The sequence below is a fragment of the Schistocerca nitens genome, chromosome 6, assembly GCF_023898315.1.
Source record: "Schistocerca nitens isolate TAMUIC-IGC-003100 chromosome 6, iqSchNite1.1, whole genome shotgun sequence".
Classification (NCBI taxonomy): domain Eukaryota; kingdom Metazoa; phylum Arthropoda; class Insecta; order Orthoptera; family Acrididae; genus Schistocerca; species Schistocerca nitens.
The window spans coordinates 487,028,121-487,100,209 of record NC_064619.1 but is presented as its reverse complement, the minus strand read 5'-3'; positions in this window follow the sequence as shown (position 1 = coordinate 487,100,209).

Below are 72,089 nucleotides of genomic sequence, written 5' to 3'. Positions count from 1 at the left end.
TTGTGCGACTGGAATAATGATTTCCTGTCAGAATGGACACAGTACGTAGTAACAGACGGAAAGTCATCGAGTAAAACAAAAGTAATATCCGGCGTTCACCAAGGAAGTGCTATAGTCCCTCTATTGTTCCTGATCTGTATTAACGACATAGGAGACAATCTGAGTAGTCCTCTTAGCCTGTTCGCTGATGATGCTGTCATTTACCGTCTTGTAAAGTCATCGGATGATCAAAACGACTTACAAAATGATATAGATAATATATCTGTATGGTGCGGAAAGTGACCCTGAATAAAGAAAACACGCCCGGGTTCCCGGGTTCGATTCCCGGCGGGGTCTGGGATTTTCTCTGCCTCGTGATGGCTGGGTGTTGTGTGATGTCCTTAGGTTAGTTAGGTTTAAGTAGTTCTAAGTTCTAGGGGACTGATGACCATAGATGTTGAGTCCCATAGTGCTCAGATCCATTTGAACCATTTTGAATAAAGAAAAGTGTAAAGTTATTCACATGAGTACTGAAAGAAATCAGCTAAATTTCGATTACGCGCAAAGTCACACAAATCTGAAGGTTGTAAATGCAGCCTAATACTTAGGGATTACAATTACAAATAACCTAAATTGGAACGATCACATAGATAATATTGTGAGTAGAGCAAACCAAGGACTGCGATTCATTGGCAGAACACTTACAAGGTGCAACAGGTCTACTAAAGAGATTGCTTACACCCCGCTTATCCGCCCTATTCTGGAGTATTGCTGTACGGTGTGGGATTCACATCAGGTGGGACTGATGGATGCCATCGAAAAAGTACAAAGAATGGCAGCTCGTTTTGTATTATCGCGAAATAGGGGAGATAGTGTCACAGACATGATACGTGAAATCGAGTGGCAATCATTAAAACAAAGGCGTTTTTCGTTGCGACGAGATCCTATGAAATTTCAATCACCAGTTTTCTGCAACGATTGCGAAAATATTCTGTTGGCACCCACCTACATGTGGACAAATGATCATTACGATAAACGAGAGAAATCAGAGCTCGCACAGAAAAATTTAAGGGCTCGTTTTTCCCGCATGCCGTTCCAGAGTGGAAGGTGGTTCATTCACCCTCTGCCAAGCACTTTTTCGTGAATACCAGAGTAATCACGTAGATGTAGATGTGAATTTCCTCATTCCTTATCTGTCCACCTACTTTCCAACATTCTTGTATCGCACACATCGCCAACACATGGATTCTCTTCGTTTTCGGTTTCTCCACAGCAAATGATTCACTTCTGTACAATGCTGTGCTACAAGCATACATCCTCATTTATTTCGTCCTCAAATTACGACATATGTTTGTTATCAGTTGACTTCTTTTGTCCAGGAACGCCTTCTTTTCCTGTGCTAATCTGCTTTATATGTCCTCCTTGCCTCGTCCAACATGGGTTGATCGGTTGTTTTGCTTCCAAGGTAACTGAGTTCCTTAACTTCGTGTACTTCTTGATCCCAAGTTGTGATGTTTTCTCGCTATTCTGATTCTCTGCTACCTCTAATTATTTTCGTTTCTCTTCGGTTTACTCTCAGTACCTATTCTGTACTCATAATACTGTTCATTTCATTCAATAGATCCTGTAATTCATTTCAAACAAGGATAGCAATGGCATCAGCGGATCGTATCAGTGGTAGTTTCTTACTGTGAATTTTGAGCACACTTTGGAAATTTTCTTCCATTTCCGTCATGGGTTCTACGATGTAGACAGTGAGTAGTAGGGGCGAAAGCAGCATCACCTCCCTTACACCACTTTTAATTGAAGGATTTCGTTCTTTCTCCTCCATTCTTACCATTCTCTCATGTTTCTTGTACTTACTGTGTATTACGGGTCCCGTACATTACTCCTACTTTGTTCAGAATTTCGAACGTCTTGTATCATTTTAGAGTGTCAATCACTTTTTCTAGTTCGACAAATCCTATGAATGTGTTTTGATTTTTCTCATGTCTTGCTTCTATCATGAAGCGCAACGGCAGAACTGCCTCTCTCGTGCCTAAACTCGAAGTGATCCTCATGAAACAGATCCTCATCTTTTTCCATTCTTATGTATGTTATTCTTGTCAGCAGTTTGAATGCATGCACTGTTATGCTGGTTTTGCAGTGGTTATTGTGCATGCTTCGTAATCAGGGTTACAAATTTCTGCTGGTGTGTTCCCAGAGTGTGAAGGAAGTGAGACGCTCACTATCCGGAACTTGACAGATGGAGAAACGCACATCAAGGCAGAATTCCAGAAGGCGCGGCAGAATCTGCTTGCAGCCGGCTGCAGGTACCTGTTCCATCTGCTCCTCTCCCCTTTCCCTTCCCCTCCTATCCAGCCACTTTGGTCTCCGCTATAATTAATTGCCCTTGCACAGTCCTCAGGCAGCATTGTTGGCATACCTATGCTTTACTGGTAATACAATCTTGGCCTCCTGCAACGAAACCACAAGTCCAAAAATTTTATTGCTTTACTGTATACAGAGGAATTTCATCGGCAGAGACCCGAAAGTTGCGCTTAACTAAAGATAGCGCAGCAATATTTGTCGTGTTAATGATATTAGTTGCTAGTATGTGAAGTAACCTCCCCATGAACCATGGACCTTGCCGTTGGTTGGGAGGCTTGCGTGTCTCAACGATACAGATAGCCGTACCGTAGGTGCAACCACAACGGAGGGTATCTGTTGAGAGGCCAGACAAACTTGTGGTTCCTGAAGAGGGGCAGCAGCCCTTTCAGTAGTTGCGGGGGCAACAGTCTAGATGATTGACAGATCTAGCCTTGTAACACTAACCAAAACGGCCTTGCTGTTGCGGTACTGCGAACGGCTGAAAGCAAGGGGAAACTACAGCCGTAATTTTCCCCGGGGCATGCAGCTTTACTGCATGATTAAATGATGATGGCGTCCTCTTGGGTAAAATATTCCGGAGGTAAAATAGTCCCCCATTCGGATCTCCGGGGACTACTCAAGAGGACATCGTTATCAGGAGAAAGAAAACTGGCGTTCTATGGAACGGAGCGTGGAATGTCAGATCCCTTAATCGAGCAGGTAGGTTAGATAATTTAAAAGGGGAAATGGATAGGTTAAAGTTAGATATAGTGGGAATTAGTGACGTTCGGTGGCAGGAGGAACAAGACTTTTGGTAAGGTGAATACAGAATTATAAATACAAAATCAAATAGGGGTCATGCAGGAGTAGCTTTAATAATGATTAGGAAAATAGGAATGCTGAAAGGTACAACAAAGAGCGGAGTGAACGCATTATTGTAGCCAAGATAGACACGAAGCCCACGCCTACTACAGTAGTACAAGTTTATATGCCAATTAGCTCTGCAGATGAAGAAGTTGATGGTATGTATAATGAGATAAAAGAAATTATTCAGGCAGCGAAGGGAGACGAAAATTTAATAATCATGGCTGGCTGGAATTCGACAGTAGGAAAAGGAAGAGAAGGAAACGTAGTAGGTGAATATGGATTGGGGCTAAGAAATGAAAGAGGAAGCCACCTGGTAGAATTTTGCACAGAGCATAACTTAATCATAGCTAACACTTGGTTCAAGAATAATGAAAGAAGGTTGTATACATGGAAGAACCCTGGAGAAACTAGAAGGTTTCAGATAGATTATGTAATGGTAAGACAGACATTTAGGAACCAATGTTGTTGAAATGTAGACTTTTCTATTCTTATCTAACGACAGATACCTATAGTTACGATTTGCATCAGCTGTGTGGGTAATTTAGTATGACGCCAGCAGCTGCGAAAATCTCCAGTTGTGATCTGATCTCGCTTAACCTGAGGTTGGTGGCCTAGGACGTCGAAACAGCAGGCAGGACTCGGTGACAAGGAGACTTCCTCGCTCCACTGCCTCCACACCTGCCTCGACTTCGCATTGGTGACCTTACGGAGAATCTACGCAGCATCTTACCTTCCGGCTACTATCCTTCCGCCTGGGAATTCAAGGAAAAGTTCCAGAACGCATGAGTACCTTTCAAAGCAGCATGTTGGGCCTCTGTTCTCAAACCCACCCTAGCTTAGTTGGAAGTTCGCCTTTTAAAATGATTCTTTTCAGGAAAACTTCAATTAAAATATACATGGTGGTCCATTGATCGTGACCGGGCCAAATATCTTACGAAATAAGCGTCAAACGAAAAAAACTACGAAGAGCGAAACTTGTCTAGCTTGAAGTGGGAAACCAGATGGCGCTCTGGTTGGCCCGCTAGATGGCGCTGCCATAGGCCAAACGGATATCAACTGCGTTTTTTTTAAATAGGAACCCCCATTTTTTATTACATATTCGTCTAGTACGTAATGAAATATGAATGTTTTAGTCGGACCACTGGGGGTTAGTGCATGTAACGACAGTGTAAGATTCCTCGCCCTGTCGCTGCTGTCCGGTAAGATGTGTAGTTTTGAGCACAGTATTCTGGGGGCGTAGTGCACTCCGCCGGTTCCGGCTTTGGCGTGTTGTTCTATTCTTGCATTTGGTTTATTGGGCGTCAGGTACCTTCAGCAAGATTATTATTAGTCATTCGTTAGACTGCCACTAGTCTGCGTTACCATCTTGTGAAGTGAAAGCAACTCATGGCTGCCTATCTCATCGCACGCGAAAGTGTTTGTTGCCGGACCTTCTCAGAGGTCGATTCCTCGAGCATCGTCTATGACTGGTGTTTTATTATTGTGTTACAAAATTACCATCATCTTATTTCACCTGTTTGGTGGTCAGTTGCTTGTTTCTTTTAATTAACCTTTGCTTGTAGTTGCTGTTTTACAGAAGGTTTCTCAATTTTTTATATAATTGCCGTTCCTGGCGTGTAAGGCCTTCAGCCATGATTGTGGTCATTTGCTTTGAAAAAATAATTCGATATTTCGATTTTAGCAGTAAGCCATAAAACCTTATTTTCTGCCATTCCTGGCGTCTGATGCCTTCTACTGTGTTTGTGGGCACTTACTTTTAATATTTCAATACCTTTAAGTTGTAATTGCAGTGAGTTCTTAAACATTCTTAATGTACTGTCATTCTTGGCGTGTAAGGCCTTCAGTCGTGATCACAGTGGCTTGTTTTTTCCTTTTTAAACGTTATCAGTATCTGTACTTAATGATGATTTGCTAAATTGTAACGCACTGAAAACACTATTATTTACACAGTCGTTTATTCATTCATTAATAAAGCGTGGTATTTTTTAATTTGTTGTTGAGTCTGGAATTACTTCTTTAAAAATAAATGTGTGTAACTGTTAAAGGCAACCAATAGTAACTGATTATGGCCACGTCCACATTCGTAACCGAATCCTGCCTTCCCTTGACAACCAGGTTTCAATATCGGAAATCACTACACTGGGAAACACGTTAGTGGAATCACAGAAACGGACGTCGAAGTCAGGTGGAAGTCACATGCGCTGAAGGAATCAATTTTTACGCTTGACAAAAACATTTCAACACATGACTACAAGCGGGATCGAGGGCATCAGCATTCGACGTCGTTATGCTTCGATGTTATTCTATGAGAAGCTGAAATATAAACATGGCTCTGAGCACTATGCGACTTAACTTCTGAGGTCATCAGTCGCCTAAAACTTAGAACTAATTAAACATAACTAACCTAAGGACATCACACACATCCATGCCCTGAGGCAGGATTCGAACCTGCGACCGTAGCGGCCGCGCGGTTCCAGCCTGTAGCGCCTAGAACCACTCGACCACTCTGGCCGGCTTCACCGAATCGTTTAAAGATAAAACATGTCTTTCCTAGCTGCTGCTGAAAAATAATTCGGTAGCTGAAATGTACAATTGACTTATATAATATTTTATTTCAGTGGTATTTATATCCACGTTGCTAATCGTTATTGCTTTACTGGGATTCCGGTTTACCGATTAAATTGAGATGCCGTGTGACTAAGGCCTCCCGTCGTGGAGACCGTTCGCCTGGTGCAAGTCTTTTGAGTTGACGCCACTTCGGCGATTTGCGTGTCCATGGGGATGAAATAACGATGATAAGGGCAACGCAACACCCAGTCCCTGAGCGGAGAAAATCTCCCGACACAGCCGGGAATCGAATTCGAGTCTTTCGGTATGACTTTCGACGCGCTGACCACTCAGCTACCAGGGGCGGATCACGGGTATGTTAACAACAATGCCATCTCACGTAAACCGTTGTGGACCGTTGCCTAGCAATTACTTCCGTATTCTCTGGAGTACTCGAAGTATCTATACGAATTCGTTCTGAGAGTTATTGAGTGTAAGGAGCTTCAGTTGTGAATTAAGTATTGCAGTGTTGCATTTTGTGTTTCGAGCACATCTAGCGAAACATTTTAAAGTTCTTGGGGAGCTTTAGAAGCTTTCAGCAAAGCGAACGCAAAGCTTCAGAGGCGAGGTGCGTTGTGCTGCAAGAGGTATGAGCCGTTGATTTAACTACCACCTATTTATTTATCATACAGGATCATTTGCAGTTAGAATATCGTATAAGCTTGTAAATGGCTGAGTATATAGCGGATGCTAGAGTGTAGTATCATTTCAGAACATGCCGTTATTAACGGTATGCAATGTGAAATAGAACATTGTTTTACTTTTTTATGCAGTTTCAAAGGTTGGATGTTTCCTTGTAGAGGCAGATTTCTGTACTTGTTTTTGGCGAAGTTCGTGCCCATGCATCATGTATTCTCAAATTAATTGCTTAGTTCCACAATGATGACGGTGTAACCAATCTTTCTCTCTTGTGGATTACTCACACGTACTCCCTGCGATGTTGGAGATTAGTGCTGCTGTAATTTGTTTTTGTGTGTGAAGATAAATTTATTTTGGAACTCGTGTCAAGTGCACTGCATCGTATCGAGCAAATCTGGTAGCATAACAAAAGAGTTTCTCTCCTCTGTTACTCAAGATACGTGAATGAATATCGTGGAGTAGGAGGCGTGTGAGGAAAGCAATGAGACTGATTTCTAATATACCACGGTTTTATTTCCTTCAAACGACAATAATGTGCCCTGCGAAGTAGTCCCGTTCGGCAGCTATAGGCCGGCGAAGTCGTTGTTCCCCGGTATCGGTAGAAGCGTAGGAAGCCTTCAACTGGTAGGGCCTTTGCTATGTCGGTCACATACTCTTAAATGTTCTCCAGACTCCCAAAATGACATCCTTTTAAGACATTTTCCAATTTTGGAAAAAGAAGCAAGTCACAATTACCAAATTTCTGTGAATAGGAGGGGCGGGGACTGTGGAACAACAGGAATGCCTTATGAAGTCAAAAAATGCGTGATGGAAGTGGCCATGTGGCATGGTGCGTTATCATGATGCAACATCCAGTCTGCAGTGTCTGATCTCACTCGATTCACCTCTTTCCTGATCTTTTCCAGGACATCGTTGTAACACAGCTGTTTGACGGTTTGTCCTGGATGAACAAATTCTATATGGAAAAAAGCAAATCTGTCAAAACAACAAATCAGTTTTGCTTCGGGCTTTGTCTTGATGATTCGAGCTTATTTCAGTCGAAGAGATTCCTCAGGGTTCCTCTGCTCACTTTGCCACTTGGTCTCAGGACCGTACTCAGAAATCATGGATTCATAACCCGTGATTACACAACTGAACCATTCGTGGACATGGGCAATCCTCTCAAGAGGACAACGCACACGTTTCTTCCATTGTCCTCCTGTTCTGTTGTGAGTTTTTTTGGCACCGTTCGGCATAAATCTTTCGCACGTGCAAAACTTCGATGCAAATTTGATGCATGCCGAAAATGTTTAACCATATCATTCATCATCTTTACTGTTACACGCCCTTGTGATCTCAGAAGAGAACGCATACATTCGACGTTTTTGTCGGTTTAATGAGGTGAAGGTGTACCCTGAACGAGGTTCATCTTCAACGTGTTCTCGGCCTTCCAGAAATGATATGTGCCACACAGAAACTTGGACTATTGATAAGAAATATTCCCCATAGGCTTGTTTCAATTTTGAAAAGATCACTCTCGCTGGTGCCCCAAGTTTAACACTTGATGGCGTAACATTGCTCTAAAAAAAAAAACCGTTCTACACCAGTAGAACAGCACAGCGCGGCCAGACCCCTCGGAGTGTTGTCAGTCTCATTACTTTTCTCACGCACCTCCAACTGATAACTAATAATTCCATCGGGAATCTATAGGCTATTCGGGCGTTTTCATTATTTAGATACTTCTGGATATCTTTCGGTCTCAAAACTTGGTTATTTCGTTTTTCACAGATTTAAATCGTTTAAAATTTAATTGCTGTTCTTATTTAACCATCGATATCGACGTCCCTATATAATGATGTGTTTTGTAGTTACCGGGGTTGCTACTTAATGTTGATCATAGTGTATGCTAACAACAATGCCATGTCACTTAAACCGTTGTGGACCGTTGCCTGGCTATTACTTCCGTATTCTCTGGAGTACTCGAAGTATTCATACGAATTCGTTCCGCGAGTTATTGAATGTACGCAGCTTCTGTTGTGAATTAAGTGTTGCAGTGTTGTATTTTGTGTTTCGAGCACATCTAGCGAAACATTTTAAAGTTCTTGACGAGCTTTAGAAGCTTTCAGCAAAGCGAACGCCCAACTTCAGAGGCGAGGTACATCGTACCCGCATTAGGTATGAGCCATTGATTTAACGTTGCAAATTTTTTTATATACACAATCATCTCGAGTTAGAATATCGTAAAAGCTAATAAATGACTGTGTATTTGATGGAGAAGTACTGCAAAATTGAAGCATTTGGTGGAGTGTAGTGTGATTACAGAATATGAAGTTCTTAACAGTATATAACGTGAAATAGCACTTCGTTTTAATTTTTAATGGAGTTTCAAACGTCAGGTGGTTACTTGCCGAGTTAGACCTCCATATTTAATTTTTTTAAGTTCATGTGCTTTCGTCATGTATTCTCAAATTAACAGCTTAGTTTAACAATTACAACAATGTCAAGTGCTCTTTCATATTCTATCCGTTCTGATTTCACCCATGACGTCCTCTCGACGTCATTACTTTACGTTGCAGAGCGTGTTATTGCTCTGTTATTAAATACTATCTACGAGGTGTGGATAGAAAAAAACCGGACTAGTACTGGTGAAACAATAAAACGAATGCAATAAGGCTGAAAGTCGCGTGGCCTGTCACGTGACTCTCGCTCCGCCTACTGCTTGAGTTTCATCTGCCTCCTGCACTCAGTCTGCCCGTGGCGTCTGTTTTAACTAGTTGACGTTTTGTCTGTGCGTCGGAAAATGTTGAGTGTACAGAAAGAACAGCGTGTTAACATCAAATTTTGTTTCAAACTAGGAAAATCTGCAAGTGAATCGTTTGTAATGTTACAAGTGTACGACGATGATTGTTTATCGCGAACACAAGTGTTTGAGTGGTTTAAACGATTTAAAGATGGCCGCGAAGACACCAGTGATGACACTCGCACTGGCAGACCATTGTCAGCAAAAACTGATGCAAACATTGAAAAAATCGGTAAACTTGTTCGACAAGATCGCCGTTTAACAATCAGAGCAGTGTCTGAGTTAACAGGAGGACAAGGAAAGTGTTAGGCAGATTCTTCATGAAAGTTTCAACATGAACAAAGTGTGTTCAAAAATGGTTCCAAAGTGTCTCACAATTGAACAGAAGGAACGCCGAAGAATGATTTGTTCTGACATCCTGGAAAACATTGAAAGTGATCCCACCTTCTTACAAAATGTTATTACTTGCGATGAATCGTGGTTTTTTACTTACGATCCCGAAACTAAACGCCAATCGATGCATTGGAAAACTCCTGGTTCTCCACGAAAAAAAAAGCACGAATGTCAAAATCGAAATTCAAGGCAATGATGATTGTTTTTTTTTTTTTTTTTTTTGACATCAAAGGGATTGTGCACATTGATTGGGTACCAGAGGGACAAACAGTGAATCAACATTACTACATTAGCGTCCTGGCTACCCTACGTGAGCGAGTACGGAGAAAACGGAACGATTTGTGGAGAAAAAAGTCATGGATCCTCCACCGAGACAATGCCCCAGCTCACAGTGCGTTGTTAGTGAAGACGTTTTTGGCAAAACACAACATTCCCATCTTAGATCATCCACCCTACTCACCTGATTTGGCTCCCTGTGACTTTTTTCTTTTCCCTAAAGTGAAGTCAGCTTTGAAAGGAACTAGATTTGAGACTGTTGAAGCAGTAAAAGAAAAAGAGACGGAAGTAATGTATGGACTTACCGAAAATGATCAGCAGCATTGCTATGAACAGTGGAAAATTCGTATGGAGCGGTGTAGAGACCGAGGAGGAGAGTACATTGAAGGAGATAACATGAAATTGTAAATAATTGTAAATAAATGTTTTTTCCAGCATCAGTCCGATTTTTTTCTAGCCGCACCTCGTATGTTTGTGTTAGTTACTGCTGTAATTTACAAAGTTGGTAAAATATTCTGTTTATTCAAAATATCTCGTGATATACGATGGTGTTGTATGTTGGGGGGATGGGGGTAACTTGACGCCACAGGTTATATGTCGATGGAGAAACTTGTAGCGATTTTTGGTTCTTTTTTTCTGACAAATATTTAACTGTTTCTTTCTGTATTTCACATGATTCCCGAGGGTGAGAATAGGTAGCACCGTAAGAGCAAAAGATAAATTTTTGTGAGTGACGTGATTAATGATAATTATTATCATGTTGATTGTTGCAAATCTTTAGCTCTTTTTGTAATATGGGAGAATTGTCTACGGTGACGTTAGCCGTGAACCTAAGTACATTGCTGAAATGATCGTGAGAGGGACGAATAGTATTGTTAGTCATACTTTTTTAACTTATTAATAGTTGGCTGCTTTTTTTCGGATGTGACGTCGCTGCGGTGTAGCATATAGAAATTGACTGTTTTGTAGGGTTCATATTGTTGTTAGCAGTGACTCGCGCTTTTGGTGTATAATTCTTTTTGTGCTATGGTACTTTTTGACCTGTTAATGTTCGTTTGAAGTGTGATACCAAATTTTTGAATTTATTTTCGTTCTGTTTATTCTGGAGGAATTTTTTTGTGTTATTTTTCGATTAAGTCGTTGTTATGTGGAGTTTTCGTGTGCGTTTTTTCTTTTTTTCTTTTTTTGGGGTTTATAATTTTTAGGATTACTATGGAATAGTGCCAGTGTGTTATTTATCTACTATGTCGTTATGTGGGGATGGGTTCGGTTTTGCTGTCTTTGTTAGGGCTATATAGGTTTAGGGTATATTTTCTTTTTGTTCATTCTGGAAGAATTTGTGTTGTTACTTTTCTATTATATTGTAGTTATGTGGACGCCTGACTGGTATCCCTGTCTTCATTTCATATGTGTAGATGAAGTGAATTATTGGATTTCAATTTTGTGTTTTCGTTATATTTTCGTTGAGTTCATTCTAGAAAAATTTGTGTAAGATAATATTCGATTTTTTTATTATATTGATATAGCTTTATTAACCTTTCCTTTTTTGTTTGTTTCTGCCCAGTACTCTCTCATTCCTGCAGCAGTCCCGTTACTTTCATTTTATATGGTCTTTTAAAGAAATGCATTATGCAATCACAGCTTCAACGGTTAATTTTATTAGAGAAAATCGATTTCGGTCGAGGATCAGACCGCCAACAAGTCCAAAAATGATCTCAGCTATGAAATTGCGTAATAGGAATAGCAGTTTCGGATGTACAGTGTTCCGTCATTGATATTAAATTGTCATGTCCATTATGTCCATTTAACTTCATCAATTTCTTTCCCAATGTGATGTATATACAGATAATACCAATGGTAGAGCTATCTACGGTTGATAACTACTATTGCAATTACGCGAAAGCATAGCTGAGACGGTTTTCGGAAGCGATTATGGTCTAATTCTGGTCCACATTCGATCTACATCTACATCTACATCTACATTTATACTCCGCAAGCCACCCAACGGTGTGTGGCGGAGGGCACTTAACATGCCACTGTCATTACCTCGCTTTCCATTTCCAGTCGCGTATGGTTCGCGGGAAGAACGACTGCCGGAAAGCCTCCGTGCGAGCTCGAATCTCTCTAATTTTACATTCGTGACCTCCTCTGGAGGTATAAGTAGGGGGAAACAATATATTCGATACCGTACTCTCTCGAAACCTGGACAGCAAGCTACACAGCGATGCAGAGCGCCTCTCTTGCAGAGTCTGCCACTTGAGTTTGCTAAACATCTCCGTAACGGTACCACGCGTACAAAATAACCCTGTGACGAAACGCGTCTATTTTCTTTGGATCTTCTCTATCTCCTCCGTGAACCCGATCTGGTACGGATCCCACACTGATGAGCAATACCCAAGTATAGGTCGAACGAGTGTTTGTAAGCCACCTCCTTTGTTGATGGACTACATTTTCTAAGGACTCTCCCAATGAATCTCAACCTGGTACCCGCCTTACCGCTTCAAATCGTTCCGCACGCGTACTCCCAGATATTTTACTGAAGTAACTGCTACCAGTGCTTGTTCCGCTATCATATTATCATACAATAAAGGATCCTTCTTTCTATGTATTCGCAATACATTACATTTTTTTATGTTAAGGGTCAGTTGCCACTCCCTGCACCAAGTGCCTATCCGCTGCAGATCTTCCTGCATTTCGCTACAACTTTCTAATGCTGCAACTTCTCTGTATACTGCAGCATCATCCGCGGAAAGCCGCATGGAAATTCCGACACTATCTACGAGGTCATTTATATGTATTGTGAAAAGGAATGGTCCCATAATCTAATATTTTCTGGGTCTCATGAACAAATAAAGCGAGTTGGGTCTTACACGATCGCTGTTTCCAGAATCCGTGTTGATTCCTACAGAGTAGATTCTAGGTTCCCAGAAATGACATGATACGCGAGCAAAAAATATGTTCTAAAATTCTACAAGAGATCGATGTCAGAGATCTAGGTCTATAGTTTTGCGCATCAGCTCGACGACCCTTCTTGAAGACTGGGACTACCTGTGTCTCCTTTCCAATCATTTGGAACCTTCCCTTGCGGTACACGGCTGTTAGAAGGGGGCAAGTTCTTTAGCGTACCCTGTGTAGAATCGAATTGGTATTTCGTCAGGTCCAGTGGACTTTCCTCTGTTGAGTGATTTCAGTTGCTTTTCTATTCCTTGGACACTTGTTTCGATGTCAGCCATTTTTTCGTTTGTGCGAGGGTTTATTGAAGGAACTGCAGTGCGGTCTTCCTCTGTGAAACAGCTTTGGAAAAAGGTGTTTAGTATTTCAGCTTTAAGCGTGTCATCCTGTGTTTCAATGCCATCATCCTCCCAGAGTGTCTGGATTCGGGCCACTTATTGATTTAACGTAAGACCAGAACTTCCTAGGATTTTCTGTCAAGTCGGTACACAGAATTTTACTTTCGAATTCACTGAACGCTTCACGCATAGCCCTCCTTACGCTGACTTTGACATCGTTTAGCTTCTGTTTGTCTGAGAGGTTTTGGTAGCGTTTAAACTTGCAGTGAAGCTCTCTTTGCTTTCGCAGTAGTTTCCTATCTTTGTTGTTGAACCACGGTTGGTTTTTCTCGTCCCTATCAGGTTTACTCGGCACGTACCTGTCTTAAACGCATTTTACGATTGCCTTGAACTTTTTCCATAAACACTCAACATTGTCAGTGTCGGAACAGAAATTTTCGTTTTGATCTGTTAGGTAGTCTGAAATCTGCCTTCTATTGCTCTTGCTAAACAGATAAACCTTCCTCCCTTCTTATATTCCTAATTACTTCCATATTCAGGGATGCTACAACGGTCTTATTATCACTGATTCCCTGTTCTGCGCTTACAGAGTCGAAAAGTTCGGGTCTGTTTGTTATCAATAGGTCCAAGATGTTATCTCCACGAGTCGGTTCTCTGTTTAATTGCTCGAGGTAATTTTTCGGATAGTGCACTCAATATAATGTTACTCGATGCTCCGTCCCTACCATCCATCCTAAACATCTGAGTGTCCCAGTCTATATCTGGTAAATTGAAATCTCCACCTAAGACTATAACACGCTTAGAAAATTTATGTGAAATGTATTCCAGATTTTCTCTCAGTTGTTCCGCCACTAATGCTGCTGAGTCGGGAGGTCGGTAAAAGGAGCCAATTATTAACCTAGCTCGGTTGTTGAGTGTAACCTCCACCCATAATAATTCACAGGAACTATCCACTTCTACTTCACTACAGGATAAACTACTACTAACAGCGACAAACACGCCACCACCGGTTGCATGCAATCTATCCTTTCTAAACACCGTCTGTGCCTTTGTAAAAATTTCGGCAGAATTTATCTCTGGCTTCAGCCAGCTTTCCGTACCTATAACGATTCCAGCTTCGGTGCTTTCTAATAGCGCTTCAAGTTGCGGTACTTTACCAACGCAGCTTCGACAGTGTACAATTACAATACAGATCGCTGCTTGGTCCCCGCATGTCCTGATTTTGCCCCGCACCCTTTGAGGCTCTTGCCCTTTCTGTACTTGCCAGAGGCCATTTAACCTAAAAAACTGCCCAGTCCACGCCACACAACCCCTGTTACCCGTGTAGCCGCCTGCTGTGTGTAGTGGACTCCTGACCTATCCAGCGGAACCCGAAACCGCACCACCCTATGGTCTCTAATGAAACGTACCGTTGTAGCTGTCCATTTCACAATACAGTTGTTAACATTCATTAAAGCTGCACAACGCCTCCTCTACAAAAGATTTTTTATGTGATCGTCTTCTCCAAGAATACAATCGGACTGTTATTAAATGTTATCTGTAGTTGTGGTAGACTCGGAGCGGTCTCTATTTATTTTAATTTTTTACTGAGTTGATATGGCAGTGTAGGAAAAACATTATGTTTTCCTGTCACTTAAGGAAGTACATTTAAAATCTTGGAGCACTGTCGAATGTTTAACGTATTAGCTTTTTATGAGCTATTTTTGTGTTTTCTTCATGTAGAAACGGCTGGGTAAATTTCAATCATAAACACAGCTATTACGTCGTGCATGTTACTGTTTAGCTCATATGACGATGAAGTGTAGTTTAGATTTAGGGTTTTTCATGACTGACACAAAGAAGGAACAGTGCATCCTTGAGAGAATACATTGACTCGGCAATATGGATAGCCGTAAAAATCGTATTCTCGTCATATATTATATAGACTGTACATGTCGTTTTTGATACAAGCAGCTGCTTTTATTACAAAACATACGGTTACAGACATATCGGCACGGTCCCAGGTTTTTCTTGTGATCTAGTTGTGGGACACTGCTGCAAAACGTACTCGTAGACACGGTCTGGTCATGTCTAACGTGCTGTTTGTTATCGTTACAGCAATGTTCCGACGCATGAAGAAGTTTTTCTCCCGGTGTTTCGGAGGGGAGAAAGAAGAGGGTCAGCGACTGGGGAACTTGGTCGCTGTTCGGGGTACTGTACAGGTGAGCCACGTCACGTTTCATCACTGGTGACGTAATATGCAAAGCAGTAAAGTCTAAGAGCTACCTGATTGTACATAACATGAACAGCAGATATTGCAAACTGTCACGAATTACTGTAAATGAATATTTGGTTCGCTATAAACATCCCATGTGACACGTCATTGTAAATAACACGTCTCAGATAGGCATCTCTGCCCGAGTGATGATTGTGACGATTATATAAAATACCACCTAACTACCTAACTCCGTCCAATCACTCCTCTGAAGTTCCAAAGGTACCGATCGACAGCCTCGTCATCGTCAGACGACAGATGTCACTGTATGGAGGAGCATGTGGTTAGCATACTGCTCTTCCGCATCGTGATCGGATATATAATACCGGCAGCAACGAATGTCACTTATGGATGGATGAGTTTGTTGATCACTGGAGCTCATAAAAGTCTTTACCGTAAAACTTGAGCTTATCTCCAGACCTACATAAAATGTTTAAAATTTGCAATAGTCCTCTCTACTTCAAGTAAAACAAAGAGCTGGAGTCCTCTTAAATTTACTTTTGCGTTCTCATCAAAGATAAAGTGCCGTAAAATTTGGAGTAAAAGAATTCTAATACTACATGCATCACAGATCTAATGGTCGTTTAACATGAGTATGAAGCCATTAGAAATGTGTCCTATTCGGATGGGAGCCAGGGTGACTTTAGCATGTCAAAGTCGTATATTCTCTGACCTGCAGGGTAGCCTCACACTGTGTCTCGCTGTGTTCCCTGCAGGCCTCCTTGGCTACATTATCTGCTTGCTCTTTTCCCTAGATCCCACTGGCCCAAGCTCCTCTCAACCGTGTTATTACCACAATATATCCGGACTTGTCCCATTAGGTAAGATAATGTTGATAATCGAACCTGAATGCTGATTAAACAATTCTGACAACGTAACACTGACCTCAGACATGGACAGTTGATTCTAACCATTTATCATTCCGAGAAAATGGGTGTGGTATTTGTTAACACTGAACAAATAACTATGTGAGAGGCCTGAGAATGGTAACAACCCTCTCAAGTTGTAAAAAATTATGGTGAAAAATATTCTAGGGGCAGAGCTCCACTTAAATTGCTGTCAACGCAATCGACTGAAGAAGACATTACAGACCATCTGGTTGCCCACCCAGTTACCTGCTGACCGTGTTTAATATGAGACTGACCATAGGAAATGTACAGCGTAGTCAGAGAACAGAGAAACAGGAACTGTTAGCTAAAACTTGTTACAGTCCCACTTACTTTTCTTTACAGAGAAAGAACAAGGAGGAGCTCGTAATAAAAGACCGTGGCTCAAGAAGTTACATTCTAGGCCTCTGTCATTGCAGTTTAACTCATAATACGTAGGATAATGGTAGTAAATGTCGGAAGAACAGAATTCTATCTGATACTACAGATAGTCAGGGTACACTCACTATCACTGTCTCTAGGGCAAAAATTCGAAATAAATGTAAGAATTTGTAACACATGTGTATGTAAAGACCTACCGCTATCTCTGAATTACCAAACATGCTCTACGACTAATCAAACTAATAAGTTCTTTTTCTTACAGGAGCGTCAGTTCACCCTGGACTCGTTTTTTTGAGGAGATACTGCAGAAGCGGCTGCAGGAAGAGAAAGAAGTCCTTTCTGTTTCGGTGAGTGTAAATTACAACAGTAGAAGGAATAGTAGCATTTGATTTCAAAGTGAATTTTTCGTTTTCTCACTACATGATAACTATCGAATATGATACTACTTACTGGTCTGCTTCCGGGTGTTAGGCCGAATTGTTGTGTTCATTTTGTGGACATTATTTCGACGGACGTCCCAGCGATCAACTTCATGTGCTGCGAACTTTGCAGTAATGTGTACTCGCTGCTTGGACTCAAACCAGTCATTGAACGTCACACGACCTGAAGAAGATGGGTCGGTCAGTTGCTGAAATGTTGACCATAAAGCAGGAACAACAACATGGCATAACCTCAGAAGCACATCATTAACCAGTCGTGCCCAGAAAAATGTTAAAGATAATGGGATATTAGATATTTGTTAGTATTAATTGTTGCTGAGACATCACACGACTACTGCACATGTTGGATAACATAAAACTAAGAAGCTCTTTTCCAACAGGAGCGTCAGTTCACTTTGGACGCCTTTTTTGAGGAGATTCTGCAGAAGCGGCTGCAGGAAGAGAAAGAAGTCCGTCCTGCTCCGGTTAGTATAAATCCGAACCGTATAGGGAATAGTAGCATTTAGTTTGAAAGCGAATTTTTCGTTTTCTCACTATATGATAACTTACTCTCGAAGATGGTACTAGTTACTGGTCTGCTTCCGGGTGTTAGGCAGAATTGTTGTGTTCATTTTGTGCACAATACTTCAACGGACGTCCCGGCCATCAACTTCATGTGCTGCGAACTTTGCGGTAATGTACGCTCTGCTTGACTCAAATCAGTCAGGAAACGTCTGACGATCTGAAGAAGATGGCTCGGTCAGTTGTTGAAATTTTGACCACAAAGCAGCAACAGCAACACGGAATAACCTCAGAAGCACACCATTAACCAGCCGTACATCAGAAAATGTTAAAGATAATGGGATATTAGTTATTTGTTAGTATTAATAGTATCTGAGATGTGAAACGAATTGTGTTAGTTGGATACTAAATTGAATTACTATATTCTTAATTTCGATACCTGAACCGTGCTAATTTGTGGTAAATGTTACAATTCGTTATACTTTTATATGACAGGAACTAGCACAAATTGTGAATCACTTCACATGTTAGATAACATGAAAGTAATAAGATCTTTTCCAACAGGAGCGTCAGTTCACACTGGACGCCTTTTTCGTGGAGTTGCTGCAGAGACGGCTGCAGGAGGAGAATTAAGGCGGTGCTGTTACGGTGAGTGGTACTTCGATCTGTGTAAAGGACAACTGACTTTGGTTTCTAAGTGTATTTCTCGTTTCATGATCACATGGTAGCTCCCTTCAGAAGGGGAATCTTCGAGATATTATTCGAGTATAGAGTTTTACGATTTTTAATATGACTGAAATGCTGTCAGTTTAGATATATCACCATGGCTACAAAATTCTTTGGTCGACCCATAAACTTTGTCGGTACCCATAGTCTGCTGTTCTTTTATACCAATTGTGAACTCTGATCAGATACAAAATCCTTACGCGGCATACATATCTTTCCGCTCTAGTATTGGTAGGATATACTTAAATTGAAGAATCAATGGTACATACAATACCGAACCTACACTTTCAGATGATGGATAGCCATTCAGGAAACGTTCTCCTATGTCCCCTCCCGCGCATAACACAGTTCTCATATTTTCAGCACAGTGCACCTTCAGCGTCGCACGATTATTCTTGATATTTTAATTCCATTTCTTATGCTGCATGATCGTTTATTTTTCTGTCACATAGTTGTCCATGAAGCTCTACGAATTTGAACTGAACATTTACACAACTTGTTTGAAGAAACTCTACTATTTTGGTATGGATGCATTTGCCAACAGTCACAATCCTCTCCATTCCTTAATGAATATAGTTCAGATGAGGATAATAGATCAGTTTGCGTGAGGTATCCACTAACTCATAAATATTATGATACTTGTAACAGCTATCTACCATCATGATGCAATAATTTTGTAGACCGTTTCACCACAATAGATCACACTCCAGGAGGAGAAAATAGGCAAACATTCACTGTCGGTAGTTTTCAAATTTTCGATAAATAGTATTCTAGGGCTCATGAGTTTGGGCGATAGAAACACTCCATCTATCGATACAGGAAACGACCATTTATTAGCATGGGGTTCTACGATAATTTAGCACTTTCCTTTACAGATATCGTATCAACCCACCATAAAAGGGCGACGTTTCTAATTTTGAAATTTATGTTTGTCGGCAGATCACTCCGGTGTCCTCCGCGCCCACCTTGGAGGTCTGCACTTCACACCGCGCAGCTCTTGACATCCGCCCTGCCAGACGCTGGATGTGTTCACGCGTGGCCACCAACGCGACGTCTGGAGAAGACCGTCTGGCTGCTAAAATGTGCGACCGCGATATCGCGGCCAATACCACCTGAAACCACAGTTACCAGTCCAATAAATCTTTGGATTAATGATATAACACGTCTCGTTATTTCTTTTGTTTGCAACAGGCGGCGTTGTGGTAATGCAGGGGACTCGCATGAGGGTGGTTGAAGTTGTCTTTCGACCAGCAAGGTCTAGGGGTCGATGGCTTCTCTTAGTAGATTAAGGCAAACGCAAAAATGGTTCCTTAGGAATAAAACTCTTTCGATTTTCTCTCCAATGCGAGCCCCGTTTGCCATTACCTCTCCGTCGATGAAAGTGGAAGGTAGACGTGCATAATTCCTACTTGTTATTTTTATTAGAGTTACAAAATGAATATAAACAATAACAGTAATGAAAACTGTTGTGACAATGGTAGTGGAATGGAAAAATTTGGAATCCACAGGACTTCTCTTTGAAAATTTGCGTATGAAGCTTAAGAGGTAAATCATTGACACTAATGATAATAGTCAAAAGACTAGAGTGACTACAAAGAGTCTGCTCCTAAGGATAACAAAGTAGTTCCTGTAATCTCGATATTTACTTTACAACTCAGTGAGCCACATGTAATATGGCACTACACACGCAGGAACTAAAACGTAATCAACATTTGACGCCCTCAGCATACATTGTTTTCTCATTAACTACTGTCTATACTTGTACGTAGAAAACTAGACTGATCAGCCAGAACATTACGACCATCTACCTAATAGCCGGTATGTCCATCTCTGACACGGGTATCAAGGGAGACGTGTCGTGGCAGGGATGCAATGAGGCGTTGGTAGGGCTCTGTAGGGAGTTGGTACCACATCTGCACACACAAGTCGCTTACTTTCCTTAAATTCCCGTAAATTGCACTCTGTCCAGCATTAAACTCTAATGTTAGTTCTGCTATACTTGGTCACCCGTCCTGTTTTACCAGTCTGTCCAGCTTACGACCTCCAACATCTGTAATGAGGGGTGTCCCCGACAAGTCATGCAGTTTCCGAAATGGACGTGACACGCCTCCGGGCCGACACAATCAGCCCTCGGTCAAATTGAGACATATCGCAGGTCTCCCCCATTCTACGCACGAACGGCACGCTCACCGATACTAGATGCACCGGGAGTTTGTCTGACTAGCAGTCATTCCTCGCCATGTGACGCTGCTATCGCCTGGACGGGTTTATATCGACAGTGGGTCGGTGGCCATAACATTCTGGCTGATCAGTGTCTGTGGGTATGAAGTAGTAGGTATGTAAACACACTCAGCAGCTGGTCATAACAGAAGCGTGACGAGTGTCTTTCCAAGTGGGACACAAGTGCTGCAATTCACTGAACTGCACTGGCAAAATAACAATTGTCTAGCATGTGGATGTAACCTCAAACGAGTAAACAAAGGAATGAATAGAACGACCATAATGCTCAGCCTTAAGAGCGACTGAGAATTCAGAGAGAGTTCATGAACGCTGCTACTTGTACTGTGGCACCTATCCCCTTGATTTGTTATGACGTTAAATTTTACTTTCAGGACTAATGTCACAGAGGAAAATGCTGTTGCAGAAGGCACGTTTTTGTTCCATCTTTTATTTACTTCACTTAAAGCAAGGAAGAGTCGTTTGGAACGTTTATGGGGGTACGACTTGAGCTATATGTGCAGTTTATACATATGGATCACCTAGACGTAAGGATTTTGTCACAGACTGGAGTATTCTGCAATGTTCATGGCTGTACAGTTAACTTCAACCCGAAGAAAATGACTCAGCTGTTATGTCCCAAAAACAAAGTAATGAAAATGTTTAAGAATATATGGGTAATTTGAAGATATTTCGTAACTACTTTTACACCTCTCTAAGGACTTTTGTGTGAAATAATAACGCAAACGCAAAATGTTAATATTTGCACCATTTTTCGTCAGTTGCAGCTTAGATTTTCCTTTATTATATAGATAAAATCAGATTACAAATATACTGTATATTATCGACCTCTGAAGTGGCTAGCACGATTAGGCGAAAAAGTTTGGTTCAAAATGGCTCTGAGCACTATGCGACTTAACATCTACGGTCATCAGTCCCCTATAACTTAGAACTACTTAAACCTAACTAACCTAAGGACAGCATACAACACCCAGCCATCACGAGGTAGAGAAAATCCCTGACCCCGCCGGGAATCGAACCCGGGAACCCGGGCGTGGGAAACGAGAACGCTACCTCACGACCACGAGATGCGGGCAAAAAGTTTGGTAAACACACGTAAATTCAGTAGTAAAGGACGGAATTTCCTCTTATCTCTATGATAAAACACAATTAGATTTTTCACAGATGATAACGTCATTTACCGACTTGTAAAGTCAGCAGATGACCAAAATGAATTGCAAAATGATTTAGATAAGATATCTGTATGGTGCGAAAAGTTGCAACTGACCATGAATAAAGAAAAGAGTGAAGTTATTCACATGAGTATTAAAAGAAATCCGCTAAATTTCGATTACATGATAAGTCACACAAATCTGAAGGCTGTAAATTCAACTAAATACTTAGGGATTACAACTACCAATAACTTAAACTGAAACAATCACATAAATAATGTTGTGGGTAGAGCAAACCAAAGACTGCTATTCACTGGCAGAACACTTAGAAGGTGCCACAGATCTACTAAAGAGATTGATTACACCACGCTTGTCCGCCGTATTCTGGAATATTTGCTGTGCGGTGTGGGATCCGCATCAGGTGGGACTGACGGATGGCATCGAAAAAGTTCAAAGAATGGCGGCTCATTTTGTACTATCTCGAAATAGGGGAGATAGTGCCACAGACATTGTACGTGAATTGGAGTGTCAATAATTAAAACAAAGTCGTTTTTCGTTGCGACGAGATCTTCTCATAAATTTCAATCACCAGTTCTCTCCCTCGATTGCGAAAACATTGTTTTGCCACCCATAGAAGGGATACACAAAAAATCGAAATGGCAGGTAATAATTCCCGACTTACGACACAAAAAACTAGGATAAGGCGATACAACGTAAAATTATAAGGTACTTCAGTACTGCATTTGATAGTTTATAGATATGGGAAAAATGTAAGGTGAAACAAATAATTTTTCTTCCTAAAGTGTGGGCGGTGTTCTACAGTAAGATAATGGAATAGCAAAGTGAATTGTATTCGTCACAGTGTCTAAATAACTTTCAGAATGTTGTTAGTTACACTGTGCTTAAGGTCGGCCACGCCAGAATATCTTTTTTCAGAATATTGCGATAGGAAAGTTTTCTACTGCTCAATACAAACAAATTTCGCCTCACACTCCACACACTTTAATTTTACCTTGAACAGCACCATGACTTGTACATTTCAATAAGTCTCTTCCACATAGTTGAGAAAACGTTAGGTACACAGCTCCTAAATTTATTTATTCTTGTGATATCGTTCAGTAGATTGCTAGGTATGTACCATTTTAACGTATTTTCTAAATATGTTACCACCACAAGAAATAAGCTGATGCACTTTAGCTTATTCTTCTTTCGATACTCTTGAAATTTAATAAGCCCCACAAGAAACATGTTTGAGCTACATGATATTCAGGTCTGGTAGGAATAAAACTTCACCGATCGCCCCTGTTTGCTAACATTACATGGGAATAGACGAACCTATCGAAAGGACTCTGATCTTTTACATCAAAAGTGGAAACTGGACACGTTAATGTAACACAGCACACGAAGACGTAGAATTTAAAGGTACTGGACGCCCCATTAGATCAGTGGATGGACAAACATAGGTATCTCATATTCCGAAGATGTAAAAGTTCTTTAAATTTGTGAACGGTTGATTTACTTTAACTGAAGGATAATGAAACGAGATGAAAATGAAATCTGAAGATACCTGAAACGAAAGTTTAAATTCTATGAGAGTGTTACTATGGGCATTTGAATGTGCAGTGAAGTATCTGAAATAAAACCAAAGTCATGGTTCACACATAAGTGGGGAATACGGCAAGGGGCAAATCGATAAATCTTCTGAATTTAATTACTAATTCGTGAAAGTTTTTTGAACATCTCTGTTGCTGGTGTAGTTATTCATATAACGATTCTTTACCCTTTTTCGGTGTTTCAGGTGAATTCGACACAAGGTAGTTAGAGAGCAGCTGTCAGTACTTGTTATATGATAACACTCCAGTGCTGCTTCAGAACCTTACTTCGGTGGATTTATGAGCTCAGATACAGTCTTAGTTTCAGGATGGCTACATTTATTTGTATACTTTTACTAGAATCTGAAAAGGTCACCTACAAATAGCACTATTGCACTGTTACTTAACAACACATTGCACGCATTGTACACTCCTGGAAACTGAAATAAGAACACCGTGAATTCATTGTCCCATGAAGGGGAAACTTTATTGACACATTCCTGGGGTCAGATACATCACATGATCACACTGACAGAACCACAGGCACATAGACACAGGCAACAGAGAATGCACAATGTCGGCACTAGTACAGTGTATATCCACCTTTCGCAGCAATGCAGGCTGCTATTCTCCCATGGAGACGATCGTAGAGATGCTGGATGTAGTCCTGTGGAACGGCTTGCCATGCCATTTCCACCTGGCGCCTCAGTTGGACCAGCGTTCGTGCTGGACGTGCAGACCGCGTGAGACGACGCTTCATCCAGTCCCAAACATGCTCAATGGGGGACAGATCCGGAGATCTTGCTGGCCAGGGTAGTTGACTTACACCTTCTAGAGCACGTTGGGTGGCACGGGATACATGCGGACGTGCACTGTCCTGTTGAAACAGCAAGTTCCCTTGCCGGTCTAGGAATGGTAGAATGATGGGTTCGATGACGGTTTGGATGTACCGTGCACTATTCAGTGTCCCCTCGACGATCACCAGTGGTGTACGGCCAGTGTAGGAGATCGCTCCCCACACCATGATGCCGGGTGTTGGCCCTGTGTGCCTCGGTCGTATGCACTTCTGATTGTGGCGCTCACCTGCACGGCGCTAAACACGCATACGAGCATCAGTGGCACCAAGGCAGAAGCGACTCTCATCGCTGAAGACGACACGTCTCCATTCGTCCCTCCATTCACGCCTGTCGCGACACCAGTGGAGGCGGGCTGCACGATGTTGGGGCGTGAGCGGAAGACGGCCTAACGGTGTGCGGGACCGTAGCCCAGCTTCATTGGAGACGGTTGCGAATGGTCCTCGCCGATACCCCAGGAGCAACAGTGTCCCTAATTTGCTGGGAAGTGGCGGTGCGGTCCCCTACGGCACTGCGTAGGATCCTACGGTCTTGGCGTGCATCCGTGCGTCATTGCGGTCCGGTCCCAGGTCGACGGGCACGTGCACCTTCCGCCGACCCCTGGCGACATCGATGTACTGTGGAGACCTCACGCCCCACGTGTTGAGCAATTCGGCGGTACGTCCACCCGGCCTCCCGCATGCCCACTATACGCCCTCGCTCAAAGTCCGTCAACTGCACATACGGTTCACGTCCACGCTGTCGCGGCATGCTACCAGTGTTAAAGACTGCGATGGAGCTCCGTATGCCACGGCAAACTGGCTGACACTGACGGCGGCGGTGCACAAATGCTGCGCAGCTAGCGCCATTTGACGGCCAACACCGCGGGTCCTGGTGTGTCCGCTGTGCCGTGCGTGTGATCATTGCTTGTACAGCCCTCTCGCAGTGTCCGGAGCAAGTATGGTGGGTGTGGCACACCGGTGTCAATGTGTTCGATTTTCCATTTCCAGGAGTGTAAGTTGTACTTCGTTAACTATGTCATATATAGCTCCTTTTCCAGCAAAAAGTTCCAGTTTCCTTCGCAGTAAACGGAATGTTGAGACGCCTTGCTGTCGTTTGTCAAAATACTTCGAACTATACAATAATTTCGAAATCAATTGCAGCTTTGAGCACTCCTCCTCTGCGATAGTACGATACCCTGTAGGTACCTCTCAAAAAACTGCGAGCGTCTCACATGGAAAATTTTGGCCTCCTAAGCCAAACAGTGAAAATACAGCTACCGAATTTTGTGAAATTCACAACAATCACATTACACGTCTCACGGCTAAAATCAAAATAATCGCCTACACTAATTGTACATAAATAAATTTCTGTAGCAGTGACTAGTAACGCATTTTCTTTAATCCAGCAAGGGACCAAAATAATACTCTGTTGTATGGTCAGTTGACATCTAACGAACTACGTATTTTTCCTGATCGTACTGGTTGCGTACATTTCGTACAATATAATTAAAACGGGAGGGAAATCAACGGTGGTCGTTTTTAAAAGAGTTCCACACACGTCTACCGGTGACATTCTACAAAGATCCAATAAGAAGTCTAAATGACTTTCCGCAGTACACACTCTCGTAAGTAACTCAGCCCAGGTAAGAGTAGTCCAAGTTGACAATGCTCTGGCTTCATCTTGCTCATCTGTAGAGCACCTCCCACGGGATTCACTATTACAAGATATTCTGTTATCTTCGCTCTAAACAGAATCAAACTAATCAAGATGTGTGCCATGGCAATAGCGCCCTAGTTAATATCGCTTGCAGAAAATTACAGAATGTAGAGAACTGAAGCTTGCCTAATACTGTACAACACCATTGCATATATCTGGGCGAGAACTGTGTGCTGTTATGTCGTTACAAAAAAATGGTTCAAATGGCTATGAGCACTATGGGACTTAACTGCAGTGGTCATCAGTCCCCTAGAACATAGAACTACTTAAACCTAACTAACCTAAGGACATCACACACATCCATGCCCGAGGCAGGATTCGGACCTGCGACCGTAGCGGTCACGCGGTTCCAGACTGTAGCGCCTAGAACCTCTCGGCCACTCCGGCCGGCTATGTCGTTACAGCACCACAGCACATCGCTCGAGCATTTCAAAAGATATATTTACATCTCCCGTCCAGAAATTGCCATCCTGCGACGTGAGAACGCATTACGTCTTTACTAAACTGATCAAAAGCTGTGACCGAGGTGATTTCATGTGGAGGTGACAGCCGGCGCTGTGTGCGCCCCTCCCCTCCTAAGGCCAAACAGGGGAGAATTCTCTCGACCGGGGGTACGGCACTGTGCCGCAAGTATGGTGAATTATTGGGGAAGACGAGAGCCTTCGATAACACCCGTCCACTTTGACAAATAACATCATCACAAACCTCAAGATGAATCACAAATTGATTTAGAAATGTGTATCAAAACGTCAAAATCATCAGATCCCATAAAACCAAAGTATTAAAATCAAATTCAGAAACATAAAAATTGTGAATAATAAATATGAGCATTACGAGTAAACTGTGGCAATTTGGGGAGATATGTTCTCAAGTAAAAACCACAGAATCCCAAAAATACTGAAGTATACAAAACAAAACAACCAGAAGAATACGATGAAGAATAGTACGCAGAGGTTGGCATCGAAAATGCAAAAATAAAGCATCAAATTAGAGAAATTCAATTGATATCGAAGACATCACACCACATATATAAATTAACTTTTGTAGGGCGTACAGTGTGGGCAACCAAAATCAACCAATTCTGCTACATCTTTGTACATTACTTTCAATGACTAACATCGCGTTCTTCACACTTTACGTTAGAATAACCAGTCTTCATGTACAATAACCTTTTGAAGACTTACGTTTTTCTTAATTGTTGATGTATCAGCTTTCCTTATTCAGTAATATTACTATTATTATTCACATCACAGCTCAAGCCTGGCAGGCGATATCGAAGTTTCACGTTGTGCCAATTACTGTTTTGTCATATCTGCAGTGTTCTGTCTTTCTCACGTCACTTTATTTTACTTGTTAAATTAATGTCATAATATTGCAGCTCAGCACTGCAGTGACTGGCGATGAGTGTCTCGTGCCGACAGAATGTTGTCTACTGAAACAACCACCAGTCTCTGCAGTTGATACTCTTTTTCGTTTCATCCTGTTGGCAGTAGACATCTCCATACTTGTAATACAGGAGGCATCTGATACAGAATATGTGTGCCGCTGAAACTCACGCAGTTTTGACGTTCCCATAGTTTCCGCTTTGGTTATATGTTGTCTGAAGGGTCTATACGGATAATCTCGTTTCTCTATTCACCGCACAGCGCTATGCTCTGAATTCTGTTCCTTTTGTGCAAAATGCTGCTGTTTCTGCAACGATTCCTGGTGTCGCCAACCTACTAACAAGTGAATAACCCAAGAAGCAATAGCCCACATTATCTTTCCCAGTCTAACATAAATGACCACTTTCAATCGCACCAGCTCCTTACCATGTTGCACATTGATGAGAACTTACATTTGGTGAGCCATGGGCTACCTTTACTGTATACAAATTTCTAGTACTTCTAAAATATAAATCACACACAGGAATACACTCAGCCGGAGAGTGAAGTACTGGCTTTAGCTCCTCTTTTAACAGCACTTTCTCGTAGGTAGGTGGCGCAACGAAAGGTACTAAGCGACTGGAAAAAAAGGGCACGGAACCTTGTTTTCAACAAAACACACATAGTTATTGGCCATATCACTGACGGCGTTTGGTTCGTGAAACGTGGAACATGTTTTATGATCAGCCAACGGCCTTGTCACAGTGGTAACACCGGTTCCCGTCAGGTCACCGAAGTTAAGCGCTGTCGGTCTGGGCTAGCACTTGGATGTGTGACCATCCTGTCTGCCGAGCGCTGTCGGCAAGCGGGGTGCACTCAGCCCTTGTGAGGCAAACTGAGGAGCTACTTGATTGAGAAGAGGCTCCAGTCACGGAAACTGACATACGGCTGGGAGAGGGGTATGCTGACCACATGCCCCTCAATATCCTCATCCAGTGATGATGAGCTGAGGATGACATGGCCGCCAGTCAGTACCTTTGTGCGTTCATTGCCTATTGGGGTGGAGTTTAGTTTAGAGTTTTAGTTTTATGATCACGCATTGTGACATCCAGCGACATTCAGTTCAATATCATCGTTGATAAGATCTAGAGCAGAAGAGAAAGAGACCCAGGTTAATGCTGTTTTCCTTCACCACGCCTTGTCGGCCGCTCGTTTAGCGAACAAAGTACGAGCAAGCGGCGTTTCGTCCTGTGGCGAGCGGAGCAGTGGATCCCACAGAGATATTCACCTGACAGAATTTTACAGTGCGTAAAAATTTTAAATTTAAATTCATTAATTCTCATGCCTCTATGTTAGTCAAGAACACTAACAATAAAAATAAAGAAATTGTAAGAATTTTCAGACTGGACAGTTACGAGAAGGTATCACAGAAGACAAAAACAAAAAGTCGGATTTCTCCCGATCGTAATATTTTAGGAAAAGGGGTTTTACACAACAACTGGATGGAACTTGTAGGCAGCCAATGGGAAGACACTGCGGCGGCGCGCCTCCTTCCGTCCTTTATCTGCAGCTACCGGTCAACTCGCTGCAGCAGATCGCCGTAGGAAAGCCGAGCAGAAAACTGCTGTACTGCGACTCGCACCAGGCTGCACACAACCTAACTATTCAAAGAATCGGGAAAAGGTCTTGATTTCGAATGAAAGGTGGAAGTAATGGCAAAACTTTGGTATATTCTTAACCTCGATATTGTACACGTTCACTTCTAAGACCGTGGTAATCTTAACACAGTAAGCACAAAACACTTTCATTCACGTTAGCAAGCTTACGGTAACGTATTTCCCGAAATCTACTATGCACTAAGCACGGATAGTTCATAAATGAAAATGTTCGCCGTGCTATTAAGTTTTCGGTGTCAAATGCACGCAACTTTTTAGTTACCAATCTGCTCAATATGCCACGAGGAATTACAGTCACTTGTCATACAGAAAATTGCTTAAAAATCCATACTTTCTAAAAAAGCACCTTGCCTTCACTTTAAAGCACTTTAGAGTTATGTAGCACAACGAAAACCGGCAAATTATAACTTCCTTCGGAGCTCATACTACACACGACCGTACCATTGAAAGGTTGGGCTCCGACTACTCTAGACTGATGTAAGCTTTCTCTGTCTCCAAGAGAAAAGACGCGGGAAGAATACTCCTTTCTGATTGGTCAGTTTTCTTTAAAGCCAATAGAAAAAGATTGTTCTCTCTTTTTAGTCTGCGCTTTTCATGACCAATCAATCAACAAATAACATCCTTTCGAAATGTACCTTTTCCCGAAATAAATATTTAGCATTCTGATATTTTGCTTATACTTTACGTTATTAACTATTTTCATTTGCACTCGAATTAGCTTTCCTTTTACCATAAACTTACTTGACATATTATGTTACAAAGTTCTCCTTTGTACAACGTTCATCAGTAGAAGAATGATCTATATATTTACTTTAGACAACATTCACGCATTCTTGACACTATAAAATGCATATAAAAACTGTACAGAGATAAGTAAACAAAAAGCCTTTAGGAAATAAACAGAACATGCTCTTGACCTGTTTCTTGAATGTCTCTGTGCACTACTGGAGTCTGGTAGATGACAATAAGAACTACGTACTCGACTGAACCCGTTTCAGACCATCTGTCACTGTGCACGCATGAGTGATTCTTCCGATACACAGGTTCTAGACACAATCATGGGATTTGCCAATATCGTTACACACTCTCTAAAACTGCGTGATCTGTTGTAGTTTATTATGTTTCTGAGCTTGCACTTTGTGGAAATTATGGATGCAGCAACTCATCAAATTCAGGTATTTCCGAACGTCTTCTAGATTTCATTTAGGTTTCGTTAGTGGATCTGATACTTTATTTAACGATAATCTTTGGAAGTCATGTGTTTTCAAAAGAACAGGAAAACGCATTCAAAATTTTGTTCTTTTTTGTATGATGGAGGTTTACAGAACAAAAAAGAAAATTGCTGTCACTGATCCTGTACAAGTTAGCGCAGGTAAGACAATGACACTTCAACAATTTCACTGTTTATCATAATAGTCAGATATGTTTCCTCTAAGGGGAAATCTATAGCAAGGTCTTTTTCATTCCTGACACCTCGTGAATAGAGTCCAAAATCTTTAGCATAATCGCTGAGAGATATCGAAATATAGTTATTTCACAGAGCTACAATTGCACAGGTGTCGTGAGAGGTCGTTTTTCAGGTGCACAGACTCTTCTGAAAGAACATTTGGAACATGATTATGTAGTTAATTTTTATGCCGAAACGCAGGATCTCATTTTAACCTGTGCAGAGAGTCAGAATAGGGACGTCAGAAGATATTTCGTTGACCTTAGTGAGATTTTTAGTTTTACCCATGTTCTTCACAGTGTGTAATATATACTGAGCAGGAAATTCTGCCATGTTTCCTACACAAAGTGGAATTTAAATCAAGAACTGTGCAAATTGTGTATGAAAATAGCGACTTGTAGAATGCCTGGAGAAAACTGAGATTCTATCTCGACAAACCACTGTAATAATTTAAGCAATAGTGCACCTTCTGAAATGAAGGCACACAGCACTTCAATTTTGGTTGTTTGTAATTAATATCACACCGTGCCAACATTGCTGCATTGTACAGCCAATCACAAAAATGAGTAGTTCACCCACTGTGTGTACAACAAAGGGCAGAACTCTGCAAAAATATATTCCAGCTAACATATCTGACATTATTTCCACATGCAGAGAGCTGCGGCATCTTGCACAGAGATAGGTACAGGAAAATAAATTCAAAAAACGGTTCTTTCAAAAGATGTGTGAGATAAAATTGTCACTGAAGTTTCTGAAAGCTTTGAATTTACCGAATGTCTCGTAGCTGCAAATTTATTTAATTCCGAAAAGTGTGTGTTGTATGCAGGTCACTTTCTGCAATCATTGCGACAGGCGTCTTACAAAATAAATCCCATCCTCGAAGGCAATAAACTCAGAACAAAAGTTCAGATATTAGTAACGAGGGATGAGCTTTGAAATTTCTGCAACTCCTATTCGAAAATAATTTGCAGAAACATTGTAGTCAAACAACGAAACTCCTGAAAATGACTGTTACCATACCGGCGACATATTCTGACGCAGACCGATCTTTCTCTATCCTGAAGGTTTTCTGCGACGTGCTGTGAGTGAGCAGCTGTTAACAGCAGCAGCAGCGCTCTCAGTCGCAAGGGATATTGTCAGCACCGTCAATGAATTGAATGATTGCTTCATTGACAGAGTCTCTGCTCTTAATGAGCGGGGAGTGAATTATTCGTGCAACCATCCATCGTAAGCTAAGTGTATTTCCGTAGAGTTGTTACTTTTTATTATTATTAAACCATGTATGTTAGTCATTTGAAACTTTGTAGATCATCTGCCAGTGACCCCCTAGACAAATCACTAGAAAAATATCCGCGAACCGCCACTGGTACAAGCTTACCGGGTAGCAGATTACATGGCTGGTTGCAGGACATTTTAGCAAACAGAAATAAGAGGTGTAACTCAAGGGGAAAAATCGATACATGTAGCCTAGGGGAGCTCTACGGAGCTATTAATGTTTGCAATGCTCTGTATGTAAATTGCGTAACGGATAACGTCGCAAGCTGCACGGGGCGGGTTCTCAGACGATGCTGTTGTCTACAGGAAGGTTGCAACATCACACAACCGTATCGAAATGCAGGAAAACGGTTCACGATTGGTCTAGTTGACACTGCACGTAAATAAAAGTAACGTACTGCACGTGCATAAGTGAAGAATTTCGCGATAAAGCATTGGATACAATAACAACCGGAAAGTGCCTCAGAATAGCTATCGTATATGGACTAAAGAGGGAAGACCAACAAAAAATTGTCGCAGAGAAGCAGAGGAGTATCAAAGATTTACTGGAACAATCTGAAGGGAATCACCTCATGCACAACAGCAGTGGTTTTCAAAATACTAGCTCGGCATTTCTTGAGTGTTGTTCATCGGTCGGGCCATTATCAGGTAGGATTATTAGAAGAAGCACGGATGATGCGACGAAGAGCGACCCGTTTCATCACAGTGTCGTTGTAAGTGACAGCGTTACCGAAATACCCAACAAACTCCACTGTCAGGAGCTACAAGGTGGGTGTTGTGCATCGTGAAGAGGTTCACTGTTGAAAATTTATAGAATGTACTTCCAAGAAGAGTCGGGCGTCATATTGATTTCTCTTAGAGAAGCCTCTCGTATTGATTACAACTAGAAAGATATGTATGTACCATAAGTACCCTCTGCCACACAACATAATGTAGCATAAGTGCAGATGTAGATGTAAATGTTTCCCTCGGATTGCGCTGACTATTTCGTGGTTTATGAAATGCTGTCAAACGATGGGATGACGTGGTTCACAATGGTTCATGTGGCTCTGAGCACTATGGGACTTAACTTCTGAGGTCATCGGTCCCCTAGAAATTAGAACTACTTAAACCTAACTAACCTAAGAACATCATACACATCCATGCCCGAGGCAAGTTTCGAACCTGCGACCGTAGAGGTCACTCGGCCGCAGACTGTAGCGCCTAGAGCCGCTCGGCCACCTCGGCCGGCGGATGACGTGGGCTCCGAGCTACTCAAGTAAATTACATCTCCAGTCCATCGTTGTCTATGCCATGGATCTACTTCAATTATTTATATTGACACTAGCTATGTAGCCGAATCAGGAGCTCATTACCGACAGTCCATTACCTTCTTCCTATATTAGGTCGTAATGCTTTTCCGAATTAGCGATCATGGCTATCTTTTGTAATTCACTGTAAAGCTTCAATAATGAAACGAGTATTTGATCTGAATAAATCTTGACGTTCCAAACAGCCATTGAACCTATTTGTGCCGAGAATATATTACGAATACATTTCATGTATTTCATAACTGCTGTAGTCGCCGCAGTTCGTGTATCTTCGGACATGGATGCACGCTTGTCCGAAGGAACTCTGCATCGTAGTTCCGAATGACACAGGCACTGCAGTATCGTATTTATCTGCCGGCTCCGAGAAACAGACTTTCAAGGAAAATGCCTCCTCTGTAGGAGAATATTCGAGGGTCATTCAACAATTAAAGAGAGAAATTGGTCTGGAGAAAAAAACCTTTTTTTTACAAAACAATGCTTTTTCTACATTTCAACATAATCCCCTTGAACATTTATGCACTTATTCCACCGCGCTACAAGCTCTTTTATTCCGGCTGCAAAGAACTCTTTATCTTGATGTTTGAATCAATTTCACACAAAATGTTTCACGTCCTCTTTGTCCTGGAATCTCTTTTCACGTAATGCCTCCTTCAGTGCACTAAACAAATGGAAATCCGTAGGTGCTAAATGAGGACTGTAAAGGGGATAAGGCAGTACTTCCCAACCCATTTTGTCGATGGTTTCACGGGTTAGATGAGCAATATGAGGACTTGGGTTGTCTTGCTGGAGAATCACACCTCTTCTCTCGGATCCACGACGTCTCTCTCTCATGGCTGGCTTCACCTAGTCTAAAAGCAAATATGATTAATATTGGCTGATCATTCTACACTGCTCTTCGGGATGACAAACAACTGGACCTTCAGCATCCCAAAACACCGTCAACATGATGTATCCTGCTGATGCTTGGGTTTGAATTTTTTCTAGACAGGTGAGTTGGTGTGCTTCCACTCCATGCTTTGTCTTTTTGTTTCTGGGCCGGCCGAAGTGGCCGTGCGGTTAAAGACGCTGCAGTCTGGAACCGCAAGACCGCTACGGTCGCAGGTTCGAATCCTGCCTCGGGCATGGATGTTTGTGATGTCCTTAGGTTAGTTAGGTTTAACTAGTTCTAAGTTCTAGGGGACTAATGACCTCAGCAGTTGAGTCCCATAGTGCTCAGAGCCATTTTTTTTTTGTTTCTGGCTCATAATAGTGAACGGAAGTTTCATCACAAGTTAAAATTTTGTTGAAGAAGTGCTCACCTTCTCTTTCATAACGTTCCTTTAGCTCTGTGCACACTCTCAACTTTATTTCCTTGTGTAGCCGAGTCAAGTCCTATGGGTCCCATCTTGCACATGTTTTTCGGTACTTCCGCTTGTTACAGACAATGTTATGAACTGTATCAGTACTAACTTGAACCTTATCAGGTATCATTTCCACAGTCACACGGCGGTCGGCACGAATAATGTCATCAATTCGACTTTCAAGTGAGGGAGTTGAAACTGCAACTGGTAGGCCAGAAGCGTGTTCGTCAGTCACTGAGTCGCGACGATTTTTGAACTGCTCTACCCACTTGTAAAAATTTGGACGATTTATACAACTTTGATCATAAGCATAAGACATTCTACGGTATATATTCACTGGTTCCTAGAATTCAGGAAGTAAAAAACAAATAACAGAAAATGGTTCAAATGGCTCTTAGCACTATGGGACTTAACATTTGAGGTCATCAGTCCCCTAGAACTTAGAACTACTTAAACCTACCTAACCTAAGGACATAACACACGTCCATGCCCGAGGCAGGATTCGAACGTGCGACCGTAGCGGTCGCGTGGTTCCAGACTGAAGCGCCTAGAACCGCTCGGCCACACTGGCCGGCAACAAATAACAGAACGTTGTTCAACTAATGTGGGCGTTTCAAGCGGACTCGCCATCTTGAAATGTATTTTTGAGGTTATGAACAAAACTATGTTGATACATCAGCTGCTCAGGGTTCATCCTAGTGATGCCAATTTAAAGCCATAGAAGTATCAAACCTGCCCTACTGACAGTTTTTCCCCAGACCATTTTGTCTCTTTAATTATTGAATGACCCTCGTACATAGTGGACGTACGGGTACAGGATTTAGGCATGTGGCTGACGATATATCGTAGTTCGGGCCTGGCCATGAGTTCTGCTCGGATAGTCAAATGATAAGGTGACCGCACGCGATGAGCGGGAAATCCCGGTTTGAGTTCCGGTCAGGCAGTGGCTTTCACTGTCGTCATTCTGTTATACAGTTGATGGCTGTCCATATTCGCAACTGCGAATAAATTTCTTGTATTTCATTCCGGCTGTAGTCGAAGAAGTGCCTGTTCCTTAGAACATGCATGCATGTCCGAAGGAATTTTACACTGTGATTCGGAATAACACAGGCACTGTAGTATCGTATTTATCCGCCGACACCGGGCAAGCGTGTTGAAAGTAAAATGTGTTCAACGTACGCGAATATACATAATGGATGTACGAGTACATGGCCTACGATATACGGAATATTGTTTTTGTACGTCCGTCCTATTGGAAGGAGGTCTTTGGGATGACGGCCGATTACTATTGTGACAAAATAAAACACCTACAGCCGTCCTTATGACTTTATTTTAGTTTGTTACCACCAGTTTCAGCGCTTCAGTGCGCCATCATCAGGCTATTGTTGATGTGGTATGGCTTGATATGAACGGTATATATATCACATTAGTTGCCAGCATAAATGGATACGCAGATAATGTGTCAGCACTCCAGCCTCCAACTGCCAACTGACTGACGAAAACTTAGGAACTGTGTCTAATAAATTAGATTAATATGCAGAGATTCAAAAAATTACAGTAATTTGTAAGCCTTGCTTTTTCGAGTAGTAATTAATAGTTTTCCTTCATGGGAAATGTTTCCGCCAAATCTTACACGTTTAGCTTTTGTTTTTCTTACGTCGATCTCTTCCATTTTCAGTTTTCTCGTTAACTGGACTTGAAGAACTAGTTTCTTTAATAGGGAATGGGTTAAGTGTATTTGATATATATCTTCTTTTTCTTAAGACCTGGAAAATAAAATTATTTTGGAAATAGTAGCAGTTTATGGTACTTTTGTCTTAATACTTGTGGAATAATAAAATGCACAATATTCAGTCCACAGCCTTTTGATACAATATGACGAACTATCCTTTACTCAAATTCATCTGGGAAGGATAGTTTATAAACAAATCTCTAGTATATCCTTTAATGTAGAGGCACCCTCGATTCCATCATTTGCTGCGAGTACACCAGTGTTTGACCACTTTCTATCAGAATGTACAGTAAATGCATAAATCCCGTATTGCCCTTTCGTGTTCAGTTATTTTCACATTTCTTATGTATGTGTATGCAATAATTAATAAAGATTTTGTACAAGAATATTTATTTACTATCCTACCACAAGTGACTAGGGTTCTTTGGTGTCAAAAGATGATTTAGATTCACTCTCACTGCCAAATGTATCTACAAAGTATTTGCAGGATCACTTCTTCCTCGTCTTCCAAATATACCCAGAGAGACTCCTGTCAGTAAAATACTATCAGTCAAAGTCAACTCTTATATGCACTGAAACACATGGATTATGGTAGACGTGGGGTGTGTTACAATTACAGTACAGTAGATCACAGGAGAGGGTATTGACTTCAGCTATCTTAAATACAGCTTAATGCTTACTGATTATTGCAAAATCTGTCTTCATAACCACAGAGCAAAGGCGATATGCATTTTTACTAGTCAGATGTGTTGATAACATAGAATACTAATAAACGGCAGTTATCACTGCAGATAGGAATAATGTGTGAGGAACTGTTTTATCCCATTGCAAACCCCTATCCCAATTACACTGTTGTGAGTGTGTGTGCATGTTGCAGGTACCCCCGGCCTTATCCTGAATACAGGATAACTGGAAAACAGCCCCGCACTTAACGTCGGTGATCGTCTGATAACTTTTTTCAGTCTGCTCCTGGCCACTTGGTAGTTTCCCAACTGTGACCTACTTCTAGCCACGCGTCTCATATACTTACCACAAATGCAGGATGAGATATTTTGAGTTTACTTCATGCAATGCATTGTCACGTAACGCGCTGACCATCACGGCATCTCTTTTGCGGTTCTGTTTTACTAATATCTGATGGTGACGCAGCTGTTAAATATTCGCCCTCCTTCAATTTTTTATTTACAAAACGTCCATGAGCTCATTTCTGTTTTCCTGCATTGTGTCGAAAACCCCGCTTGCTTACTCGTCAGTTGATCACCCTAATCTGAACTAATATTCCAGGTGAAGAGGTAAATTCAATAATTCTTTCCAAGAAAATCGTTAGCGAACTCCAAAACACTTCGAAAAGCTGTTTTTTCTTCAGGAGCTGCCATAATTTGTGTCCATAGCAGTAAAAACAATGAAAACCGTTAAAACTCTCTTTTAGAAATCTGGCAGAAAACGCAAAGAGATTCTGGTCATACAAAAAGAACACCAGTGGCAAGACGTATTCAATACCTTAGCTGCGCGATAACAAGTCACTGATGACAGTGCCACTAAAGCAGAGTTAATAAATACGGTTTTCCGAAACTCCTTCACCAAAGAAGACGAAGTAAATATTCCTGAATTCCAATCAAGAACAACTGCCAAGATGAGAAACATAGGAGCAGATATCTTCGGAGTAACGAAGCAGTTAAATCACTTAATGAATGCAAGGCCTCCGGTCCAGATTGTATACCAGTCAGGTTCCTCTCAGAGTATGCTGATAAAATAGCTCCCGATTTAGCAATTATATACAACCACTCGCTCACAGAAAGATCCGTACCTAAAGACTGGAAAATTCCTCAAGTCACACCAATACCCAAAAAGGGAAGTAGGAGAATCTGCTGAATTACAGGCATACATCACTATCGACGATTTGGGGTAGGGTATTGGAACATGTACTGTATTCGAAAATTATGAAGTACCTCGAAGAAAACGATTTATTGACACAGAGCTCGGATTCAGAAAACATCGTTGTTGTGAAACACAACTAGCCCTTTATACTCATGAAGTAATAAGTGCTATTGATAGGGGATGTCAAATTGATTCCATACTTAAAGATTTCCAGACGGCTTTCGACACCGTTCCTCACAAGCGTCTCCTTACCAAACTGCGTGCCTACGGAATATCGCCTCAGTTGTGCGACTCGATTAATGATTTCCTGTCAGAATGGACACAGTACGTAGTAACAGACCGAAAGTCATCGAGTAAAACAAAAGTAATATCCGGCGTTCACCAAGGAAGTGCTATAGGCCCTCTATTGTTCCTGATCTGTATTAACGACGTAGGAGACAATCTGAGTAGTCCTCTTAGACTGTTCGCTGATGATGTTGTCATTTACCGTCTTGTAAAGTCATCGGATGATCAAAACGACTTACAAAATGATATAGATAATATATCTGTATGGTGCGGAAAGTGACCCTGAATAAAGAAAACACGCCCGGGTTCCCGGGTTCGATTCCCGGCGGGGTCTGGGATTTTCTCTGCCTCGTGATGGCTAGGTGTTGTGTGATGTCCTTAGGTTAGTTATGTTTAAGTAGTTCTAAGTTCTAGGGGACTGATGACCATAGATGTTAAGTCCCATAGTGCTCAGAGCCATTTGAACCATTTTGAATAAAGAAAAGTGTAAAGTTATTCACATGAGTACTGAAAGAAATCAGCTAAATTTCGATTACGCGCAAAGTCACACAAATCTGAAGGTTGTAAATGCAGCCTAATACTTAGGGATTACAATTACAAGTAACCTAAATTGGAACGATCACATAGATAATATTGTGAGTAGAGCAAACCAAGGACTGCGATTCATTGGCAGAACACTTACAAGGTGCAACAGGTCTACTAAAGAGATTGCTTACACCCCGCTTGTCCGCCCTATTCTGGAGTATTGCTGTACGGTGTGGGATTCGCATCAGGTGGGACTGATGGATGCCATCGAAAAAGTACAAAGAATGGCAGCTCGTTTTGTATTATCGCGAAATAGGGGAGATAGTGTCACAGACATGATACGTGAAATCGAGTGGCAATCATTAAAACAAAGGCGTTTTTCGTTGCGACGAGATCTTATGAAATTTCAATCACCAGTTTTCTGCAACGATTGCGAAAACATTCTGTTGGCACCCACCTACATATGGACAAATGATCATTACGATAAACGAGAGAAATCAGAGCTCGCACAGAAAAATTTAAGTGCTCGTTTTTCCCGCATGCCGTTCGAGTGTGGAACGGTAGAGAGACAGCGTGAAGGTGGTTCATTCAACCCTCTGCCAAGCACTTTTTCGTGAATACCAGAGTAATCACGTAGATGTAGATGTAGATGTGAATTTCCTCATTCCTTATCTGTCCACCTACTTTCCAACATACTTGTATCGCACACATCGCCAACACATGGAATCTCTTCGTTTTCGGTTTCTCCACAGCAAATGATTCACTTCTGTACAATGCTGTGCTAAAAACATACATCCTCATTTATTTCGTCCTCAATTTAAGTGCTCGTTTTTCCCGCATGCCGTTCGAGAGTGGAACGGTAGAGAGACAGCGTGAAGGTGATCCATTGAACCCTCTGCCAAGCACTTTTTCGTGAATACCAGAGTAATCACGTAGATGTAGATGTAGATGTGAATTTCCTCATTCCTTATCTGTCTACCTACTTTCCAACATTCTTGTATCGCACACATCGCGAATACTTGGATTCTCTTCGTTTTCGGTTTCTCCACAGCAAATGATTCACTTATGTACAATGCTGTGCTACAAACATACATCCTCATTTATTTCGTCCTCTAATTACGACATATGTTTGTTATCAGTTGACTTCTTTTGTCCAGGAACGCCTTCTTTTCCTGTGCTAATCTGCTTTATATGTCCTCCTTGCCTCGTCCAACATGGGTTGATAGTTTGTTTTGCTTCCAAGGTAACTGAGTTCCTTAACTTCGTGTACTTCTTGATCCCAAGTTGTGATGTTTTCTCGCTATTCTGATTCTCTGCTACTTCTAATTATTTTCGTTTCTCTTCGGTTTACTCTCAGTACCTATTCTGTACTCATAATACTGTTCACTTCATTCAATAGATCCTGTAATTCATTTCAAACAAGGATAGCAATGGCATCAGCGGATCGTATCAGTGGTAGTTTCTTACTGTGAATTTTGAGCACACTTTGGAAATTTTCTTCCATTTCCGTCATGGGTTCTACGATGTAGACAGTGAGTAGTAGGGGCGAAAGGAGCATCACCTCCCTTACACCACTTTTAATTGAAGGATTTCGTTCTTTCTCCTCCATTCTTACCATTCTCTCATGTTTCTTGTACTTACTGTGTCTTACGGGTCCCGTACATTACTCCTACTTTGTTCAGAATTTCGAACGTCTTGTATAATTTTAGAGTGTCAATCACCATTTCTAGTTCGACAAATCCTATGAATGTGTTTTGATTTTTCTCATGTCTTGCTTCTATCATGAAGCGCAACGGCAGAACTGCCTCTCTCGTGTCTAAACTCAAAGTGATCCTCATGAAACAGATCCTCATCTTTTTCCATTCTTATGTATGTTATTCTTGTCAGCAGTTTCAATGCATGCACTGTTATGCTGGTTTTGCAGTGGTTATGGTGCCTGCTTCGAAATCAGGGTTACGAATTTCTGCTGGTGTGTTCCCAGAGTGTGAAGGAAGTGAGACGCTCACTATCCGGAACTTGACAGATGGAGAAACGCACATCAAGGCAGAATTCCAGAAGGCGCGGCAGAATCTGCTTGCAGCCGGCTGCAGGTACCTGTTCCATCTGCTCCTCTCCCCTTTCCCTTCCCCTCCTATCCAGCCACTTTGGTCTCCGCTATAATTAATTGCCCTTGCACAGTCCTCAGGCAGCATTGTTGGATTACCTATGCTTTACTTGTTATACAATCTTGGCCTCCTGCAGCGAAACCACAAGTCCAAAAATTTTATTGCTTTACTGTATACAGAGGAATTTCATCGGCAGAGACCAGAAAGTTGCGCTTAACTAAAGTTAGCGCAGCAATATTTGTCGTGTTAATGATATTAGTTGCTAGTATGTGAAGTAACCTCCCCATGAACCATGGACCTTGCCGTTGGTGGGGAGGCTTGCGTGCCTCAACGATACAGATAGCCGTACCGTAGGTGCAACCACAACGGAGGGTATCTGTTGAGAGGCCAGACAAACCTGTGGTTCCTGAAGAGGGGCAGCAGCCCTTTCAGTAGTTGCAGGGGCAACAGCTAGATGATTGACAGATCTAGCCTTTAACACTAACCAAAACGGCCTTGCTGTTGCGGTACTGCGAACGGCTGAAAGCAAGGGGGAACTACAGCCGTAATTTTCCCCGGGGCATGCAGCTATACTGCATGATTAAATGATGATGGCGTCCTCTTGGGTAAAATATTCCGGAGGTAAAACAGTCCCCCATTCGGATCTCCGGGGGGGGGGGGGGGGGGGGGGAAGACTACTCAAGAGGACGTCGTTATCAGGAGAAAGAAAACTGGCGTTCTATGGAACGGAGCGTGGAATGTCAGATCCCTTAATCGAGCAGATAGGTTAGAAAATTTAAAAGGGAAATGGATAGGTTAAAGTTAGATATAGTGGAAATTAGTGACGTTCGGTGGCAGGAGGAACAAGACTTTTGGTCAGGTGAATACAGAATTATAAATACAAAATCAAATAGGGGTCATGCAGGAGTAGCTTTAATAATGATTAGGAAAATAGGAGTGCTGGTAAGCTACAACAAAGAGCAGAGTGAATGAATTATTATAGCCAAGATAGACACGAAGCCCACGCCTACTACAGTAGCACAAGTTTATATGCCAACTAGCTCTGCAGATGATGAAGAAGTTGATGAAATGTATAATGAGATAAAAGAAATTATTCAGGTAGGGAAGGGAGACGAAAATTTAATAATCTTGGGTGACTGGAATTTGACAATAGGAAAAGGAAGAGAAGGAAACGTAGTAGGTGAATATGGATTGGGGCTAAGAAATGAAAGAGGAAGCCACCTGGTAGAATTTTGCATAGAGCATAACTTAATCATAGCTAACACTTGGTTCAAGAATAATGAAAGAAGGTTGTATACATGGAAAAACCCTGGAGAAACTAGAAGGTTTTTTGATGGATTATTTAATGGTAAGACAGAGATTTAGGAATATGACCACAATCTATTAGTTATGAACTGTAGATTAAAACTGAAGAAACTGCAAAAAAGTGGGAATTTAAGGAAATGGTATCTGGATAAACTGAAAGAACCAGAGGTTGTACAGAGTATCAGGGAGGGCATAAGGGAACAACTGACAGGAATGGTGGAAAGAAATAAAGTAGAAGAAGAATGTGTAGCTTTGAGGGATGAAATAGTGAAGGCAGCAGAGGATCAAGTAGGTAAAAAACGAGGGCTAGTAAAAATCATTGGGTAACAGAAGAGATACTGAATTTATTGATGAAAGCAGAAAATACAAAATGCAGTAAATGAAGCAGGCTAAAAGGAATAGAAACGTCTCAAATACGAGATCGACAGGAAGTGCAAAATGGCAAAGCAGGAATGGCTGGAGGACAAATATAAAGATGTAGAGGCTTATCTCCCTAGGGGTGAAATAGATACTGCCTACAGGAAAATTAAAAAGATCTTTGGAGAAAATAGATCCACTTGTATGAATATCAAGAGGTCAGATGGAAACCGAGTTCTAGGCAAAGAAGGGAAAGTAGAATGGTGGAAGGAGTATATAGACGGTCTATACAAGGGCGATGCACTTGAGGACAATATTATGGAAATGGAAGAGGATGTAGATGAAGATGAAGTGGGAGATATGATACTGCGTGAAGAGTTTGACAGAGCACTGAAAGACATGAGTCGAATCAAGGCCCTGGGAGTAGACAGAATTCCATTAGAACTACTGACAGCCTTGGGAGAGCCAGTCCTGACAAAATTCTACCATCTGGTGAGCAAGATGTATGACACAGGCGAAATTCCCTCAGACTTCAAGAAGAATATAATAATTCGAATCCCAAAGAAATCAGGTGTTGACAGATGTGAAAATTACCGAACTATCAGTTTAATAAGTCACAGCTGCAAAATACTAACGCGAATTCTTTACAGACGAAGGGAAAAACTGGTAGAAGCCGACCTCGGGGAAGATCAGTTTGGATTCCGTAGAAATGTTGGAAAGGCAAACCTAGGTTTCTAGCATTTGTAGATTTAGAGAAAGCTTTTGACAATGTCGATTGGAATACTCTCTTTCAAATTCTGAAGGTGGCAGCGGTAAAATACAGGGAGCGAAAGGGTATTTACAATTTGTACAGAAACCAGATGGAAGTTTCAAGAGTCGAGGGACATGAAAGGAAACCAACGATTGGGAAGTGGGTGAGACAGGGTTGTAGCCTCTCCGCGATGTTATTCAATCTGTATATTGTCCAAGCAGTAAAGGAAACAAAAGAAAAATTCGGAGTAGGAATTAAAATCCATGGAAAAGAAATAAATACTTCGAGGTTCGCCGATGACATTGTAGTTCTGTCAGAGGCAGCAAAGGACTTGGAAGAGCAGTTGAACGGAATGGATAGTGTCTTGAAAGGAGGATATAAGATGAACATCAACAAAAGCAAAACGAGGATAATGGAATTTAGTCGAATTAAGTAGGGTGATGCTGAGGGAATTAGATTAGGAAATTAGACACTTAAAGTAGTTTTGCTATTTGGGGAGCAAAATAACTGATGATGGTCGAAGTAGAGAGGATATAAAATGTAGACTGGCAATGGCAAAGAAAGCGTTCCTGAATAAGACAAATTTGTTAACATCGAGTATAGATTTAAGTGTCAGGAAGTCGTTTCTGAAAGTATTTGTATGGAGTGTAGCCATGTATGGAAGTGAAACACGGACGATAAATAGTTTAGACAAGAAGAGAATAGAAGATTTCGAAATGTGGTGCTACAGAAAAATGCTGAAGATTAGATGGGTAGATCACATAACTAAATAGGAGGTATTGAATCGAATTGGGGAGAAGAAGAGTTTGTGGCACAACTTGACTAGAAGAAGGGATTGGTTGGTAGGACATGTTCTGAGGCATGAAGGGATCACCAATTTAGTACTGGAGGGCAGCGTGGAGGGTAAAAATCGTATAGGGAGACCAAGAGATGAATACACTAAGCAGATTCAGAAGGATGTAGGCTGCAGTAGGTACTGGGAGACTAAGAAGCTTGCACAGGATAGAGTAGCATGGAGAGCTGCATCAAACCGTCTCAGGACTGAAGACCACAACAACAACAACAACATGGGTAGGGCCCTACAACCAACTCTGAATTTTGCTGATCTAAAGCACCAATTGGACCGAATTTGGCACTATATCCCTCTGGACGACAGGCAACAAGTCTATCAATCAATGCCAGCCGAACAGCTACTTGCATAAGCGCCACACATAGATAATTTTCTTACAGACTTGCTCAATTTGTGTAGCTCTTTCTCGTGAATAAACCATTCAGTTTTTGAAATGGGACTACTTCATTTGTCTTTACATGAACATCACATCTACTGATTTCCGCGCCATTGGTATAATTCCTTCTTGTTGCCTCGTATTTTCTTTAATTTTTTAAAAAGCGTACTTGATATCTCGAATTTTTAAGTGGACCTGGACTTGAAATGTCTGAAATTTTGGAAAACAATTATTGTCACCATCTAAAAGACAATTTTATCCCGTTTCAAAAAATGTATTTTTTATCTACTTTTCAGTTGTTGATTTTGTCTTAAACGCTCTTTGAGCAAATGTCTGCACACCAGCCACACGCATGCGACAGGCAAGGAATAGCAGCATATACGTTTCTTGCCTGCCAAAGTCATGGAAACAATAAATCCAATATGTAGGGACCTTTCAGATAAAAAATTACTCAGCAAATGTCTTCATGGCCTTACGCAACACCCTAATGAGAGTTTCAACACCTGCGTGTGGCAACGTGTACCGAAAACAGTGTTTGTTGTATGGTCAGTACTCAAAATGGGTGCGATGGATGCTGTCGTCTGTTTCAATGATGGTGTAATAAGCAGGATAAAAGTAATGGACAAAAAAAATATTGTCCCTTTAGGCGACAGATAATGTATTTTGTTTCCACATGTTTTATACCAGGATATATCTGGGATTGGTTGATAGGACTCTTCCTGAGACAACAACAGGTTTTTCTGGATATGGTTTACAGTAGTTTTGCAGCTATGTGAGAGTAGTGGGAAGAGCAGTATCAAATTAATCTTCAGACTGAAGACCCTGGTCTCGGCGGAGGTTCGAGTCCTCCCTCGGGCATGGATGTGTGTGTTTGTCCTTAGGATAATTTAGCTTAAGTAGTGTGTAAGCTTAGGGACTGAAGACCTTAGCACTTAAGTCCCATAAGATTTAAAAAAAAACAGTACATCTTGTACGACAGATTTAATATTTTTAGGAAAAAGGAGATACGGAATAAAATTTTTATTTATACTACTCAGAGTATTATCCAAGACATAATCCCATTGTGTTATAGGGAACTTTTGTTTAGCGTAATTTTATTCCCTCGCTCTGAGGGGAACGACTAGGTTGAAAAGAGTGTATACACTGCTAATCAGTCAAATGTATTTAAAAATATTACCGAAGTATATGAGGAACATCTATGTAATGTATAAGTGTAATAGTAAAACTCGAATCGTCAATACGAAAGCTAGTTTGGTCTTGTTGCTTCCTCCGTCTTTTAATTGATTTGGCGTGTCTGTTACAGGTGGCTCTGCGATTAAACGTGGACAGACCTCACATTTCTCAGATTAACAAATCACTGTCGAACTTGAAAATGCGGTAAGTGTAAAAAAAGCTTTGGACCAACCTCGGATTGAGCCCTGTGCCTTTCAGATGAGTAGACTGATACTTACCCTCTGAACCACCGAACAAATTATTAACACTTTCATTAGTTACTGAAACAGATCGTCTAACACTGATAATGTTAAAAATTACTTGTAGCTTTCCAGCGTGAAATATGCATGCTTTGTGATAAGAGTGAAGCTCTCCACTGCACGGTACTGTATTGTAGAACGTCCGCTTTGAAAGGATAACTGAGTGATATGGCGGTAGGCGTGTGGTGGCAATGGAGAGTGAGCAGGAGATTTTCTTTTTAACACACTGTAACATAATGGTACTAACCAATGTTGTTGAAATGTAGACTTTTCTATTCTTATCTAACGACAGGTACCTATAGTTACGATTTGCATCAGCTGATGGATAATATAGTATGACGCCAGCTGCTGCGAAAATCTCCAGCTGTGATCTGATCTCGTTTAACCTGAGGTTGGTGGCCTAGGACGTCGAAACAGCAGGCAGGACTCGGTAACAAGCAGACTTCCTCGCTCCACTGCCTCCACACCTGCCTCGACTTCACATTGGTGACCTTACGGAGAATCTACGCAGCATCTTACCTTCCGGCTACTATCCTTCCGCCTGGGAATTCAAGGAAAAGTTCCAGAACGCAAGAGTACCTTTCAAAGCAGCATGTTGGGCCTCTGTTCTCAAACCCACCCTAGCTTAGTTGGAAGTTCGCCTTTAAAAATGATTCTTTTCAGGAGAACTTCAATTAAAATATACACGGTGGTCCATTGATCGTGACCGTGTCAAATATCTTACGAAATAAGCGTCAAACGAAAAAAACTACAAAGAATGAAACTTGTCTAGCTTGAAGGGGGAAACCAGATGGCGCTCTGGTTGACCCACTAGATGGCGCTGCCATAGGCCAAACGTATATCAACTGCGATTTTTTTAAATAGGAACCCTCATTTTTTATTACATATTCGTGTAGTACGTAATTAAATATGAATGTTTTAGTTGGACCACTGGGGGTTAGTGTATGTAACAACCGTGTAAGTTTCCTCGCCCTGCCGCTGCTGTCCGTAAGGTGTGTAGTTTTGACAGATTTCTTGATTGTAGGCCGTTTGTGTTTCTACTCTGGTGGCACTGTTTCCTTTCTCGTTCTGGGCGCTCAGAGCACCGTATTCTGGAGGCGTAGTGCACTCCGCCGGTTCCGGCTTTGTCGTGTTGTTCAATTCTTGTATTTGGTTTATTGGGCCTCAGGTACCTTCAGCATTAGGTATGAGCCATTGATTTAACGTTGCAAATTTTTTTATATACACAATCATCTCGAGTTAGAATATCGTAAAAGCTAATAAATGACTGTGTATTTGATGGAGAAGTACTGCAAAATTGAAGCATTTGGTGGAGTGTAGTGTGATTACAGAATATGAAGTTCTTAACAGTATATAACGTGAAATAGCACTTCGTTTTAATTTTTAATGAAGTTTCAAACGTCAGGTGGTTACTTGCAGAGTTAGACCTCCATGCTTAATTTTTTTAAGTTCATGTGCTTTCGTCATGTATTCTCAAATTAACAGCTTAGTTTAACAATTACAACCATGTCAAGTTCTCTTTCAGATTCTATCCGTTCTGGTTTCACCCATGACGTCCTCTCGACGTCATTACTTTACGTTGCAGAGAGTGTTATTGCTCTGTTATTAAATACTATCTATGTTTGTGTTAGTTACTGCTGTAATTTACAAAGTTTGTAAAATATGCTGTTTATTCAAAATATCTCGTGATATACGATGGTGTTGTATGTTGGGGGGATGGGGGTAACTTGTTATATTATCGATGGAGAAACTTCTAGCAATTTTTGTTTCTTTTTTTCTGACACATATTTAACTGTTTCTTTCTGTATTTCACATGATTCCCGAGGGTGAGGATAGGTAGCACCGTAAGAGCAAAAGATAAATTTTTGTGAGTGAAGTGATTAATGAAAATTATTATCATGTTGATTGTTGCAATTCTTTAGCTCTTTAGCTCTTTACTGTTTTCTAGGGTTCATATTGTTGTTACCAGTGACTCGCGCTTTTGGTGTATAATTCTTTTTGTGCTATGGTACTTTTTGACCTGTTAATGTTCGTTTGTAGTGTGACACCAAATTTTTGAATTTATTTTCGTTCTGTTTATTCTGGAGGAATTTTTTTGTGTTGTTTTTCGCCGGCCGATGTGGCCGTGCGGTTGAAGGCGCTGCAGTCTGGAACCGCAAGACCGCTACGGTCGCAGGTTCGAATCCTGCCTCGGGCATGGATGTTTGTGATGTCCTTAGGTTAGTTAGGTTTAACTAGTTCTAAGTTCTAGGGGACTAATGACCTCAGCAGTTGAGTCCCATAGTGCTCAGAGCCATTTGAACCATTTTTGCTATTTTTCGAATAAGTCGTTGTTATGTGCAGTTTTCGTGTGCGTTTTTTCTTTTTTTGGGGTTTATAATTTTTTGGTTTATTATGGAATAGTTCCAGTGTGTTATTTATCTACTATGTCGTTATGTGGGGATGGGTCTGGTTTTGCTGTCTTTGTTAGGGCTATATAGGTTTAGGGTATATTTTCTTTTTGTTGATTCTGGAAGAATTTTTCTATTATATTGTTATTATGTGGACGCCTGACTGGTATCCCTGTCTTCATTTCATATGTGTAGATGAAGTGAATTATAGGATTTCGATTTTGTGTTTTCGTTATATTTTCGTTGAGTTCATTCTAGAGAAATTTGTGTAAGATGTTATTCGATTTTTTTATTATATTGATTTAGCTTTATTAACCTTTCCTTTTTTGTTTGTTTCTGCCCAGTACTCTCTCATTCCTGCAGCAGTCCCGTTACTTTCATTTTATATGGTCTTTTAAAGAACTGCATTATGCAATCACAGCTACAACGGTTCATTTTATTAGAGAAAATCTATTTCGGTCGAGGATCAGACAGCCACCAAGTCCAAAAACGATGTCAGCTATGAAATTGCGTAATAGGAATAGCAGTTTCGGATGTACAGTGTTCCGTCATTGATAATACCAATGGTAGAGCTATCTACATTGCGTAACTGTATTGAACGCCTTCCGGAAGTCAAGGAAAATTGCATCTACCTGGGAGCCTGCATCTAATATTTTCTGGGTCTCATGAACAAATAAAGCGAGTTGGGTATTACACGATCGCTGTTTCCGGAATCCTTGTTGATTCCTACAGAGTAGATTCTGGGTTTCCAGAAATGATATGATACGCGAGCAAAAAACATGTTCTAAAATTCAACAAGAGATCGATGTCAGAGATCTAGGTCTATAGTTTTGCGAAACTGCTCGACGACGCTTCTTGAAGACTGGGTCTACCTGTGTCTCCTTTCCAATCATTTGGAACCTTCCCTTTCTCTAGAGACTTGCGGTACACGGCTGTTAGAACGGGGCAAGTTCTGTAGCGTACCCTGTGTAGAATCGAATTGGTATCCCGTCAGGTCCAGTGGACTTTCCTCTGTTGAGTGATTTCAGTTGCTTTTCTATTCCTCGGACACTTGTTTCGATGTCAGCAATTTTTTGTTTGTGCGAGGGATTAGTGAAGGAACTGCAGTGCGGTCTTCCTCTGTGAAACAGCCTTGGAAAAAGGTCTTTAGTATTTCAGCTTTAAGCGTGTCATCCTGTGTTTCAATGCCATCATCCTCCCAGAGAGTCTGGATTCGGGCCACTTATTGATTTAACGTAAGACCAGAACTTCCTTGGATTTTCTGTCAAGTCGGTACATAGAATTTTACTTTCGAATTCACTGAACGCTAAACGCATAGCCCTCCTTACGCTACCTTTGACATCGTTTAGCTTCTATTTGTCTGAGAGGTTGTGCCTGCTTTAAACTCGCAGTGAAGCTCTCTTTGCTTTCGCAGTAGTTTCGTATCTTTGTTGTTGAACCACGGTTGGTTTTTCCCGTCCCTCACAGGTTTACTCGGCACGTACCTGTCTTAAACGCATTTTACGATTGCCTTGAACTTTTTCCATAAACACTCAACATTGTCAGTGTCGGAACAGAAATTTTCGTTTTGATCTGTTAGGTAGTCTGAAATCTGCCTTCTATTACTCTTGCTAAACAGATAAACCTTCCTCCCTTCTTATATTCCTAATTACTTCCATATTCAGGGATGCTACAACGGTCTTATGATCACTGATTCCCTGTTCTGCACTTACAGAGTCGAAAAGTTCGGATCTGTTTGTTATCAATAGGTCCAAGATTTTATCTCGACGATTGTCGGTTCTCTGTTTAATTGCTCGAGGTAATTTTCAGATAGTGCACTCAGTATAACGTTTCTCGATGCTCTGTCCCTACCACCCATCCTAAACATCTGAGTGTCCCAGTGTATATCTGGTAAATTGAAATCTCCACCTAAGACTATAACACGCTTAGAAAATTTATGTGAAATGTATTCCAGATTTTCTCTCAGTTGTTCCGCCACTAATGCTGCTGAGTCGGGAGGTCGGTAAAAGGAACCAATTATTAACCTAACTCGGTTGTTGAGTGTAACCTCCACCCATAATAATTCACAGGAACTATCCACTTCTACTTCACTACAGGATAAACTACTACTAACAGCGACAAACACGCCACCACCGGTTCAATGCAATCTATCCTTTCTAAACACCGTCTGTGGCTTTGTAAAAATTTCGGCAGAATTTATTTCTGGCTTCAGCCAGCTTTCCGTACCTATAACGATTCCAGCTTCGGTGCTTTCTAACAGCACTTCAAGTTGCGGTACTTTACCAACGCAGCTTCGACAGTGTACAATTAGAATACAGATCGCCGCTTGGTCTCCGCATGTCCTGACTTTGCCCCGCACCCTTTGAGGCCGTTGCCCTTTCTGGACTTGCCAGAGGCAATTTAACCTGTGCAAGCTTCTTCATCTCCCAGTACCTACTGCAACCTACATCCTTCTGAATCTGCTTAGTGTATTGATCTCTTGGTCTCCCTCAACGATATTTACCCTCCACGCTGCCCTCCAATGCTAAATTTATGATCCCTTGATGCCTCAGAACATCTCCTACCAACCGATCCCTTCTTCTAGTCAAGTTGTGCCACAAACTTCTCTTCTCCCCAATCCTATTCAATACCTCCTCATTAGTTATGTGATCTACCCTCCTTATCTTCAGCATACGTCTGTAGCACCACATTTCGATAGCTTCTATTCTCTTCTTGTCCACACTAGTTATCGTCCATGTTTCACTTTCATACATGGCTACACTACATACAATTACTTTCAGAAACGACTTCCTGACACTTAAATCTATACTCGATGTTAACAAATTACTCTTCTTCAGAAACGCTTTCCTTGCCATTGCCAGTCTACATTTTATGTCCTCTCTACTTCGACCATCATCAGTTATTTTACTCTCTAAATAGCAAAACTCCTTTACTACTTTAAGTGTGTCATTTCCTAATCTAATTCCCTCAGCATCACCCGATTTAATTTGACTACATTCCATTATCCTCGTTTTGCTTTTGTTGATGATCATCTTATATCCTCCTTTCAAGACACTGTACATTCCGTTCAACTGCTCTTCCAAGTCTTTTGCAGTCTCTGACAGAATTACAATGTCATCGGCGAACCTCGAAGTTTTTACTTCTTCTCCATGAATTTTAATGCCTACTCCGAATTTTTCTTTTGTTTCCTTTACTGCTTGCTCAATATACAGATTGAATAACATCGGGGAGAGGCTACAACCCTGTCTCACTCCTTTCCCAACCATTGCTTCCATTGCATGCCCCTCGACTCTTATAACTGCCATCTGATTTGTGTACAAATTGTAAATAGCCTTTCGCTCCCTGTATTTTACCGCTGCCACCTTCAGAATTTGAATGAGAGTATTCCAGTTAACGTTGTCAAAAGCTTTCTCTAAGTCTACAAATGCTAGAAACGTAGGTTTGCCTTTTCTTAATCTTTCTTCTAAGACAAGTCGTAAGGTTAGTATTGCCTCACGTGTTCCAACATTTCTACGGAATCCAAACTGATCTTCCCCGAGGTCCGCTTCTACCAGTTTTTCCAATTGTCTGTAAAGAATTCGCGTTAGTATTTTGCAGCTGTGACTTATTAAACTGATAGTTCGGTAATTTTCACATCTATTAACACATGGTTCCTTTGGGATTGGAATTATTATATTCTTCTTGAAGTCTGTGTGTATTTCGCCTGTCTCATACATCTTGCTCAGCAGATGGTAGAGTTTTGTCAGGACTGGCTCTCCCAAGGCCATCAGTAGTTCTAATGGAATGTTGTCTACTCCCGGGGTCTTGTTTCGACTCAGGTCTTTCAGTGCTCTGTTAAACTCTTCACGCAGTATCTTATCTCCCATTTCGTCTTCATCTACATCCTCTTCTATTTCCATAATATTGTCCTCAAGAACTTCGCCCTTGTATAAACCTTCTACATTCTCCTTCCACCTTTCTGCCTTCCCTTCTTTGCTTAGAACTGGGTTGCCATCTGAGCTCTTGATATTCATACAAGTGGTTCTCTTCTCTCCAAAGGTCTCTTTAACTTTCCTGTAGGCAGTATCTATCTTACCCCTAGTGAGACAAGCCTCTACATCCTTACATTTGTCCTCCAGCCATCCCTGCTTAGCCATTTTGCACTTCCTGTCGATCTCATTTTTGAGACGTTTGTATTCTTTTTGCCTGCTTCATTTACTGCATTTTTATATTTTCTCCTTTCATCAATTAAATTCAATATTTCTTCTGTTACCCAAGGATTTCTATTAGCCCTCGTCTTTTTACCTACTTGATCCTCTGCTGCCTTCACTACTTCATCCCTCAGAGCTACCCATTCTTCTTCTACTGTATTTCTTTCCCCCATTCCTGTCAATTGTTCCCTTATGCTCTCCCTGAAACTCTCTACAACCTCTCGTTCTTTCAGTTTATCCGGGTCCCATATCCTTAAATTCCCACCTTTTTGCAGTTTCTTCAGTTTCAATCTGCAGATCATAACCAATAGATTGTGGTCAGAATCCATATCTGCCCCTGGAAATGTCTTACAATTTAAAACCTGGTTCCTAAATCTCTGTCTTACCATTATATAATCTATCTGATACCTTTTAGTATCTCCAGGATTCTTCCAGGTATACAACCTTCTTTTATGATTCTTGAACCAAATGTTAGCTATGATTAGGTTATGCTCTGTGCAAAATTCTACAAGGCGGCTTCCTCTTTCATTTCTTCCCCCCAATCCATATTCACCTACTATGTTTCCTTCTCTCCCTTTTCCTACTGACGGATTCCAGTCTCCCATGACTATTAAATTTTCGTCTCCCTTCCCTACCTGAATAATTTCTTTTATCTCGTCATACATTTCGTCAATTTCTTCATCATCTGCAGAGCTAGTTGGCATATAAATTTGTACTACTGTAGTAGGCATTGGCTTTGTGTCTATCTTGGCCACAATAATGCGTGCACTATGCTGTTTGTAGTAGCTAACCCGCATTCCTATTTTTTTATTCATTATTAAACCTACTCCTGCATTACCCCTATTTGATTTTGTATTTATAACCCTGTAATCACCTGACCAAAAGTCTTCTTCCTCCTGCCACCAAACTTCACTAATTCCCACTATATCTAACTTCAACCTATCAATTTCCCCTCTTAAATTTTCTAACCTACCTGCTCGATTAAGGGATCTGACATTCCACGCTCCGTTCCATAGAACGCCAGTTTTCTTTCTCCTGATAACGACGTCCTCTTGAGTAGCCCCCGCCCTGAGATACGAATGGGGGACTATTTTACCTCCGTAATATTTTACCCAAGAGGACGCCATCATCATTTAATCATACAGTAAAGCAGCATGTCCTCGGGAAAAATTACGGCTGTAGTTTCCCCTTGCTTTCAGCCGTTCGCAGTACCAGCACAGCAAGGCCGTTTTGGTTAATGATACAAGGCCAGATCAGTCAATCATCCAGACTGTTGCCCCTGCAACTACTGAAAAGGCTGCTACCCCGCTACAGGAACCACATGTTTGTCTGGCCTCTCACAGATACCCCTCCGTTGTGGTTGCACCTACGGTACGGCCATCTGTATCGCTAAGGCAAGAAAGCCTCCCCACCAACGGCAATGTCCATGGTTCATGGGGGGGCCATTAGAATGTAGCGTAGTTTATTAGTTAGTAACTTCAACCCGCCACCAACATACATACAAAACAAATTTTTATTCCTGCCCCAGGGGTAGATATTTCGCGTATCATGCAGTAATAGCTGACAAAATCTGAAGTTGTAATAACCGAACAAGGTGTATATCTGAAACTAATGTAGTATAGTAATGACTTGTGAATTAAGTTCAGTCTAGCAGTGAAGCCTTCAGATAGTTGCTATCATAAGAAATGTATTGTCTTCAAAGTAAATGTACCACTTACGACACGCTATTGCTAGACTTTTGAATAACTTATTATTTTGATTCATCTACTACGAATTACTAACACAGAATAAAAATAGCTAATTCACGACTAGCAACAAATGTATAAGCTCAATCAATTATATAGACTATACATGTCGTTTTTGATACAAGCAGCTGCTTTAATTACAAAATATACGGTTACAGACATATCGGCACGGTCCCAGGTTTTTCTTGCGATCTGCTGCAAAACTGCTGCAAAACGTACTCGTAGACACGGTCTGGTCATGTCTAACGTGTTGTTTGTTATCGTTACAGCAATGTTCCGACGCCTGAAGACGTTTTTCTCCCGGTGTTTCGGAGGGGAGAAAGAAGAGGGTCAGCGACTGGAGAACTTGGTCGCTGTTCGGGGTACTGTACAGGTGAGCCACGTCACGTTTCATCACTGGTGACGTAACATGCAAAGCAGTAAAGTCTGAGAGCTACCTGATTGTACATAACATGAACAGTAGGTATTGGAAACTGTCACGAATACTGTAAATGAATATTTGGTTCGCTATAAACATCCCATGTGACACGTCATTGTAAATAACACGTCTTAGATAGGCATCTCTGCCCGAGTGATGATTGTGACGATTATATAAAATACCACCTAACTACCTAACTCCGTCCAATCACTCCTCTGAAGTTCCAAAGGTAACGATCGAGCGCCTCGTCATCGTCAGACGATAGACGTCACTGTATGGCGGAGCATGTGGTTAGCATACTGCTCTTCCGCATCGTGATCGGATATATAATACCGGCAGCAACGAATGTCACTTATGGATGGATGAGTTTGTTGATCACTGGAGCTCATAAAAGTCTTTACCGTAAAACTTGAGCTTATCTCCAGACCTACATAAAATGTTTAAAATTTGCAATAGTCGTCTCTACTTCAAGTAAAACAAAGAGCTGGAGTCCTCTTAAATTTACTTTTGCGTTCTCATCAAAGATAAAGTGCCGTAAAATTTGGAGTATAAGAATTCTAATACCACATGCGTTACAGATATAATGGTCGTTTAAAATGAGTATATAGCCAATAGAAATGTGTCCTATTCGGATGAGAGCCAGGGTGACTTCAGCATGTCAAAGTCGTATATTCTCTGACCTGCAGGGTAGCCTCACACTGTGTCTCGCTGTTTTTCCTGCAGGCCTCCTTGGCTACATTATGTGCTTGCTCTTTTCCCTAGGTCCCACTGGCGGTAGCTTGTCTCATCTGTGTTATTACCACAATATATCCGGACTTGTCGCATTAGTCCGCATCTCGTGGTCGTGCGGTAGCGTTCTCGCTTCCCACGCCCGGGTTCCCGGGTTCGATTCCCTGTGGGGTCATGAATTTTCTCTGCCTCGTGATGACTGGCTGTTGTGTAATGCCCTTCGGTTACTTAGGTTTAAGTAGTTCTAAGTTCTAGGGGACTGATGACCATAGATGTTAAGTCCCATGGTGCTCAGAGCCATTTGAACCATTTTGAACTTGTCGCATTAGGTAAGATAATGTTGATAATGGAACCTGAATGCTGATTAAACAATTCTGACGACTGTATTGATGCCCATTAAACTTAACACTGACCCCAGACATGGACAGTTGATTCTAACCATTTATCATTACGGGAAATTGGTTTTGGTATTTGTTAATACTGAACAAATAACTATGTGAGAGGCTTGAGAATGGTAACATCCCTCTCAAGTTGTAAAAAATTATGGTGAAAAATATTCTAGGGGCAGAGATCCACTTAAATTGCTGCCAACGCAATCGACTGATTGAAGACGACATTGCAGACCATCTGGTTGCCCAGCCAGTTACCTGCTGACCGTGTTTAATATGAGACTGACCAAAGGAAATGTACAGTGTAGTCAGAGAACAGAGAAACAGGAACTGTTAGCAAAACTTGTTACAGTCCCACTTACTTTTCTTTACAGAGAAAGAACAAGGAGAAGCTCGTAATAAAAAGACCGAGGCTCAAGAAGTTACATTCTAGGCCTCTGTCAATGCAGTTTAACTCATAATACGTAGGATAATGGTAGTAAATGTCGGAAGAACAGAATTCTATCTGATACTACAGATAGTCAGTGAATACTCACTATCACTGTCTCTAGGCCAAAACTTCGAAATAAATATAAGAATTTGTAACACATGTATATGTAAGGAACTAGCGCTATTTCTGAATTACCAAACATGCTCTACGACTAATCAAACTAATAAGTTCTTTTCCTTACAGGAGCGTCAGTTCACCCTGGACTCGTTTTTTGAGGTGATACTGCAGAAGCGGCTGCAGGAAGAGAAAGAAGTCCTTTCTGTTTCGGTGAGTGTAAATTACAACAGTAGACGGAATAGTAGCATTTGATTTCAAAATGAATTTTTCATTTTCTCACTACATGATAACTATCGAATATGATACTAGTTACTGGTCTGCTTCCGGGTGTTAGGCAGAATTGTTGTGTTCATTTTGTGCACAATACTTCAACGGACGTCCCGGCCATCAACTTCATGTACTGCCAACTTTGCGGTAATGTACGCGCTGCTTGACTCAAATCAGTCAGGAAACGTCTCACGATCTGAAGAAGATGGCTCGATCAGTTGTTGAAATTTTGACCACAAAGCAGCAACAGCAACACGGAATAACCTCAGAAGCACACCATTAACCAGTCGTACATCAGAAAATGTTAAAGATAATGGGATATTAGTTATTTGTTAGTATTAATAGTATCTGAGATGTGAAACGAATTGTGTTAGTTGGATACTATATTGAATTACTATATTCTTAATTTCGATACCTGAACCGTGCTAATTTGTGGTAAATGTTACAATTCGTTATACTTTTATATGACAGGAACTAGCACAAATTGTGAATCACTTCACATGTTAGATAACATGAAAGTAATAAGATCTTTTCCAACAGGAGCGTCAGTTCACACTGGACGCCTTTTTCGTGGAGTTGCTGCAGAGACGGCTGCAGGAGGAGAATTAAGGCGGTGCTGTTACGGTGAGTGGTACTTCGATCTGTGTAAAGGACAACCGACTTTGGTTTCTAAGTGTATTTCTCGTTTCATGATCACATGGTAGCTCCCTTCAGAAGGGGAATCTTCAAGATATTATTCGAGTATAGAGTTTTACGATTTTTAATATAACTGAAATGCTGTCAGTTTAGATATATCACCATGGCTACAAAATTCTTTGGTCGACCCATAAACTTTCTCGGTACGCATAGTCTGCTGTTCTTTTATACCAATTGTGAACTCTGATCAGATACAAAATCCTTACGCGGCATACATATCTTTTCGCTCTAGTATTGGTAGGATATACTTAAATTGAAGAATCAATGGTACATACAATACAGAACCTACACTTTCAGATGATGGATAGCCATTCAGGAAACGTTCTCCTGTGTCCCCTCCCGCCCATAACACAGTTATCATATTTTCAGCACAGTTTCACCTTCAGCGTCCCACGATTATTCTTGATGTTTTAATCCCATTTCTTATGCTGCATGATCGTTTATTTTTCTGTCACATAGTTATCCATGAAGCTCTACGAATGTGAACTGAACATTTACACAACTTGTTTGAAGAAACTCTACTATTTTGGTATGGATGCATTAGCCAACAGTCACAATTCTCTCCATTCCTTAATGAATATAGTTCAGGTGAGGATAATAGATCAGTTTGCGTGATGTATCCACTAACTCATAAATATTATGATACTTGTAACAGCTATCTACCATCATGATGCAATAATTTTGTAGACTGTTTCACCACAATAGATCACACTCCAGGAGGAGAAAATAGGCAAACATTCACTGTCTCTAGTTTTCAAATTTGCGATAAATAGTATTCTAGGGCTCATGAGTTTGGGCGATAGAAACACTCCTTCTATGGATACAGGAAACGACCATTTATTAGCATGGGGTTCTACGATAATTTAGCACTTTCCTTTACAGATGTCGTATCAACCCACCATAAAAGGGCGACGTTTATAATTTAGAAATTTATATTTGTCGGCTGATTACTCCGGTGTAATCCGCGCCCACCTTGGAGGTCTGCACTTCACACCGCGCAGCTCTTGATATCCGCCATGCCAGACGCTGGATGTGTTCACGCGTGGCCACCAACGCGACGTCTGGAGAAGACTGTGTGGCTGCTAAAATGTGCGACCGCGATATCGCGGCCAATACCACCTGAAACCACAGTTACCAGTCCAATAAATGTTTGGATTAATGATATAACACGTCTCGTTATTTCTTTTGTTTGCAACAGGCGGCGTTGTGGTAATGCAGGGGACTCGCATGAGGGTGGTTGAAGTTGTCTTTCGACCAGCAAGGTCTAGGGGTCGATGGCTTCTCTTAGTAGATTAAGGCAAACGCAATAATGGTTCCTTAGGAATAAAAGTCATTCGATTTTCTCTCCAATGCGAGTCCTGTCTGTCATTACCTCTTCGTCAATGAAAGTGGAAGTTATACGTGCATAATTCCTACTTGTTATTTTTATTAGAGTTACAAAATGAATATAAACAATAACAGTAATAAAAACTGTTGTGTCTATGGCACTGGAATGGAAAAATTTGGAATCCACAGGACTTCTCTTTGAAAATTTGCGTATGAAGCTTAACAGGTAAATCATTGACACTAATGATAACAGTCAAAAGACTAGAGTGACTACAAAGAGTCTGCTCCTAAGGATAACAAAGTAGTTCCTGTAATCTCGATATTTACTCTACAACTCAGTGAGCCACATGTAATATGGCACTACATACTAGATGCACCGTGAGTTTGACTAGCAGTCATTCCTCGCCATGTGACGCTGCTATCGCCTGGACCAGTTTATATCGAGAGTGGGTCGGTGGCCATAACATTCTTCCTCATCAGTGTCTGTGGGTATGAAGTAGCAGGTATGTAAACACACTCAGCAGCTGGTCATAACAGAAGCGTGACGAGTGTCTTTGCAAGTGGGACACAACTGCTGCAATTCACTGAACAGCAGTGGCAAAATAACAATTGTCTAGCATGTGGATGTAACCTCAAACGAGTAAACAAAGGAATGAATAGCACGACCATAATGCTCAGCCTTAAGGGCGACTGAGAATTCAGAGAGAGTTCATGAACGCTGCTACTTGTACTGTGGCACCTATCCCCTTGATTTGTTATGACGTTAAATTTTACTTTCAGGACTAATGTCACAGAGGAAAATGCTGTTGCAGAAGGCACGTTTTTGTTTCATCTTTTATTTACTTCACCTAAAGCAAGGAAGAGTCATTTGGAACATTTATGGTGGTACGACATGAGCTATATGTGCAGTTTATACATATGGATCACCTAGACGTAAGGATTTTGTCACAGACTGGAGTATTCTGCAATGTTCATGGCTGTACAGTTAACTTCAACCCGAAGAAAATGACTCAGCTGTTATGTCCCAAAAACAAAGTAATGAAAATGTTTAAGAATATTTGGGTAATTTAAAGATATTTCGTAACTACTTTTACACCTCTCTAAGGACTTTTGTGTGAAATAATAACGCAAACGTAAAATGTTAATATTTGCACCATTTTTCGTCAGTTGCAGCTTAGATTTTCCTTTATTATATAGATAAAATCTGATTATAAATATACTGTATATTATAGACCTCTGAAGTGGCTAGCACGATTAGGCGAAAAAGTTTGGTTCAAAATGGCTCTGAGCACTATGCGACTTAACATCTATGGTCATCAGTCCCCTAGAACTTATAACTACTTAAACCTAACTAACCTAAGGACAGCACACAACACCCAGCCATCACGAGGCAGAGAAAATCCCTGACCCCCCCAGGAATCGAACCCGGGAACCCGGGCGTGGGAAGCGAGAACGCTACCGCACGACCACGAGATGCGGGCAAAAAGTTTGGTAAACACACGTAAATTCAGTAGTAAAATACGGAATATCCTCTTATCTCTATGATAAAACACAATTAGATTTTTCACAGATGATAACGTCATTTACCGACTTGTAAAGTCAGCAGATGACCAAAATGAATTGCAAAATGATTTAGATAAGATATCTGTATGGTGCAAAACGTTGCAACTGACCATGAATAAAGAAAAGAGTGAAGTTATTCACATGAGTATTAAAAGAAATCCGCTAAATTTCGATTACACGATAAGTCACACAAATCTGAAGGCTGGAAATTCATCTAATACTTAGGGATTACAACTACAAATAACCTAAACTGAAACGATCACATAAATAATGTTGTGGGTAGAGCAAACCAAAAACTGCTATTCACTGGCAGAACACTTAGAAGGTGCCACAGGTCTACTAAAGAGATTGCTTACACCACGCTTGTCCGCCGTATTCTGGAGTATTGCTGTGCGGTGTGGGATCCGCATCAGGTGGGACTGTCGGATGGCATCGAGAAGGTTCAAAGAATGGCGGCTCATTTTGTACTATCTCGAAATAGGGGGGATAGTGCCACAGACATGGTATGTGAATTGGAGTGTCAATAATTAAAACAAAGGCGTTTTTCGTTGCGACGAGATCTTCTCATGAAATTTCAATCACCAGTTCTCTCTCTCGATTGCGAAAACATTGTGTTGCCACCCATCTACATAGGGAGAAATGGTGTTCATGATAAAATAAGAGAAATCAGGGCTCGCACAGAAAAATTTAAGTGCTCGTTTTTCCCGCGCGCCGTTAGAGTTGTATGAAACGGTAGAGAGCTTGAAGGCGATTCGTTGAACCCTCTGCCAGGCACTATATTGTGAATAGCAGAGTAATCACGTAGACGTAGACATTTTAGTTCATGGCAGCTGTTAACAATAGAAGGGATACACAAAAAATCGAAATGGCAAGTAATAACTCCCGACTTACGACACAAAAAACTAGGATACGGCGATAAAACGTAAAATTATAAGGTACTTCAGTACTGCATTTGATAGTTTATAGATATGGGAAAAATGTAAGGTGAAACAAATAATTTTTCTTCCTTAAGTGTGGGCGGTGTTCTACAGTAAGATAATGGAATAGCAAAGTGAATTGTATTCGTCACAGTTGTCTAAATAACTTTCAGAATGTTGTTAGTTACACTGTGCTTAAGGTCGGCCACGCCAGAATATCTTTTTTCAGAATATTGCGATAGGAAAGCCTTCTACTGCTCAATACAAACAAACTTCGCCTCCAACTACACACACTTTTATTTTACCTTGAACAGCACCATGACTTGTACTTTTCCATAAGTCTCTTCCACATAGTTACGAAAAAGTTAGGTACACAGCTCCTAAATTTATTTATTCTATGAATTCGTTCAGTAGATTGCTAGGAATGTACCATTTTAACGTATTTTCTAAATGTATTACCACCCCAAGAAATAAGCTGATGCACTTTAGCTTATTCTTCTTTAGATACTCTTGAAATTTAATAAGCCCCACAAGAAACATGTGTGAGCTACATGATATCCAGGTCTGGTAGGAATAAAACTTCACCGATCCCCCATGTTTGCTAACATTACATGGGAGTAGACGAACCTATCGGGAGGACTCTGATCTGTTACATCAAAAGTGGGAAGTGGTGACGTGAATATCACACAGCACACGAAGACGTAGAATTTAAAGGTACTGGACGCCCCATTTGTTCAGTGGATGGACAAACATAGGTATCTCATATTCCGAAGATGTAAAAGTTCTTTAAATTTGTGAACGGTTGATTTACTTTAACTGAAGGATAATGATACGAAATAAAAATGAAATCTGAAGATACCTTAAGCGAAAGTTTAAATTCTATGAGAGTGTTACTATGGCCATTTGAATGTGCAGTGAAGTATCTGAAATAAAACCAAAGTCATGGTTCACACATAAGTGGGGAATACGGCAAGGGGCAAATCGATAAATCTGAATTTAATTACTAATTCGTGAAAGTTTTTTGAACATCTCTGTTGCTGGTGTAGTTATTCATACAACGATTCTTTACCCTTTCTCGGTGTTTCAGGTGAATTCGGCACAAGGTAATTAGAGGGCAGCTGTCAGTACTTGTTATATGATAACACTCCAGTGCTGGTTCACAACCTTACTTCGTTGGATTTATGAGCTCAGATACAGTCTTAGTTTCAGGATGGCTACATTTATTTGTATACTTTTACTAGAATCTGAAAAGGTCACCTGCAAACAGCACTATTGCACTGTTACTTAACAACACATTGCACGCATTGTAAGTTGTACTTCGTTAACTATGTCATATATAACTCATTTTCCAGCAAAAAGTTCCAGTTTCCTTCGCAATAACCGGAATGTTGAGATGCCTTGCTGTCGCGAGTCAAAATACTTCGAACTATACAATAATTTCGAAATCAGTTGCAGCTTTGAGCACTCCTCCTCTGCGATAGTACGATACCCTGTAGGTACCTCTCAAAAAACTGCGAGCGTCTCACATGGAAAATTTTGGCCTCCTAAGCCAAACAGTGAAAATACAGCTACCGAATTTTGTGAAATTCACAACAATCACGTTACACGTCTCACGGCTAAAATCAAAATAATCGCCTACAGTAATTGTACTTAAATAAATTTCTGTAGCAGTGACTAGTAACGCATATTCTTTAATCCAGCAAGGGACCAAAATAATACTCTGTTGTATCGTCAGTTGACATCTAACGAACTACGTATTTTTCCTGATCGTACTGGTTGCGTACATTTCGTACAATATAATTAAAACGGGCGGGAAATCAACGGTGGTCGTTTTTAAAAGAGTTCCACACACGTCTACCGATGACAATCTACAAAGTTCCAATAAGAAGTCTAAATGACTTTCCGCAGTACACACTCTCGTAAGTAACTCAGCCCAGGTAAGAGTAGTCCAAGTTGACAATGCTCTGGCTTCATCTTGCTCATCTGTAGAGCACCTCCCACGGGATTCACTATTACAAGATATTCTGTTATCTTCGCTCTAAACAGAATCAAACTAATCAAGATGTGTGCCATGGCAATAGCGCACTAGTTAATATCGCTTGCAGAAAATTACAGAATGTAGAGAACTGAAGCTTGCCTAATACTATACAACACCATTGCATATATCTGGGCGAGAACTGTGTGCTGTTATGTCGTTACAAAAAAATGGTTCAAATGGCTATGAGCACTATGGGACTTAACTGCAGTGGTCATCAGTCCCCTAGAACATAGAACTACTTAAACCTAACTAACCTAAGGACATCACACACATCCATGCCCGAGGCAGGATTCGAACCTGCGACCATAGCGGTCACGCGGTTCCAGACTGTAGAGCCTAGAACCGCTCGGCCACTCCGGCCGGCTATGTCGTTACAGCACCACAGCACATCGCTCGAGCATTTCAAAAGATATATTTACATCTCCCGTGCAGAAATTGCCATCCTGCGACGTGAGAACGCATTACGTCTTTACTAAACTGATCAAAAGCTGTGACCGAGGTGATTTCATGTGGAGGTGACAGCCGGCGCTGTGTGCGCCCCTCCCCTCCTAAGGCCAAACAGGGGCGAATTCTCTCGACCGGGGGTACGGCACTGTGTCGCAAGTATGGTGAATTATTGGGGAAGACGAGAGCCTTCGATAACACCCGTCCACTTTGACAAATAACATCATCACAAACCTCAAGATGAATCACAAATTGATTTAGAAATGTCTATCAAAACGTCAACATCATCAGATCCCATAAAACCAAAGTATTAAAATCAAATTCAGAAACATAAAAATTGTGAATAATAAATATGAGCATTACGAGTAAACTGTGGCAATTTGGGGAGATATGTTCTCAAGTAAAAACCACAGAATCCCAAAAATACTGAAGTATACAAAACAAAACAACCAGAAGAATACGATGAAGAATAGGACGCAGAGGTTGGCATCGAAAATGCAAAAATAAAGCATCAAATTAGAGAAATTCAATTGATATCGAAGACATCACACCATATATATAAATTAACTGAAAAGCCAGACACCAATACAAAAAACCAAAAGGCAATATCAGTACAGAAAGCGGAAAAGTAATACCAGTACAGGTAGCCAATGTCACGAAAGTTAACGAAATACGGTAGCAAGCACATCACTTAGCTACATAGCTCGAGCGAACACTCCAATACCGATACAGAAAGCAAGAAATTACAGAAATGTACAAAATGCAGTAACATGGGTTCACCAAAACACCTCAACAGAAAATCGCAAAATCCCTTAAATTACGCGTAAATCTCTGTGTTCTTAGACGTGAGTTGTTAAGCACAAAACTGGATCTGGCGAATTTATTTTGTAGGGCGTACAGTGTGGGCAACCAAAATCAACCAATTCTGCTACATCTTTGTACATTACTTTCAATGACTAACATCGCGTTCTTCACACTTTACGTTAGAATAACCAGTCTTCATTTACAATAACCTTTTGAAGACTTACGTTTTTCTTAATTGTTGATGTATCAGCTTTCCTTATTCAGTAATATTACTATTACTATTCACTAAGTTATTAATTTCATTACATTACAGGTTGGCTCACCTTTGAAAAAATATGTGTAGAAGTTCACATAAGCTGTAATCACTGTGTACTCACGTTACCAAGACAACCAAAGATAACGTTTGATATCTAGTAGATTAGGAGCGTAAGCGGAGTACAACGTAAACTCGTCCTTTTGTTAAGTAACTAAATTTGTGGATTCAGTAACATGCCTACTCCATCAAAATTTGCAACACTATGTATATATCCAATACAGATTACAAACACAGCATAAAGTGACAATACTAACGCCCATAACGAAAACAAACCAACGCTCCGCACACGTAGGACGCCACCTGCCACACCACCAATACATCACAGCTCAAGCCTGGCAGGCGATATCGAAGTTTCACGTTTTGCCAATTACTGTTTTGTCATATCTGCTGCGTTCTGTCTTTCTCACGTCACTTTATTTTACTTGTTAAATTAATGCCATAATATTGCAGCTCAGCACTGCAGTGACTGGCGATGAGTGTCTCGTGCCGACAGAATGTTGTCTACTGAAACAACCACCAGTCTCTGCAGTTGATACTCTTTTTTCGTTTCATCCTGTTGGCAGCAGACATCTCCATACTTGTAATACAGGAGGCATCTGATACAGCATATGTGTGCCGCTGAAACTCACGCAGTTTTGACGTTCCCATAGTTTCCGCTTTGGTTATATGTTGTCTGAAGTGTCTATACGGATAATCTCGTTTCTCTATTCACCGCACAGCGCTATGCTCTGAATTCTGTTCCTTTTGTGCAAAATGCTGCTGTTTCTGCAACGATTCCTGGTGTCGCCAACCTACTAACAAGTGAATAACCCAAGAAGCAATAGCCCAAATTATCTTTCCCAGTCTAACATAAATGACCACTTTCAATCGCACCAGCTCCTTACCATGTTGCACAGCGATGAGAACTTACATTTGGTGAGCCATGGGCTACCTTTACTGTATACAAATTTCTAATACTTCTAAAACATAAATCACACACAGGAATACACTCAGCCGGAGAGTGAAGTACTGGCTTTAGCTCCTCTTTTAACAGCACTTTCTCGTAGGTAGGCGGCGCAACGAAAGGTACTAAGCGACTGGAAAAAAAGGGCACGGAACCTCGTTTTCAACAAAACACACATAGTTATTGGCCATATCACTGACGGAGTCTGGTTCGTGAAACGTGGAACATGTTTTATGATCAGCCAACGGCCTTGTCACAGTGGTAACACCGGTTCCTGTCAGATCACCGAAGTTAAGCGCTGTCGGTCTGGGCTAGCACTTGGATGGGTGACCATCCTGTCTGCCGAGCTCTGTTGGCAAGCGGGGTGCACTCAGCCCTTGTGAGGCAAACTGAGGAGCTACTTGATTGAGAAGAGGCTCCAGTCACGGAAACTGACATACGGCTGGGAGAGTGGTGTGCTGACCACATGCCCCTCAATATCCTCATCCAGTGATGATGAGCTGAGGATGACATGGCCGCCAGTCAGTACCTTTGAGCCTTCATTGCCTGTTGGGGTGGAGTTTAGTTTAGAGACTTAGTTTTATGATCAAGCATTATGACATCCAGCGACATTCAGTTCAATATCATCGTCAATAAGATCTAGAGCAGAAGAGAACGAGACCCAGGTTAATGCTGTTTTCCTTCACCTCGCCCTGTCGCACACGCGATAACGCGAACAAAGTACGAGCAAGCGGCGTTTCGTCCTGTGGCGAGCGGAGCAGTGGATCCCACAGAGATATTCACCTGACAGAATTTTACAGTGCGTAAAAATTTTAAATTTAAATTAATTCATTCTCATGCCTCTATGACAGATAAATACTTAGTTACATAATGGACCTCATCGACGACGTCCACAGTCTCGCTTGAAATTAGTGGTCAGCTCTCCTGTGCTCGGTTCGGCGCATGCGCAAAATCCGATTCTGCACCACCGAAGACCACATTCCAGCCGCTGAGTTGATCTGCGAGGGGTGGAGAAAGGAGCGGGGGCAGCAGGTGTCTCCTGACCTCAGCACTGGAGCAACGCTACGACGTGTATGAACCAGGGCCCTCCTACCGCTGAACCTCGCGGAAGAGCGGTTCCTCTTCCGACCTAGTCGTTCTATCAATGTGACACATAAATAGCAGATTTTGAATCTAATTCATGTCTGCACTATTATGTAACTTACGATACCTGTTTTGTCATTGAAAAGTGTGGAAAATGATACTTTTGAAATTGAAATAACAACAGGATTTAAGTCAGCTACGACAGGTAGGAAATCTCTCCGTTTGCTGCAGTTAATATATCAGTACTGTGACCAGGTTTTGCTGTTTGTCAAGCGGCAAGATTCAATGTGAAGTTGTAAGTTTGAAGACGTCAGTTCTCAGACGTGGAGTGTCTACAGTAGTAAATCAATATGTGTAATTTTCAAGTGCAGAGATCTATGGTACAGAATTGTCTTTCCAGTTTCTTGAATATCAGTTCTGTATTAAGGACTTACGGAGACTGGCGCCGAAAATCAAGTTAGTCAAGAACACTAACAATAAAAATAAAGAAATTGTAAGAATTTTCAGACTGGACATTTACGAGAAGGTATCACAGAAGACAAAAACGAAAAGACGGATTTCTCCCGATCGTAATATTTTAGGAAAAGGGGTTTTACACAACAACTGGATGGAACTTGTAGGCAGCCAATGGGAAGACACTGCGGCGGCGCGCCTCCTTCCGTCCTTTATCTGCAGCTACCGGTCAACTCGCTGCAGCAGATCGCCGTAGGAAAGCCGAGCAGAAAACTGCTGTACTGCGACTCGCACCAGGCTGCACACAACCTAACTATTCAAAGAATCGGGAAAAGGTCTTGATTTCGAATGAAAGGTGGAAGTAATGGCAAAACTTTGGTATATTCTTAACCTCGATATTGTACACGTTCACTTCTAAGACCGTGGTAATCTTAACACAGTATGCATAAAACACTTTCATTCACGTTAGCAAGCTTACGGTAACGTATTTCCCGAAATCTACTATGCACTAAGCACGGATAGTTCATAAATGAAAATGTTCGCCGTGCTATTAAGTTTTCGGTGTCAAATGCACGCAACTTTTTAGTTACCAATCTGCTCAATATGCCACGAGGAATTACAGTCACTTCTCATACAGAAAATTGCTTAAAAATCCATACTTTCTAAAAAAGCACCTTGCCTTCACTTTAAAGCACTTTAGAGTTATGTAGCACAACGAAAACCGGCAAATTATAACTTCCTTCGGAGCTCATACTACACAAGACCGTACCATTGAAAGGTTGGGCTCCGACTACTCTAGACTGATGTAAGCTTTCTCTGTCTCCAAGAGAAAAGACGCGGGAAGAATACTCCTTTCTGATTGGTCAGTTTTCCTTAAAGCCAATAGAAAAAGATTGTTCTCTCTTTTTAGTCTGCGCTTTTCATGACCAACCAATCAACAAATAACATGCTTTCGAAATGTACTTTTTCCCGGAATAAATATTTAGCATTCTGATATTTTGCTTATACTTTACGTTATTAACTATTTTCATTTGCACTCGAATTAGCTTTCCTTTTGCCATAAACTTACTTGACATATTATGTTACAAAGTTCTCCTTTGTACAACGTTCATCAGTAGAAGAATGATCTATATATTTACTTTAGACAACATTCACGCATTCTTGACACTATAAAATGCATATAAAAACTGTACAGAGATAAGTAAACAAAAAGCCTTTAGGAAATAAACAGAACATGCTCTTGACCTGTTTCTTGAATGTCTCTGTGCGCTACTGGAGTCTGGTAGATGACAATAAGAACTACGTACTCGATTGAACCCGTTTCAGACCATCTGTCACTGTGCACGCATGAGTGATTCTCCCGATACACAGGTTCTAGACACAATCATGGGATTTGCCAATATCGTTACACACTCTCTAAAACTGCATGATCGCATGTAGTTTATTGTGTTTCTGAGCTTGCACTTCGTGGAAATTATGGATGCAGCAACTCATCAAATTCAGGTATTTCCGAACGTCTTCTAGATTTCATTTAGGTTTCATTAGTGGATCTGATACTTTATTTAACGATAATCTTTGGAAGGCATGTGTTTTCAAAGGAACATGTAAACGTATTCAAAATTTTGCTCTTTCTTGTATGATGGAGGTTTACAGAGCAAAAAAGAAAATTGCTGTCACTGATCCTGTACAAGTTAGCGCAGATAAGACAATGACACTTCAACAATTTCACTGTTTATCGTAATAGTCAGATATGTTTCCTCTAAGGGGAAATCCATAGCAAGGTCTTTTTCATTCCTGACACCTCGTGAATAGAGTCCAAAATCTTTAGGATAGTCGCTGAGAGACATAGAAATATAGTTATTTCACAGAGCTACAATTGCACAGGTGTCGTGAGAGGTCGTTTTTCAGGTGCACAGACTCTTGTGAAAGAACATTTGGAACATGATTATGTAGTTAATTTTTATGCCGAAACGCAGGATCTCATTTTAACCTGTGCAGAGAGTCAGAATAGGGACGTCAGAAGATATTTCGTTGACCTTAGTGAGATTTTTAGTTTTACCCATGTTCTTCACAGTGTGTAATACATACAGAGCAGGAAATTCTGCCATGTTTCCTACACAAGGTGGAATTTTAAATCAAGAATTGTGCAAGTTGCGTATGAAAATATCGACTTGTAGAATGCCTGGAGCAAACTGAGATTCTATCTCGACAAACTACTATAATTATTTAAGCAACAGTGCACCGTCTGAAATGAAGGCACACAGCACTTCAATTTTGGTTGTTTGTAATTATTATCACACTGTGCCAACATTGCTGCATTGTACAGCCAATTACAAAAATGAGTAGTTCACCCACTGTGTGTACAACAAGGGGCAGAACTCTGCAAAAATATATTCCAGCTAATATATCTGACGTGATTTCCACATACAGAGAGCTGCTGCATCTTGCACAGAGATAGGGACAGGAAAATAAATTCAAAAAACGGTTCTTTCAAAAGATGTGTGAGATAAAATTGTCACTGAAGTTGCTGAAAGCTTTCAATTTACCGGATGTCTCGTAGCTGCAAATTTATTTAATTCCGAAAAGTGTGTGTTGTATGCAGGTCACTTTCTGCAAACATTGCGACAGGCGTCTTAGAAAATAAATCGCATTCTTGAAGGCAACAAACTGAGAACAAAAGTTCAGATATTAAAAGCGAGGGATGAGCTTTGAAATTTCTGCAATTCCTATTCGAAAATAATTTGCAGAAACATTGTAGTCAAACAACGAAACTCCTGAAAATGACTGTTACCATAACGGCGACATATTCTGACGCAGACCGATCTTTCTCTATCCTGAAGGTTTTCTGCGACGTGCTATGAGTGAGCAGCTTTTAACAGCAGCAGCAGCGCCCTCAGTCGCAAGGGATATTGTCAGCACCGTCAATGAATTGAATGATTGCTTCATTGACAGAGTCTCTGCTCTTAATGAGCGGTGAATGGATTATTCGTGCAACCATCCATCGTAAGCTAAGTGTATTTCCGTAGAGTTGTTACTTTTTATTATTATTAAACCATGTATGTTAGTCATTTGAAACTTTGTAGATCATCTGCCAGTGACCCCCTAGACAAATCACTAGAAAAATATCCGCGAACCGCCACTGGTACAAGCTTACCGGGTAGCAGATTACATGGGTAGTTGCAGGACATTTTAGCAAACAGAAATAAGAGGTGTAACTCAAGGGGAAAAATCGATACATGTAGCCTAGGGGAGCTCTACGGAGCTATTAATGTTTGCAATGCTCTGTATGTAAATTGCGTAACGGATAACGTCGCAAGCTGCACGGGGCGGGTTCTCAGACGATGCTGCTGTCTACAGGAAGGTTGCAACATCAGACAACCGTATCGAAATGCAGGAGAACGGTTCACGATTTGTCTAGTTGACACTGCACGTAAATAAAAGTAACGTACTGCACGTGCATAAGTGAAGAATTTCGCGATAAAGCATTGGATACAATAACAACCGGAAAGTGCCTCAGAATAGCTATCGTATATGGACTAAAGAGGGAAGACCAACAAAAAATTGTCGCAGAGAAGCAGAGAAGTATCAAAGATTTACTGGAACAATCCGAAGGGAATCACGTCATGCACAACAGCAGTGGTTTTCAAAATACTCGCTCGGCATTTCTTCAGTGTTGTTCATCGGTCGGACCATTATCAGGTAGGATTATTAGAAGAAGCACGGATGATGCGACGAAGAGCGACCCGTTTCATCACAGTGTCGTTGTAAGTGACAGCGTTACCGAAATACCCAACAAACTCCACTGTCAGGAGCTACAAGATGGGTGTTGTGCATCGTGAAGAGGTTCACTGTTGAAAATTTGTAGAATGTACTTCCAAGAAGAGGCGGGCGTCATATTGATTTCTCCTAGAGAAGCCTCTCCTATTGATTACAACTAGAGAGTTATGTATGTACCATAAGTACCCTCTGCCACACAACATAATGTAGCTGAAGTGCAGATGTAGAAGTAAATGTTTCCCTCAGATTGTGCTGACTATTTCGTGGTTTATGAAATGCTGTCAAACGATGGGATGACGTGGTTCACAATGGTTCATGTGGCTCTGAGCACTATGGGACTTAACTTCTGAGGTCATCGGTCCCCTAGAAATTAGAACTACTTAAACCTAAATAACCTAAGAACATCATACACATCCATGCCCGAGGCAGGATTCGAACCTGCGACCGTAGGGGTCGCGCGGTCCCACACTCTAGCGCCTAGAGCCGCTCGGCCACCTCGGCCGGCGGATGACGTGGGCTCAGAGCTACTCAAGTAAATTACATCTCCAGTCCATCGTTGTCTATGCCATGGATCTACTTCAGTTATTTATATTGACACTAGCTATGTGGCCGAAACAGGAGCTTATTACCGCTAGGCGGTTACCTTCTTCCTATATTAGGTCGTAATGCTTTTCCTAATTAGCGATCATGGCTATCTGTTGTAATTCACTGTAAAGCTTCAATAATGAAACGAGTATTTGATCTGAATACATCTTGACGTTTCAATCAGCCATTGAACCTATTTGTGCCGAGAATATATTGCGAATACATTTCATGTATTTCATAACTGTTGTAGTCGCCGCAGTTCGTGTATCTTCGGACATGGATGCACGCTTGTCCGAAGGAACTCTGCATCGTAGTTCCGAATGACACAGGCACTGCAGTATCGTATTTATCTGCCGGCTCCGAGCAACAGACTTTCAAGGAAAATGCCTCCTTTATAGGAGAATATTCGAGGGTCATTCAACAATTAAAGAGAGAAATTGGTCTGGAGAAAAAGACCCTTTTTTTACAAAACAATGCTTTTTCTACATTTCAACATAATCCCCTTGAACATTTATGCACT